Genomic DNA, 72,089 nt, shown 5'->3' with positions numbered 1-72,089 from the left:
GTGGAATGTATTCAGAGCCAGGACATTTTTTGAGCCTCTCCATTAACTCCCATGAGTTTGCATCCAGCTCCTCCATCTTTTTATGGAATGAAAATCTTATTACAGGTTAAGGTGACTGCTCTGTGCCTGCTCCTTGCTGATGTGCTAGCTGTGCATCCCTGCAGAGCTCCACTTCCTCTCTTCACTTCAAATGGGCTCTGTCCTCTGTAGGCAAAGGTAAATCCTGGGAAGCAGACATATGCCATTATTTCAAAATCAGTACAGAAGTTATCGGTGATCTGGTGGTTACACATGACATTGGACTAGTCTTCTACTGTTGGATGTTACTTTTTACTTGAAAGAAATAGTGAGAAAAAACCTATTAGTTCTGTTTAGTTTTTACCTGCTAATTAGCAATGTTAAAAGCATTAAAATAACTTGCCAAATCCATTCAGATTTCTATACATGAACTATAGTTTCTGGAAGGGTACAAAAACACAGATTACTTTACTAATGTGTTACAGTGGCTGCCCTTTCTCGCACCGAGAAGAGACTTTCTTTACAATTAGTCCCAAAGGCTCTGCAGCCAAGACTTTCCTTGTAGTTAAAGATAAATAAACCACTCTGACCTGTAGCTATGAATAGTAAATAATATAAATTTATAATAATTATTTTTATTATTCAGTATTCATGGCTACAGATCAGAGAGTCATATCAGTTTGCTTAGAATTAATCAAAGATATAAAATGACACCAACATAGATGCATTTATATTGCTAAATATACATACACATCTACTTAAAAGAACAGACACTCACCAAGACTATTCTGAATATAATTTCTCTTATGCAGCATGGTACAACAGAACCTACGTTTTCATCTAATGACACAATTGGATTTGAGTTACTAAAATTTCATCCCAGCGGAAATAGCCATTTCTTACTTTGTCATACAGTATGGATTATATACTGTTAGATCTTAACTACAATTTGAAATATTTAAAATCCTTTACACAATTCCTATAATTTTTATATTTGCCATTTATCTTTCACATTGCACAGAGGATCTAACCAATTAAAATATATATATTACATAAACTGAAAAAACAGAAGACAATCAAAGAGAGAATATCCAGGTTGATGGTTCAGTTTAGTAAAATACTTGTGTTAGCTCCTCTTAAGTTCATTGGAACTACTCATATACTTTAAATAAGTTTCATGCTTCAGGCCAAATGTCACAGAAGAATATGGCTATACTGATAATTAGTTTGGAAAGCCTTCACTTTCATGCCCACTTCTGGCCCCAGCTCAGTCTTGAGGTAGGTGGGTGGGCTTCACAAGCCCCAGAGGATGTCTATCTTCAAGCTGACTGCTCAGGAATGAATGCAGCTCAGCCACCAAGAAACACGGGAGCAGAACAAGGCTTTGGCCCCCTCCAGGGCCTGCTTATCTGTCCCAGCCAGCAGATCTAGAGTTACAGAAGGAGCAGATGGAAAACATTGAGACGCTGGAGGTGTCTCCTATTTCACTACTGCTAGGTGCTTATACTTGATTATGCTGAGCACAGAATAGGAATGAGACTAGCAGAGAAAAGAATAGAAGCTTAATGAAAACTACCTTTTAAAATACCAACTGATACCTTTTTTAAAGTGTTATAAATATAGACAATGCAATCTCTGGCAAAGCCACCAAACCTTCAAATCTATAGTTAGCTCAGTGAGTGAACAGGAGTAGAAGCTAAAATGAAAGTGATGGTATATATTTTAAGAGAACTAATAAATCATTCATCAGCCTTTAATTATCATACTCTATAATCACGGAATCAAGCAATAAGCATTTCATATCCAAATTGAACACTTGTACCTGGCCATTGACTAAAATTGGGAAGCACTTAAAGAGTTCTGTTTTGTTTTAATTATAGACAGACCAATTTCAATCTATTTATTATGTCATTTGCATCTCATCCTGAAAAATACATATGCATTTCAGCATCTTTAGTAGTGTGATTAGACCGATGACACTAATATCTGCAAGACTGTTTCTTTTGTTTTGAATAATATTACTCTGGTACCAGAACAGATCTGTTCTGAAAATATTTACTCACATTTCACTGTATTTTAAGAATGTTCTTCAGTACTCAAGTTTAAGTAAAAATGTAAGAAAAAAGAAATTTCTTCCTTGACCGTTCCTTTTTGTGATTAACACACTTTTAAAGTGCATTGTTTCCACTATAACCCATGAACTCTTACCTGGGCCTCCAGTGAATCTATTATGCTACCAACCCTGAGTAAATGGCCTGCTAAGAAACCTGCATGTCCTTGTAAGAGATAGAGCTAGAAATCACTCGATGTCAGAATCCCCACTCGTAACTTTTAACATGAGGAATATTACATAAAGAGTTGAGTAGTTAACATAATTTAATGACATTTTAATGCGGAGAAAAGGTTAATTAAGGTAATTCAGAGATAATGGGGAACAGTTTTAAACTAAATGCCAAGTTTTGTTAAAACCTCTCAAAAGGAAACCCTAACTTGATCAGTTTTTCCTACAAAGAGAATACATTAGCAAATGTGTGGGTTTGACTATGTTAGAGGGTATTTTTCCAGTTAATATTGCTATGCTCTTATGCTGTAAAGAAATGTTTATGTAAAAGAACATTCAATTATAAGTTTAGAAAAAGACCAGGGATTATACTCTATAAGGATACATGCAAGATTGCCTTTTCATTATTTTAATGTAATTTTAACAATAATGGAGAACCTCTGAGACATTTAAAGGTTTACTTGATTAAAAATATGCATTCAAATTTTGTTTGAGTTTGCCATGTCTAACATTACATATAGTCTTAATAAAGAAACAATCTTGATAGTCTGTTTAAAGCATGACCATAAGCAACTTCTGGTATTCAGTTTACATAATCACACCCAGACCTGCTACAATTTCTGCAGTATATTTAGCCAGTGTATAAACGTACTCTTCATTAGAAGGTCTAATGAGACTTAAAAATGAAAGTTCATTTTTAAGTAGATGTCCCTTTTGAATAGGAAATTCTTTTTCCAGCACCTTTGTTATCAATACTTGCTTCCCAAAATGGATTCAATTACATTACAGTGCCCTCACACATGATCTTGACTGACTTCATATTTTAAGCAGGTTAAAAATAAATCAGCCAAATCTGTCTGCCTTTGATATCAGTGAACATTTTTACTCTTGGTTTCAGTTGTGCTGGTGACATAATTTGTTGGAAAGTTTTCAAAACCGAGAGAGTCATGACACTATTATAAGTTTCGTTAGTGGCATCCCTCTGAAATAAGGCTGGTATGCCCCAGCATACTGCTAGACGCATCTCCTGCCAGGAAACTTAGGACATTTGACATTGTATTTTTTTTATTTATCTGAGACTTACCAAATGCCCAGAAAACCCAGTTTTCCTGTGAATATGTCAGGCATGTCAGGTACAGAAAAGAACCCTACAGAGAACAATTTTTCACAAAAGTTTCTTATTAATGCGTGGCTCAAAGTTATAGAAATAAGTATTAGAAACACAATACTGAAGTTAAATCTGAAACTATATTTTTAAGCTTACCCAAAGAATCTCAGTGTCTGCCCAACACTGCCAAATTTCAAACAAGAAACATGGCCCTGTGGGATAAACCAGTGAGCTGTCTGGGAGGAAACATGTGCTTCCCCACTTAATGTCCCTCAGGTTACAAGACTGGGAAATTCTTGGACAGAGGACTCATATGTAGCACTTCTTCACAGTTACAGCTTTTGCATCCCCATGAGTGTTAATACTAAGGCTATGTTTGCACTTCAGATTTCACCACAGCGTGAAATAGCTTCCAGTAGCTGTGCTGCCTGTCCCTGCAAGGGAGGAGTCTGGTGTAGGCTATGTTCTGTGCTTTGAAATTGCACCATGCCCATGGAAAGAGGGAGCTATGCCACTCTTAAACCATCATCATAAAATGGCAGCTGCAACTTGCCTTTGTGTCAGCCTCTTGGCCATTTGGCTGTTAGTAACATTTCATATATATATATGTATGTATACAGCATGTTGATAGTGAATAGCATGGGTGAGAGATATTGCCTTGCCATAATAGTGTTCTTCAGCTACAAAAAAGTGTTGCAAGAGTTGCTCCATTTTCCCTTGAGAGAGCACACATACTTTTAGACTAATCTGGTTCTGAGCATCTTATCAGAAACATGAACTCCTTACCATGTAATTCCAGATCCAGATACCACAAGATTCACCTTTACAGAGGTTTTTTTTCAGCTTTTCTTGAGGCAATGAGTCAGTCTTATCAAGGAATAACATCAAACGTATGTCAGGTCCTTGTATTTTATGAAGGGCAGAGAGCTAACATTATTCCCTTACTATTGTAATCTCATCCATATTATCTTCAGAATGTAGTTCTTGTTCATCGAGTTTAAGAAGAATAACACCCTGAAGAAGCTTGCCGACCCAGACAAGTTTTATACCTTGACATACAAATCACTGGCATTGACAGTCAATACTATATTACTACATATGAAGGGGTTTTTCCTTGAACTTGGGAGAAATACAGCAGACACATGAAAAACCGTGGCAAGAAGAACTAAGGTGAAAAAATGTTTGATTGTTTTCCAGATGTAAATGTGCAAGGGAAACCAGTAGTTTCATGTTTTCTATCAGTTCCAGTGCTTTAAGCCTGCCTACAGACTTTATTGGATGGATCTCCCAAGATAGGATGTGAATGTCAGCAGGTCTCCTGGTACTGATAGGAAGAATGCAAAGAAGGACTTTTTTCTTTTTTTTTTTTTTTTTCTTGTTTTAAAAAGAATACATATAGGTTATAAAAAACATGCTTTATAAACCCATGTATTTATTTATTTATTTTTTAAATGTGGCTTACTTATTTGGTCCGAAGCTGTGATAGTAAAGTGTAGACACAGCATAATAATTTTCCTGGAAAAAGTAGGATTAATTTCATGCTGGTGTTTGTCTTGTTTAGGGCTAGGAGGTATGATTTAAAATTCTGGAGATACTGTAGAAAAAATAGGGTATTTTGAGTGCATTTGTTTTTACAACTCTCTTAATAATGTTACTTAAAAAAAAAAAAAAAAATCTTCAAAGATGCTTCTAAAAGACATACACATTTTTCCTGGAAAGGTTGGTTATCCATCTACATGTGCCTTGTGCTGGTCTTCTGAAGATTCTTGAAAGGGGCTTGGAAGGGGGGGCAAGACAAGGGCCAATATCCTGAGCAAATCTACATATTAATTCCTCTGAATTCCAACACAAGATTTAGGAAATACGCATAAAAGTATGAAAAACAGGAATGACACTTAGAGCTGTAATCATTAAGAGCAAGATCATACACATTCTCTGCCTAATGAGCATCCAAGATAAATAAAACTTAGTGAGCTCTCTGAGCTTTGATTTAGGGAGATCCTTAATAACCTAGGACATAAGATATAAATGAACCAATAGTTATGCCATCAAAACCAGACCAAGGATAAAATCTAGATCCTTTGTAATGGATAAACGTTAAATCTTCATGATATGGCACTGAATTTCAGAAACCTTGACTTACTTGCTGATTTTTGAGTAGTTTACATTCTAAGCAAACAACTGCAAATTCTGAGTTGATTAAAAGTGTCATAATATAAATAAATGTTTGGAATATTCAATTGCTTCTGTAATTCATCCATGGCATACAGTTACTAACTCTCTAGCCCTGTATAAGCAGCTATTTAACTAAATGTATTAATAGTTGAAGAATGGTGCTGGGAGATTAAGACTGGCATTGAGAATGTAATGCATATATTAAAATTACGTAGTGTTAATGCTCTTTTAAAGAGCAATGTCTGTAGAGAAATTTAACAAACATTATGGCTTACAAAAAACTGGATGCAAAATTCAAGACCAGACTTGTTAACAATGCTGCAAATATTTTCTAATACAAATTTGACAGTATTTCATAGCTTTGACTTTCTCTATGTTTTGTTACAGCAAGATCTGTAAGATGTTTTGATGGTTAAATCTATTCTCATCTTAGCTTAATTCAGAAACACACATGTTATCCAAAGGTCTAACGGCTGTGTATAAGGACCAGCGTGTTGTAATTTAGCTCACAGCTACCCATATTTTCAAAGGAACAATAGCTACATCAGGACTGTTTCACCTTGGTTCTGCTATGGTGCTATACCTCTGCTTATTCTTTTCTGTCCAAGCATTGTCTTTCCTTTCCTTGGTACACTTTTTATTACAAAATTTCTTTAACTTGGAAACTTTGCATCTCATGGTTGTATGCATTAAACATAAATATGAATGCATGCACGCTTTCAGCTGTCACACATTGCTTTCACAATTGTCGTGACAAGCTCAAGTGTACATAGTCGAGCTCCTTCGCTGAAGCACAAACCCCTCTGCACAGGCCATGCTGGAACCAAATCCTGTGGGTGCTGCCTGGTGGTGAGATAAGAAAAACTAAAATGAAACATCCTGTCAGAGATGGTAGGGCATAAAATACCCCTTCATGCCCCTGATAAGAATAGGGACTGTTGTATGCTACACTAAAAAGTCTGATAGAATTACCAGGGAATAGAGGATACATGTGGATAGTACACCTGAAGGTTAGATATAGAAAGGGTGACAATTTACCCCTCAGAATCTCTTAAAGATGACACTTTTCATTGGTTTAAAACCTCTTCCTTCATGACAGTTAACCTGTGTTAAGTTGAAGGGATTTTGTCTGGTTTTGCATTCCTATGAATTGCCTGTCCCCTGTCACTCTACTGGACAAAGTCTCTTTTTTGGTTACAGCAATGGAAGAATCCAGCATATTTCCCACCAAATTTAAAGAGCTTCAACATTAAATTAATTCTGTGGGGGTTTTGTTGCTAATTTTTAATGCAGATTAAGTATAATTATCTGAAATACCTGTTCCGTTCTGGATCCTTACTACTGCTTAATAGCTTCACTACCTACTGTAAAGCACAGCTGCCAAATTACTGCATAAAAAAACCTTCCAAGTTATTTCTACTGTATGAGTGACATAAAAGCATCTGGTGTTGGTATTTTACTATGATATCATCATTACTTTCAAACAAGAATATCTTACAGTAAATAAGTATTTGCTTATTACTCATTATTAAGACAGGTCTGTCTGTATCTCTGTGGTTTTATCGTAAATTCTGTAGCAGAAAATTCTGTGAGGATAGGCCATTTTACAAACATATTTCACATTTCTCCACAGTATCTTAAGACACTTCTCACTTGAATTTCAACTGCAATGGTTGCTATGTAATAGGTGAACAGACACAGTTCTTATAAGGACTTCCTTGTTACATTGGCTGACTCTTGCCCTCTGAAAGCTTTAGCTTTCCAATTTCTTCCTCCTCTAAAAAACTAATGAGGTCTCTCCTGCACTGCTCCATATTGTCAGTCATTCTTCATTGCAGTGGTCCTTTAAATAGCTTTTCTGTCATAGAAGTTGCTCTAAAGGTGTTAAGTTGGTATGCTGAAATAAATGTATTCATTCACCCTAATTACAAAACCTGTTTCTCTAACCCCGTAAAATCTATTTGGGTGAATGGTGTTCTAAGCTATAATCTAATTTTAACACACAAATTTTTCCAACCAGTATTTTTTCTGTTAATTGTTGGGAGCGGTATTGTTCACTATATAACAGTAATTATATTTAGTGTCCAACCTTTTTCTTTTTTGTATAATATTTTGAATAACTCAAAACTTAAAAAAGAAATAAAACAGTCTAACAGTTGTTGAACTGTATAACCTGTGTTTCTTCACTAAACACCTTAAAACTGACCTTCTAATCTTCAGTTTTTAGCACATGATATTTCACACTGACTTTGTGCTAGTAAATAAATTTATATCTAAGTATCTACATACAATAAATATTCTAGAAGGTATAGTTGAAGAAATTTTACATATATAACACATATTTCCCCATGGAAATGCCAGCTTGAGCTTTGTGTCAATCCAAGACTATTTTTTTCACTAAACATTTGCTTTGACTAAGTTTCAAATGTATGCACCTACTCAAGTCCAAGAGTTGAAGAGGCATAACTTGTTTGTAGCATCTAGCCCTATAAAATCTGGTTGAGGTCAAGAAACATTTTAATAAAGTGTTCTGCTTCTAAAGTGTCATTATCAGATTATTTTCAAGAATAGGTACTACTCTGACAATTGTACATATAGACTATTAATTTGCTGAGGAGTAAGCTATGTTCTTTTTCCCAGTTTGAATTATTTAAATAAGATCAGTCACAATATTTAAATGGATAGTGCTTTCTATATAAAAATTAAAATATATAAATTAAAACACAAATGAATGGCCTAAGCCGCCTCATTTTTCTTTTAGTTGATATTTTTAGTGATTTTTTACACAGAAAGAGAAATGATCTCTTCACTGATATAAAGTTCTATCAATGGATTTCTGGGGGCAGAGGGGACCCCTTACTGCAATATCCAACACAGAACATCTGAGAAACCTTTTTAAAGTCCTAAATTTCTATTTTAAAAGGCACAGGAATATACAGTAGGCAGTTTTGATGAATTCAGTGGCACTGCTAACATGCTTAAGAACAGCTACTTGCAGAGCATTTGCAGACCAGTGCTTAAGAGATGCTTGTTGTCAGGTGCTGAAGCTGTTGGAGGTGGGTTTGTTCAAAGAATCAAACTATTTGCTTCACATTTCTAATAAGACAAATGGAAGACAAGTAAATCCAACCTTTCTCTCTCCCAACTCCCATCAGAACATGGGAGAACAGCTCACAGAGGGGTAGCATTCTAAGTCATGCAAATAAATCATTGATGAGTTACATAAATGGTTTTATAGAATCATGCAAATGTTAACAGAGAAAGAGCTAGGTGATTCTTTACTTTTCAAAAATGTCTTTTATTCCTGATAATGGTCTGTACTCTTCAAACTGTACTTAAAGCTCTTTATCCTTCTGTCGGATATATGTCCTGATTGTCAGTACCTACTGATGTAACTGTAAGAGCTGGAGATATTGATTCTAGCTCTTTCTAGTCCTACCAGATGACTTCTCATGATATTCTCTATAATCCTACTTCTGCAGAAGAACCTTTTCTCCTACTCTGATAGAGTTTCAGAAGGGAAGTGGGAGTAAGGTGCAGGATGGGCTACACGACTGTAAATTGCTTGACTTCATAGAGAGGATGAGACAACAGTTTTGAGTATTTGACTTCACTGGTTTAAATAATTATCAAGGCAGTCCAAGTTTGTAAAAGGTACTTTTTGTTATTTTTAAAAATCAAAATCCAACAAGTTAAAGGAGTCTTGCCCAAACTGTTCAGCTGTATTTGCTCAATAAATCTGCATGATTGATCTAATTTTTCCTAATAATAAATATAAAATGCCAGCATACAGCATGGAAGGAAAAAATGATACTGTTAGTAGGACCATACTGAAAATCTTATACAGTTAAGGCTTAGGACAATGAGCAAATATGATGCAGACAACGCTGACTATTCTACACAGTCAAGGCCTATTCTTGCAGGGGAAAAAAAAAAAAAAAAAAAAAAAAAAAAAATAAAGACAAGAGCTCCATAGGCAGGGAGGCAACATTCTAAATCAGGGAAACACATGGCTGGCATAACCATACACAGGTATATGCAGATCCACCCCCTAGAAGTATTCTGAGCGCTGGGAACATGGACTTGGCATGCCTAATGTCTACATAGTATCAGTCCCAAATACACAGCAAAAGGTAAATTGAATTGATACAAAATTTATTATGAATATCTAATTATCATAGGCTAGCTTTGCATTATCAGGTATGATAAACCTGTAGATGGAGATATCTAGAGCAAAACAGCTGATGCTGTGGATCAGCACCCAAACTTTATGCATTTTGAGAGGGTTGCTTCTAGTCTGGCCCCATGGGCTGAATATCCATTAACTACTGGAGTATGTCAAATACCCATCTGTAGACTATAGTCTGATCTTGTTTCATTTGTAATGATTTGAATTTCCATGTTCTGAGACTCCTCCCTAATGTAAGGCAAACTGCAGCAAATAGGAATAGCCAGATTTGCTTCAAAAGGCCAAACAATACAAATAAAACACTAGCATAAATGCATCTTTTAGATAATGAGTTGCTAAATAAGGCTATCTTTGACTCAAGTGCTTTTCTACAGTGGACATTCTTACTATGAGTAAGTACTCATCAGGCCAGAAGAAGCAATCAGGAGTACAATTGATGCTTTAATTATCCCATTTCTAAATACCTAAGAAATATAAGAAATTCCCAGATGCCCTGCTGAATTAGGATTAAGATGGTTCCTGGTACCTTCCCGTGGTAGGATGTAATAGGCTTTTCCTACAGTGCATGGGCAATGTTGGCACATGTGCATGAGCCACAGGGCCAAGCACAGCTGGGAATACACTCTCTTTGTCACCTCAAAGGGGATAGATCTCTCATAGAATCAAGTCTTCAAGTTTGCTTTTAAGTATATTCTTGTTTTGATTATTTTTCTGCATTTAGATTTCAAGAATTTCTAAAATATGCTCATTCCTGCTATGAAAATAAACCCCTTCGAGCTTTAATAGGAAAATCTGAACTGCAACCTGTTACCCTCTCCTGTGTATGTCTGCAACAATATTTTCATGTAAAAAAAGTTTTAGCATTAGACAGTAGAAGTGATTATGTTTGGTGAATACATATTTCAAACCAGGCAAAAAATGTTTGAGTGGCTTATGTGGCTGACAATTTTGTCTATATTACTCAATTTCAAGAAAAATGAAAAGACAAACCAAAAAAAAGTTCATGGAAAAACTGTGGGAGGTAAAGTGTGAAAGAGTGCATATTCTGTTCTTTGAAGAAAAAATTGGTAGAAAAATATAAATGATATACAGAATTACTTCCATAAACACCTTTGGCTCATTCTCCTAAATGACAACAAAATTTGCAGTTTTCACAGGCCTTACTTGTACAGCAGATACTTTGTCCTAGTGAAACCTTTGCCTTCAGAAGATTTTCTTTGTCCTTCAGTTTTGCTTCTTTTAGGGCAGGGTGAGCCCTTTCTAGTTGCTGTCTTCCAAGGATCTAGCATTAGGAGGTTTCAATAACTAGTTTTGTTGACTAATCAGTTGTATTTGCAGACACATGTTCATTTGCTGTCCCACTTGTTTAGTATGTATAACTATCTTCAGAAAAGGGTTTTTCTTCAGAAAACTGTCTTTGTCATCCAAGGCAAAGCATACTTTGATATATTCTAGTTACTAGAGCAAGTCACTATGCATAATCAAGGAAAATACCAGCAGTTTTGTAATCATAAGGCCACTGGCATCCCTAAGAGATGAGAGAAGTTCATGACATCACTACAAAGTAATTAAATATTTTGCTGCAGACTACTGATAAGACAAATGTCACATGCCAATTGCTTTATGGTACAGGCTCAAGCCATTTCAACATTTAGGCCTCTCTAATTCTTGCTTGAATTAGCGTATGTATTACTAATATATGTTAGTGAATAACACCACTTTCAGTTTGCAATGAGGAAAGCATTTTCACTCTTGACAAGTGATCTCATATACAAATACGGTTGGGTTTTTCTTCCTGAAAAAATGGAGGATATCACCATGGCATCACACCTGGCTCAGTATCAAAACACTGCTGTGTTACATGTTTTTCTTGAACTCTTGATCAATCAGATACAAATTAAAGAAAAAGTAAAAAACTCAGCCCTCCAGAACTGCAACAAAGCAACAGCAATATTCTATAGGCCTGACTTTACAATCCTCTATTACATTTACATAACTAAGTTTTAGCTAAATGTTTATTGGTATTGTTTAGTAGAATGAGATATATTCCTACAAAAAAAAGGATTCATTCCATTTCAACAATCTCTTAAAAAAGGTAAACTGAGTCATCTTATAACTCTGTTGATTATAAATGGTATCTACATGAGAATTTAGGGGTCTAATTAAGTAGTCACAGATGAAGATGAGTTAGATGAACCCTCCCTTTAACGATCTGCAGAGCAGAGTTTTACTTTCAGAATCAACAGCTGACTCCTTTACTTGCTACCTTACCACAAAATGAGAAAGGCAGGCAACTTTCTTGTCAGTCTGTGAAATATTGCTAACAATAACATTTGTTTGTTCAAAGCCTGTGCATTCTCATTCCATTCGGTAAGGGTAGGGGTAGACAGTGGTAATCAAGAAGGTGGTTCCACAACCATGCCACTGGCTTATTCTCAAAAATACAGAGCTCTTTTCACCACAGCAGAAGGAACACAAGTGAAAAAGTAGTTTCCCTCCCAGTCACACCAGTGATCTTTAGCCTGAATATTGTTCTAATGTCAGTTGCTTGGCAGCAGTAAAAGAGAAAAAAGACTCAATACTCCTTTTACTGAACCATTACTGATTAAAGAGGCACTGTGTCTATGTAGACCCATTTCATAATTTTCATAAGTAACACTTTGAGCTCTAAAACAAAAACAAGTTAATATTGGAACATGGAATCTCAAAAGAGGTAAAAGCACACACCAGTATCCATGCTACAAAGATTAGGTAAGCATTAACATTTTTACAAAAGCAGCAAGTAAAGACTGTTAAATATTATGAATGTTAAATATGGCTTCATATTAAGTTGACTGCCTTTTCACTTATTACCTGAGCAAGCCTGGCTGTTTATACCAATTGGTTAGTTTGTTTAAACAGGGTAGTAGGCAGGGACCAGATCCGCAGCTGCTTCAGCAACCCAGCTGAACTCAGCACAGCTATGCCAGATCCCGTGTGCTGGGGAGCCAATCCTTACACCTACAAAACTGCTTATGCTATTCAATGTTAAAAACTATTGGTTAAAATATCACTTTGATCATCTTGGATTAATAGAGACCTTCAGAAATGGTACTGTTATAGCTCTCCCTTGGAATAAAGCACAGATTTAGATTATAACACAGTTTTGATTCTAACTAACAGTTACAGTTATTGATAATGTCCAGAAAAGAGCAATTTTTAATTATTTGTGGTCTTGCCTCTAGAGCCCAGCTGATTATTTCAACTGCTTTTGAATGAAAAAAAAAAAAATCCTAATATAATATAATCACATTTGCAAAATATTGTAAATGCAGATTTCATGTTGCAAAGACTGGCATATAAATATAACAATTGTGAGGTATATTTCTATGAATGAAATAGATGGAACAGGAAATGTAGTTGAATCAGTATGTTACAATGAGCAAGAAATAATTAAAAGTTGATCAAGCAGCTCTCTAGCCAACATTAAAATTTCAGTTCTGCCTGGCTAACACTGGAGGCTCTGCAAGGAAATTCAAAAGATATAAATCAGGTTTTAATCTAAAACAGTAACAGCAAGCAACATAAACCACAGAATAAATCAGGAAGAACCCACCTTGAGTCAAAGGCATAGAAACTAGGAGCCTTGAGCCAGAGGAAAGCTTGTGGACAACCTCCCCTGCTCTTATATTGCCTGTATAGGTCTACCACAACCCCCGGACCTTCAATGGCATCAGCACAGCAGTTCCGGGAAAATTACACAGGTTTTGTCTGTGTAATTTTCAGTAGGTATAAAACCAAACAAAAAATTTAAATGAAGGAAAATGCAGAAGAGTTGTGTTCGTAACTTTTGGATAAGGCCCTTAAAAGAGATGACTACAAAAGCTAAGCATAAAACCATACCATTACAACATCACTTTGTTAATGATTGTCCCAGTGTATTCCTCATCTATATTTACTATGCCTGACTACACTTGGATTTTTAGCACTAAGTAGGTCACATAAAAATTAAATTTGAAAATCTGAATATGACTTAAATGTTTACTCTGCTGTTTTTATAGCAGACTTCAAACTCTAGAACAAGACAACGCATGCAAGAGCGCTCTGACAGTGTACTGCAATTGAGCAATAACATCAGCAGTCAGGAAGCATATGATGTGTCCAACTGGAAGATAAAATCATCTGAAGACCCTCCTTGTCACAATCTCTAAGTGAGGAAGGCAGTGGAGTAGGAGAAATGGGTGAATCAAACACTGTGTGCTTCTAAATGCCTGTGGGAACGAGTGCCCAACAAGCTAACGTGTGGGTTACCTTTGCTTTACAAACTTCTGTGGCTTCTAAACAGTATTTGCAGGAAAGCTTCAGTTTAGCACTGCACTCAGAAATCTACAGGAATTTTGTCTAATTGAACTTCACAGGTTGCAATGTTCTCATTCTAGATAAAGGCACCAGGACAGGGAGAGAAATTAAATGTGTCTAAGGTCACCTAAGAAGTCAGCAGGGTATTTGGCTTCCAAAGCAGCAAAATTCAACCTAGTGTGACACACTTAAGTTTAACAATATTTATGACCCATGGCATTAAGTAGATTCTTAAGTGTTTGGCTGAGTAGGGATGGATTTAAACATATTTTAAGCATCTCTCTGATTCAGGCTGAGATATTCGACTCTATATTTTTTTAGTTCCATCAAAGGCCAGTATTTAGAGTAGAACAATGGCAAACTGAATTTTTCCCTGGTAATTTCTTTTTCTTAATTTTCTCAAATGTATTTTATTGTTTCTTACATCTGTAAATATTTATTTTACTTTGCTCGCTTTCTTTTTGTAATCACTTAATTCCTTTATCCACAAATAAGTTACAAGGGCTCACTGATGCACTAAGCACTCTATTATGAGATAAATTTTTAAAAGGAAAAAAGTATCAACCTTCAGGAACTTTGAATAACCTCGAACTTCACTTACATAGATTTTTATCCTACCTGATTTTAGGAAAAGTCATTATTACGTATCAATACCATTGCTTAAAAGAATATGAAAATGCAGGTTAGCTCATTGGTCTGTAGGAATATGAGCTATCATTGGGTATATCAAACTGCAAGTCATAATTCTAAGGTCTGAGTCCCAAACAAATCTTTCCTTCCAAATGCAGAGCAGGAAGGACAGTAAGCCACAAAATTATTTCCATATTTTTGATGTCTAACTGAATGACATCCACACCAGGATGATAAGAGTACACTCCTCCCTTTTTGTGGGGAGAGCTTCCTAGTTGTAGAGGCTGTGTGAATTTATACTAAATGTACTGTGAAGGCTCCATGAGGTTGTAGATTTCCAGTCAAGATTTCACCTCATCAGAAGCAGTGAGTTAGAGCATAGGAGATAAACACATGTGGCATTTCTATTCCACTGTAGATAAATACAGCTGTTGCAGGAAGAGCCTCCTGAAAACGATCTCGTCAGTGATCACCACTGGATTTACCAGGTTTTTGTAATCCCCCCAGGCTCCTGATTGTTCTTTTTGGTGGTTTTCATTAATTCCACAGTGGCGGGTTTTTTTTCAGAAAAGAGATCATTATCCCATTCTTCCTTTCTGGCATCAGACAAGAAGTCCTATTATTATCTAGGTAAGAATCCTCCTTTTCTGGCTTTATGGCTTGAATTTTGTGGTGATGTTTGGCAACAGTGTGGCAAGCCATAATAAATTGTCTCTGTGGATTAGAAAGTCTGAAAAACTTGTAAGTAATTACGGTTTCTGTTTTAAATACTGTATTTTGAGACTTTGAAGAGACAGTCATCATCTCTAAGTTTCTGGGCATCAGCTATTTTACATCCTTATTTCATTTTTAATAGATAACTGGTTCAAAGTGCCACTTTCAATTTTCAACACAGATCTAGAAAGAACGTTTATATGTCTTTAATGGGCATTGTATCTCAGATTGACTCTTTGAAAACTGTGCAACTTGTTTTCATGAAGATTTGTATTTACCTGGAAGTTCTTTTCTTTCTACCAAATTTTTGAAGAGGAAAGAGGCAATGAATAGAACCTTACTGTAAAATTAAGAGGCATTATGAGAGTGAACTTTTTTTTTATATCATCACTTGACTTTTATAAAAACACTAGCTGACAGTTATATGTCCTGCTTTCTTGACTGTGGCTGTAAATTAAGGGAAAAAAAAGAAGTTAAGCAACTGAATTTCATTATGTGTACCAAAGGGTCAATAGCTATTCTTTAATATATTTCTGAAACACATTACATTAGAAATCAAATTGAAGTCATATATTTAACAAAATATTTCCGTTTAACCACATGAGCAGGACTTGTAAATAACACAGTTCAAAGCATTGGAGCAGATGGTCTTTCTGTTTTAATTCTTTATCTGATCTGCTGTATGCCAGTAAATCTCTGAGTTTCATTTGCTTTATTCAAATCCCTTGGCTATTCAGGGCACATTGTGACAAAGCATTCTGCTGTGGAATTTCAGTTGTTTTATATATGCTCCTAAACTAAAATAAAATATATGTATATCTTACACACAAAAAAACCAACATGATGAAAACACAACACTAAAAAAAGTATTCTTCCCTGGTGACCTATTAAATACTCTGTATACGTGTTATGTATATATATGCAGAAAGGGGATGCAGGCACTTAAGGAAAAGGCCAGCTTTCAAAAAGTGCTTACTAGAAATTCAAAAGCAAAAATAGTTCTACATTAATAATCTTTCTCTATGTCAATTTTAATCTATCATTTGATAAATATATTTTACCAAAATAGGATTAAATTGGTTTAACTTCATTGCAACTAATCACTTGCACTAAGGTTCAAAGCGTTGCACATGGTAGCTGCACCAAGTTCGTTTTGGCTGACTGTTCAGATTTAATAATATTGTTTTTAAAGGATTTAGCTCCACACTACCTTGTAACATGAATGACATAGCTTCTTTTTGAAAACTATGGAGTCATAAATCTGATTTGAAAAAAACCATAGGTCTTCTTGACATCTTCCTTTTCCAAATGTGACTGTAAAGCCTTACAGTGAGATGCACATCACCTAATATTGAGTTACTTGGAAACAGAAGTTCAAATGTATCTTTCCTTTCTCACTTGAACAATTCATTCAAGAATGAGATCATATGACCCTAAGACTCACTCGTAATATACACACTCCTATATATAGCTTGAGATCTTCAAAGATATCCTCTTAAGTTAGGTGCCTGAAAACCACAGATGATTTATTTAATAAACGCATTACCCTTAGTAGTGTTTGGATTAGGTCAGTGGAATTTGGATGGGAAAAGGAAAAAGTAAGAATTGCAAGACATGTATCTCCCACTCAGCACTTGTTCATCCAAAGAACATTTCTACTGGTAACAACAAACTATATTTTCTTTTATAGGTTTTTTTCCCACTTAAAAACCAGTTACTTTGTTACCACAATCCACCACAAAACAGCCTATTTGTTTGATTACATCCAAATATTTTTAGCGTTTACTACGGAATGACATGATAACTGTGATAACAGCCTTTGAACAGAAAAGAAAAAATCTGGGTTATGTGTGAGCACTGATGGACAGGAATCTCAGCCATGGAAGAAAAATAGTTTTGTCCTACTTTCTGAGCAGATAAGAATTAGAGAGAGAATGAGCAACTTCCAGTTTTAGGTCAATGTCTTCACCCAGGGAGAACTCAGAAAAACATATCATCCTTTGGCATGCAGCAATTGTGTCCATGGAGGCAAAGACCATCCTTTGTAACCCTTGACACTTTGTCTAAAATAAAAACGGTTGACGTTGTTTATATGATAATTAAAATAAGTCAAGAAGAAAACTGTAAGATGCAAGATTTCTTCTCACAGGCTCTGAAACTACTTCAGCTGCCAGCTTGCTCGGATTTTAGTGCACAGAGGTACATGAACCTCTAGCCATTCAATCAGTCACTTCTCAGCCCATCTGTCTGTCGAGCTACCTATCACACACACAGAGCAAATGTACTTAAAATTTCTTTGTTCATGAGAAATTAAATGGAAAATGGAATACTGGAGCTATGCTGAACACTTTTTTTTTTTTTGGCAAACATATATTATTCATCTAGAAAAAATAGTTTAAGGTCACTGTAGATAATATAATTAATGTCCTAGTGACAGGGCAAGGAATCTCCATGGTTTTACAGCCCCACAATGTCCATGTACTTTGATAAAAATCCCTCGTGCTGTTTTTGTAAACTCAGCTGAGGACCTCAACTTACTTGTTGCTTAAGCAAAATTCTCCCATGCTTCAGTGCAAGAATAAAAACATAGTAAATTATGTTAGCTAAGAGCAAATGAAGGTGAAAACATTGCATATTCAGAAAATACTTCTTGCCGCTAAGTGTGTCTATGAGCTAGTGATTTGAAAAGTCACTGCTTATAATTTCCTTGGGAATTCAGTAGGTTTTTCTGTTCCCTACTTTTCTGCGCACTGCTAACAACCTGGAATCAAAATGAGATGGACTACGTTGGAAATGTCAGCAAACTAAGCAAAAACTCCACTGCAAGTCTTTAAAATAACCTGTGGCTAATGTTGATCATAATGACTGGGTGAACTTGGTGAACTAGGGGACTTTGATAAACAAAATTTCTATTTTCCTTGTGCTTAGGGAAATCATTGCAGCGTTTAGACTGTTAAAGTCAGGCACTTATCCAAAATGACTGCCACCTTGGAAGTTATTGCCAGCCCTAGCTATGAATGTCATTGGTTTGTTGGGTCACATCAAATCCTTCTCATGCTGTTACAAAGACAAATAGATCATGTATTTTGTGAGAATGTGCAGAATGTGCAATATTTGGCTTAAAAATCTAGGTAAAGCATGCAACAGATAGTTTAACTGTAACATAGGATACCAATTCTGGTTATCTCTGACAAAATATATGGATTTTGACTTCGCTTGGAGCAGCATTGTAGGAGTGAACAGAAATTGGTTCAGCAATGGCATTGGGAGGGGAAGAGGGCAAGTGGACAGTGTTTGAAATCAGTAGGAGCATAGGATATAAGGATTTTTTCCACCCCATGGATGCTGGTAGTGCTTTATAAGTAACAGATACTGTTGACTGAGGAGTTCATTTTATCTTTACACTAAAGAGAGCTAAGAGAGCTGGCCATGCTGTGTTTGTGGCGGTTAGCAGCGTCTGACATTCCTGCAGGAGGCTTGGAGCTGGCGAAAGGTGCCCTGAGCTAAAGGCACGATAACCTGCGCCGGGCAGGGCAGCGGCTGCGTGTCCCTCGCCCGCACACCCGCCACCGCTCCCTACCTGATGCAGCCAACTTTCTCCTTGTTCCTCCGCACAAGTACCCGCACCCGCCGAGCTCGCCCAGTTTGCTCACACCTGAGGACGGTCGCTGGCTGGGGGTTAAACTGACGTTAACTTCAAACAGAACCGTGGCCCTCGGCGACCGCAGGCGGGCCAGGGCCGGGGCACCCCGCCTGCCCCGGGGGGGCGGCCGGAGCCCCTCTGCGGCCGCGGGCACTGACCCGGGCTCCGGCGGGGCGGGGGGGCTGTCCCGTCCTCGGGCCCCCGGGGAGCCGGGGCAGTGCCGCCGCTCGGCCCCCGGCAGAGGGGGGCAGGGGGGCTGGCAGCCCCCGAGTACAGCCCTCGGCAGAGCCCTGGGGCCGCGCCGGGCAAACGTGGCACCTACCGATAACAGGCGTGTGAACGGGTGGGAGAGCCCCCGGGTCCGGGAGCCGGCTTCCCACGGGTCTCGCCCCAAATGCGTGTTACCTGGGTTTAATTGGGATGGCACAGCACCTCTGTCCCCGGCTGGCTACATCGTAGGCTACCGCCTGGTCTCTATAGGTATAACAGTCTATAGGCACCCGCGCGTAGTGCTGCATCCTCCACATTTCCATTTAGCCTTCATTCATATTTATACCGCGATTAAATATTTGATCGAAGGTTGAACGCTAGCGCAGATCGGTTGTATTTTTAATGTACGACCCTTAAAATAGACTGTTTTGTAAACTGCCAAGTGCCTAAAGACTCCCCCCAGCCTCCCCGCAGACGTACAGCCTCCCCCCCAAATAATAATAATGCTGCAGATTGTAGAAGGATTTGAGTCTGCAGCCAGAGAGAAAGGGATTAGGGCGAGAGCACTGGAAGTTAAATTGTGCTGCATATAAAAAATGGGCGGATTGGTCTCTAGATGAGAGCTTGGTACCACCTTCCTTTCTAAAATAAAATCTCTCTGGCATGAAGTCACAGCCTATTTCACATCCGGTTTACCCTGGGACGTATTACTACTGTCTTGGTAAAGAGAAAGCTTTTGTTGTATAGCGGCGGTCGGAATATTGGGAAGAGAAATTTGGGTGCTAAACCCGGAGGAGCGGAGCGGAGCGGAGCGGCGGCGGCGGCGATGGCCGAGGCGGAGTGAGCGGCGGAGCCGGAGCCGCGCAGCCTCCGCGCGGGCGGGCGGGCAGAGCCGGTCAGCGGCGCCGCGGACCCGCGCCCGAGGGGCTCCCGGTAAGGGCGGCTCTGCGCTCGCACACGCACACCGCACACACACCCCCACACACCCGCACACACACCCGCACCCCCGCACCCCTCCGGGCGCTCCCGGCTGCGGGCACCGCGTCCAGGCGCGCAGGCGGCTCCTCTCCCCTCTCTCCGCAGGTACCGCCGGGTCCGTGAGATTTTTTCCGATCCCTCCAGCTTGAAAATCCGCAGCGATCGATGGACATTGTAATTTATCTTATATATTATTTTTTTTTTAGCGTGGACTGATTTTCACCGGTCGCTTGGAAAAGGTTTTTTGGTGTGGTGTTTGTTTTTTTGGATGTTTTTTTTTTGTTGTTGGTTTTTTTTTTTTTTTCTTTTCCGAGGGAGGCGGTGGGAGGGGTGGCTTTCTCAGGGTGAGGGGGAAATACAAAGTTGAAATGCCGGGAGGAAAACAAGTCTCGATTTGCACCTCATAGATAGGCAAATCTCTCACCTGGAGTCAAAAATGCATCAAAATGCCCTCTTTTTTCCTCCTTTTTTTTTTCCCCTTTTTTTTTTTTTTTTTTTTTTTTTTTTTTCCAGTGGGCGCTGCTGAAATTCTCCCAGAAGCGTGGCTCTTTCTCCCATTTTGAATGGAAAAACCACAGCTGGTTTCACAGGCGGTGCGGGCTGGGGGAGGCCAGGGGCTGGGGGCTGCTGGTGTTTAACGCTCCTTGCAAGTCTTTGTTAACATTTGCTTTTTCCAGCTGCAAGAAACTTTCCTTCTCCAGGATTTATAGTGCCTGTATGGGTTTAATGAAGCGGGGGGTGCTGGTGGTGGTGGGGTGTCGAGTGTGGAGCTCAACAGATCAAGATAGTTCAGAATAATTCACTTTCTGTCCTTTATCCCGAGGAGTCTTTTGCAAAGGCAGAAGTTGGCAGGACCGGGAGAAGGCGATTTTTGAAGCCACAGATGTTGCCTTTCCCTTTGTAAGGGGGCTGATCACAGGGCAAGTTAAGATGCAGCCTGGTCCCTGAAGATCTTCATCCACGCTTTCCTGTCACATCCAGCTCCTTCCTATCCAGTTAGATTAGCTCAGCCCCACTCAACGCTTATCTGCCCATCATTCGGCTATAAACGCATTAATTATATCTCATTGCTTACATACCGCTTTGTAATGATATTTTATTGATTTAAATTGTCCCTGAGAGTGTGCAGTGAAATGGGGTAGCTTTACTTAAAGGTACAACAACATTTCTATGTACAGTGCTTCATTTTCTCTGGCATTTAAAAACTCCACTAACTGGGGGAAAAATATAGGCTTCATATTTCATTGCTCTTGTTTAATGTAATGAATATTAAAAATCGACTGGATTCCAGCACACAGTATCTATATACTTTACATATCTATATATGTAAAGGGACCTGCAGCATCTCCTGGGCAGTTGAATCTGGAACACCGATTCTACAAATATCAGCTAACTTTGTATTTTATGGTTTGTTAGAAAGCAAAAGAAACCTGAGCTGTGTTACTTTTTACTCAAAGGTAAACCGAGAGTAACTTGGAGAAGTCTGGAGAGAGGACAGGAGACATTTGGAGAGGAGAAGGATGCTAATGCAAAAACATTTCCTAGCAGCAGTCAGAGACTGGTAGAGATTTAGGAGATGGTGTGTAGGTTGTCAGCACATGGTTTGATTATGAATCGTCCCCTTTAGCCCAACAAAAATATTAGCGTGCATATGTAGCAGCAGATCACAGAGTCTGAATCTGATCATTTTACTCCTCTGATGCTAATATTTCAGGGAAGAAGAGAATAGTAGTATCTGTAGAAGAAAGTTGCTTCCATTACATCAAAGCAAGGCAGTGGCTGTGGGAGAAGCACCGCTCTCCCCAATCACACTGCCTCACACTGACACCTTCCAAGGGGTTTGGGAGGATTCGGGCTGGTTCAAGTCAGACAAAAACCGGTTACACTTGGTTCTCTGGAAGTGTTATGGAGGTGCCTTTTTCAACACAGGAGGAAACTGAGTAAGAATTGCCACAGAATTGGGGGACAGCAGCTTTAACTCATAATTGGTTTTGCTAAAGTTCAAGAATAATGCAAACAGGAATACACCCTTACTGCAACGTAAATCCCACCCTAAGCCTCTGTGTCTAAAAGTAGAAGGTAAACAGGAAAACAGCCAAGGCCGTGCTCCCTTATTCTGAATGACAGGAGCATTGTGAGGTCATTGCCTGACATAAAATTATTCTGCAAAAGTTTACAAAATACCTGTTCTAATGTAGAGGATGTTGACAATTATTTTCCTTCCAGTTTCAGAGCCCACCATGAAGAGAGTCCTGGTGCTTTGTGACTGCCTCTGGGCCTGGAGCCTCCTTCTGAATGCATTGACTGAAAGAAGGTGGGGAGATATTTTTTAATGCACCAACATATTTTAGGAACCTTTAATTTAATATAGCAGCATAAGACAAGTACTGCATGGGCTGCACTACTACTCAGTGTATTGGGGGAAGTTAATCCCTGTTCAAATCCCAGCTAAATCTAGCTAAGGGAAGGCTGAAAGAAAACTGCAATTTGTTTGCATAACATCTTTTTTTCGTCAATATTATGAAGGAAAAAAAAGCAAAAGCTTTCTGAAACAAATTGAAACTGAACTACCTCTTAAACACCTGTGCAATCCTTTCTACTCTGATGTAATGACTGCTCAGAAATACAGGTTTCTTTAGAGGAAAAAAAAAAAGTGTAATGAAGTTTTTTTTAAATCTCATTTAAGTGCTATTTAGTAACTGTATTGTCCCTGGAAGCAGAGGCAAAACTTTCACTTCTTTATTGGTCAGGATTGTCTCCTAACTTAGTAGCTGCTTTTGCAAATCCAAAGTAGACATTCTTGGTGAAGGGAGACTGCTTGGATGAAGAAGAATTTGTAAGGTCAAACCCCTTAACAGTTTATAGTTGAAAGACCGTGCTGCACTAAATGTTTATTGAATATATGTTGAAATCATAAACTAAAAATAGGATTAGCATTAAGAACAATTTGTAATCATACAACACCTCATCTAACAACTAGTAGGTTAACTAAAGACTATTAAAGCAGTTTGGAGTATCCTTGAAGTACTCTCTGCAATTCAAAATTCAGCAAAGGTGTTCAAGAAGACTCACAAATGTATTTCTGTATTTTAAAAATAATTATTAATGTCTTATCAATAATGCTACTTAATGACCAAAAAGCAGTAGAAATTTTATATTGTCAATAGTGATCCCTAAAAGATGTTTTTGTGCCTTGATCTCCACAGTGTCCCCTTTATGCATCCGCAGCTCTAGATAAACTTATCTGCTGGCTACCTTGAAGATTTTAAATAGAGTGGAGTGGGCAAAGGGCAAAGGTTCATCTGTACAAGCATTTCCTCTTAAAAAAAAAAGAAAAAGAATAGAAGTGGGTGATTCATGTAACACTTGCTGTATTGAATAAACATGACATTTTAGAAGCAATACCTTTATTTTGATAATAAGAAAGGTGAGATTTGAAGTATTCATGAAGTACTTCATCTGGCCTAGCTAGAGAATTTTATGAATACATGTTTATTATATAGCTATGTGTACATATATATGTACTTATATTTATTATATCTATAATATATACATGTGCATTTTTAAAGTGGGAATAAAAATGCATTGGACTAGTGTTTAAAAATTATATGGTCTGTCACTATTATAATGACCTGTAGATGGAGTTAGTGCACAGTTTTTTATTATACCGTGGTTTAACATGAAAACACAATTGCATACAGACACTTTTTCCTCAAAATGTACACACCTTATATGAAATATACCTGTTTCTAAAACCATTTTGGCATAGTAACTTTCCTTGCCTTTTCTTCTGAAGTGCTGTTAATCCTTAATGATAGGAAACAATCGCTGAATTAGATAGAGTGTCTGTGAAATAGACCCAGTCTTTCCATATCATTCTTCTTGTCATAAAAAAACCAGCATTAGGACTATTTTAATATGTGTGCTTTGAATGCAAAATCACAATCCCTCTGGACTTACAATATACTTCTTATGTATACAAATGTTCAGATTCTTCCTGTTGTGACCTTATGTCAGTTAAAACCAGCTCTAACGGTCCTTTTTACCTCTGATAAAATGGTGGGAAGAACAGGTAAGGGTACTGACAAATGCGACACCCAGAATGGAAGCAGTGTGTTGGATTGCATCCTTTCTGACTGCACTGCCACTAGTCCGTCGTTCTGATGCCTCTTCTGCAAACATACTCATTTATTTACCACTAAAATTTCTGAAGTGTTTTTATATCCTTTTGCCACCTTAATCCTCATGACCTTCTGCTATCCTTGAGAGACGTATGTACAGCAGCTTGTTTACTGACAATGAGTGTTAATATAAGATTTAATCCAGTGAAACGTCCTGTGTTGCAATTCTACCTAAGGCGTATGAGGAATGATCCTTTGAAAGATAGTGCTCACTGGAGACAGCAGGAGAACTTGTTCTTTGGTAACATATAGGAAGCATAAAAGAAAAGAATATTAATGTCTGTGACTTAAAATTCAACTGTAAGTATGAAAAATAAATATAAATCAACCTATTTTTTTATGAAGTGAAATGATATGGCTAGAGGAAATTTATAGTATTTTTTAAAAACTGTTAGCGAATTTGTCTTCTTTATTAGAAACGGTGATTTATATGCATTAAAAAACCCTGAAAATTGGTCTCTACAAAGTCACATCCTATTGAAATAAAATGAAAGTTAGTAAAGCATCTATGAGTGTCAGTTCTGAGACTCATTTACATTTGTAGTGTTATGTATTCAAACGTGTAAGGCAAAATAACTTGCCAAGCATTTCCAGAGTACCTATATTGAGGGTATCTTTTCTCCTTCTCTCTGATCTGATACAAGTGGAATATATGTGTGGGATACATGAAGGATGTTTGACTGATACAGCTTACAGAAAATAATTTTGCAGGTATTTTAACAGAACCAGATCATTTCATGTAACAGTATATTCCTCATAAAACGGGCTGTGCTGGTTAGAGCAGGAACAACTGGCAGAACGCTGAGACACGCATATAACCAGCTGCCCAGTGGAAGAATCACTTCTGTGACTAGACCTGATCCTAACAAAAGTTTTTGGCACGGCACTGTTTATTCAGTTCAGTAGCAATGTGTGTGACAAAATGATGTTTTGGAAACCATTGGTTTTGCTTTTAGTCATGATGACTACACATGTTTATAATGGAAGTCTTCCCAGCAATGAATGAAAAAATGATACTGGGTTTGGCTTTAAGACAACTGTAATCTATGAGTAAGGGAATCATCTATGACAGTGTATTTGGTAAAGGTTTCAGATTTAAGAAAAAGGTTGATTCTGATGTCATCTACAGCAGGCACTAAGCCCAAGGATTTCATTCTGATTTGTATTGATGGAAGTAAGATTTTGGTAGTTGAGTTCAAAGAGCTTAATTTTATCCTTGTTCAAGTAAAATTGCAGGACCTTTGGCTGAGTTAGAGATACGTGTTAGGGATCTACAAGCGAAGCTTTATAGATGTGAGAGATTTCCATATCAACAGATGGTTTTGTTACACTTTTGTAAGGAAATGTTGGAGGTATTCCTCCAAATCTACTTGGTAAAGGAAAATGGGAAATCTAAAATAAAGCAAAATTATATATTGATCTATGAAAATGCATATTCACTTGATTTCATTCTATATTGATAAAGAAGACATCTCTGTATTTTGTGTTTTATCTTTAACATTTATTTTCAGTACTTGTGTCAGTGTTCTAAATTACTGTATCTTCCTTTGTATGCAAACCGTTTGTAACGATTATGAATTAAACATATTATCTTTTGCTGACAAATGAAGCTTTTACTGAGAAACACACATATTAGACCATTATAACCACTAATGATTAATGAGATAAACATTAAGGAACTGACATTCTGTTTGCTCACTGTTTATAGAGAGGCACTGATTTTCTATGATATTACCAAAAAAATGTACAATTCAAAAAGAAAATATTTAAGTGAAAGCACCCTATAAAGCACTACAGTCTTGTTTTATGGAGGAGACTTTGCGATCATAAACCAGTATAAGCAAGATTAAGCGGATTTTGTAATTACTGTTTCGTAAGGTTAGTGGTGGATTACTGTTTTTCAGTGTTAACTGTTCTGTATTTCAGCTACGGACAAACCTCATCACAAGATGAACTTAAAGACAACACCACAGTATTTACCAGAATATTGGATCGTCTGCTGGATGGTTATGATAACCGCTTGAGACCAGGACTGGGAGGTGTGTTGTATTATCATTTTCAAGGTTACATGTTAGATAAAAATCAGTTAAAACAATGTTATTTTTTCATTATATACTTGTTTTAATTCTCTTTCTATATACACATAAAATAATGCTGATGTGTAATCCATTTAAAAAAAAAAAATGCCATGCCTTCTCTGCCTTTCACACACTCGGTTTTCTCACTTATACACAAAAGAAGAAGAAAATGGTTCGCAATTCAAGAAGACCTCTGAATACATATTAAAACTTCAAATATATGAAGACTAAAAGATAATAAAATATGATCTGTGACCTGACAAATGACAAGTTTTGAATCAGGCCTAAACAGCACACCTATCTATGATGACCTTCATAACAGGATTTGATTTTCAAAGTGAAAGCGTCAACCTTAGTCATAAAAGTCTCAGAGAAGTTTATAAGATTGTTTTTCTACTTTGGTACGTCAGGATTTGTTTCTATAACATTTTGCTTTCACAGCTTGGTAAAAATGTCTTTATTCTGCTCTTGGTGCTGAATCCGTAAAAAGGGTATAAAACCACATGGCAATTACATCTTTATAAAAACTTTGTTACAAAGCCTAGTCTTCATCAGCATCCCTACATTTACTCTTTGATTATTTCTACTGTTACACAATCCCAAAACTGGGTCTTAAAAGTTCGTCATTAACAAACATGAAAGGTCTAAATATACAAGCCCTAATCTGTTGTTTCCCGTGCATGGAAAGGTTGGTTTTACTTCCTTCAGATGTCTTGTCTTTTTCTTTTTTTTTGGACTCCTCAGGTAAAATAAAACAAAGCAACCCACCCCACAAAGTATAGTTCAACCTGTTTTCATATATAATAGCTCTCAGAGGAACTGCATTATAAGAAGAACAGGGTATTACCTTAAGAGTTCTTATACCATCTCCTGCAGATGAAATGGAAGGTAATTAAGAGTAAGCTTATTCTGTGGTTTGAAGCTACCATCTTGCAACAGTTCTTGAATTGTGAGCCAACTTCTTCAATGGTTTGACTTCACTGACTTCAAGGAATGTCTAAAGAAAAAATTCCATTTATAAAGTATTAACTAACATGTTTAAAAATGGGTTGGTCTGTACTGTTTTTATTTTTTATCTACCAGTTCTTTTTGCCTTACTTTGCTTACTTGTAACCCTTGGACTAGTGTAGAAACAAATGCTCCTTGATCTTTGATTAATGCAACTGTACAGTTCAGCCAGCTACTGTATCACAGTAAATAAACATAGCAGAGAAGGCAATAAATAAATGAAACTCTGTAGAGTCTGGTACATGTCTACAAGAAGAATCTGAGCATATGATGATTTCTTATATGAGTTTTGTAGCTATTATGCTTTGCTTAACATTTACTAGAAGAGCAAACGAAGGGAGATGCAGGGGAAGGATTTTCTCTCATTCTCTGGATTGCAATTTACAGAACTAAGCACATCAGTATAGAGTGTGATGTGTATATATATTTTTATATATGTTTCTGAAGCAATACTTCAAGGGTGTACTGGGAGAACAGGTCTGCCTACCTCATGAAAGGATCATCCAGCCAGTTAAAACTGACTCCTGACAGAAAGACTGTCTAATGTAACTGCTTCTATAGGAGGAAATGAGTGTCTTCACAAACTTCAATAGCCATTTGTATCACTATCCATTAAAAGCAAAAATGAGTGAAGCACAGGAAATACGGGGTGAAGGGAAGGCAGGATTGGAGTAGTTTCTTTAACCAAGGGTTAGAGAAGTTTAAATCTTTGCATCCCTCCTTTTTTGAATTGCAATGCATGCTCCTGCCTGTAGCCAAGAACCTAGAAGATTACAATTTTCTTGTTGCTCCATGCATTATAGTTTCACGGTGTCAGTTCAGCAGAGTAAATTTATTTTATCTGTTATATTTATCAGCTTTGAATACTAGAACTAAAAGTATCAGGACTTTTAAAAAATCCCATCTGATGAAATTGTGAGCAGTAAATCAATGTTTAAAATCAAATACAGTAAAAACCAGTTTTACTCTTTTGACTGTTGAGTAACACTTTATTCAAAAGTCAAAAACAAATTTCAAAAACTAGAGGCAAACATCTAGGCCAACGTTTTCAATTCTGGTACCGATTTATAATAACAGGTTTGCTCGAATTTTTGAAATTCACCTCTGCGAAACCTTCTTGCTGAGATGTCTAAATATGAGCTAAGAACCTCCAGATGACTCAGTTTTGACACATTTGATTTAGACACTTGGTATAATGGGGAAATGTATTCCAAAATGTTCCATATGTAAAAATATCCAGTGAGAAATCTAAATCAATATATGCAATATAGCACGGGTTTTGGAGTTGGAAGTTCAATAGCCTTCAATTATAGCATGATCTGTCGCTGGAAATTTTAAAGAAGAGTAGGAGTTTCACTATTCTTCCCGACATCAGTGATGGCTTCTTAATAAATATTTCAATAAGAACATAGTTTTTATCAAAAGAGAAAGTTAAGAAAGCTACCAATATAGCATCATTTTTAGATATATAGAACTAGGTCTAAAACTCATTCATTCTGTATTAGCTGTGAAGTAGCTATTGGAGCATTTAAGAGACCAGACACCCTCATACATACATGTTATATTGATAAATTTTGCACTGTTAGGCACAATGTAAGTCTGTGTACCACTGATTACACTATAGCACTCTTCTAATTATCCAAAACTGTCTGTCCTTTCTATGCCTTCTGCGAAACAGTAGATGAAGTAAAGCATTGCATGGTACAGTTACTTTCTTGTACGGAAAGGGGCATATTGCAGAAAACTCTCTGCTTATCCCTGTACGACCTTTCCTTCTGTAGTGCAGTTTTTCAAATATATACACCTACAGGAAACAGAATTCTGTGCATGAACAGAATCAGAAAAGGGAACAAATTTCTCTCTCACCTATGGAAGAAAAGGTAGATGGTAGAGTTTCTTCAGTCAGTTTATTTGTTTCTCCTTCCTTTTGTTTATGCATGCAGAATTCAGTGACAAAAAGGTACATATACTGAAAAATTTCCCCCTTTTTGAAATAAATGCCATGATCTATCTCTATCCCAAGTTTGCAAACTTCCTATTAGTGTGGTGAACAGTTTCATTGCCTGGTAGAAATATCCTGGTGAGGCCCATGAGGCACCACAAAGCCAGGAGCAAGCTCCTGGAGAGATCTCGTTACAAATACACATTGTTGGAGCTGTACTCTATGTTCATTGGAAAGCCAGGTTAAGAGGTGGAGCATAAAGATACTGAAACAGTTAGAGGTGCTAAATTTTGAATCACTCTTTCAGAATGCATGGAGTAATTGCTAGATTAATATTAAGATCTCCCTTTCCTTTTTTTATATCTTCTTTTGAGGTATCATTTCAAAAGGAAAATTAAAAACCACATATACTCCATAAACAGTATGGGAATGAAAATTATTATTTGTCACATAACCCATTAAGGCCATATCTGAAATTAAGTGAGCAGCTCTGAACATTTTGCTGTTAAACAAAGAAGGAATTCTTTCTCATTAACAAGAATACAAAAATATGGAGTAGGTGACCCATGGGGAAAAATGATAGTGATTGAATATGCTCATTATTTAAAAAATAGCATTGTGGCTAAAATTAATCGGATTTTCCTTTAAAAGAAACACGCAGCACTATGTTATGCATTGGCACATTTGCACCTCTTATGAATAACTATTGATATAAATTATGTTATTTAGATGTTTGTCTCCTTCATATGTGGGCCTAGTCACTTAGTCAGACATTGCTAGGAAATAGCATCTGTTGTACCCATCCATAAACATGGACAAATAACTACATTTACAGTTATTTATGCCTGGAAAATAGAACTTTCAAAATGAATGCAAAAACGTTCTGAATCACACTAGAGGACACCTATTAACTCTATGAGAGGATAATAATTTACAAAAAGCAAGGAGGAGGAATTGCGGAGAGTAACACTGAAGCTGAAAAAGAGGAAATCATGTTAGACATTAAGGGAAAAAATAAACAGTGAAGTCATTTAGGTAATAGCATAATTTTCTGTGGGAACTATCTGGATCCTAGAACTAGAGGTGATCAAAAATAGGCTAAATAATAAAGACACTGTTCTCTTTTCAAATACACAATCCTGAACAAAACAAAGGATCAGATAGTGCTGTGAAAGAGTCAAATTTAAGGAGGAAAATTCACCTCGATGTTTGGTGACCTCTCCTAGTAAACAACTATATCTAGAGCTTGAGTTTAAACGTATTGAAAAGCAACAAAGAATGGTGGAAAAAGTAAGTCCGTTAGATAAATGGATATGCCATTGCCTTTTGGACTAGGTTGTATTCATGTGGGGAATAGAGATGAGCCCTGGGATGCCACAGTGAAAAGAGACAGGGCTTGATCAGGGCAGGTTGGTTGTACTTGGTGCTGAGATTCATTAACGGGAAATAGGTGCAGCTACAGATTTAAGACTATTGCCCTTGCAGTGCACACATCCCCTCTTTAAAACTAAAGGATATCACATGGTCTTTTTAACTTAGAATAATTGTAGATGTCTTCTATCCCTTTGAGAAGGATTTTGTAGTGGAAAGGTTGTTTAATACAGAACTAAGGACAAGAATGGGTTTGATCAGGCAGGCCAGAATCTTCCTAAATGAAATTTGCTTTTATGGTTGGGTCACATGCCCATTAGATCATCTCAAGTAGATTATCAACATTACTTCAGTATTGAACAGAATTAGACTTGGTTTATGCTATCAGTAAAAGCTATCAGTTGATCTCTCCTGTGTACTGTTATCAAAATTGAGTATGACTGTCCTCCTTAAGTGGAATGTTGGACCATCTCAGGAAATTCATTACTTCCAGAGAGTCCTTATATTTAAAGTGACAGAAAATAAACCTGACAGTATTACATTAATTAGGTTTTAAAATTCAGTTTTATGAGAACATTATTTAAAAATATATGATAAACTTATGTCTTTGTGATTGAGGCCCAAATGGAAGTTGTTGAACTCGTATCCAAGCTAACTCAGAGTTTAGGGAAAATACGGTTTTCGTATGTGTGTGTAATAAAAATTTAGTTAAACCTAAATGTTTCTACTCTAAATGAAAAGAGAGTCCAATACTGGACCCCTACACATAATTCTGTAAGTAAAGAAGGACTAGATGCTATACTTAACTCTGTAAAAACTGAAAGGGCTGATTTTGGTCTTTTTTCCACTCTGTAGGCACCACATGGATGTAAAGACAACTGTAAAAAGCCATAGAAGTTCCTAGGAAAATTGATTTAATACAACAGTAGGGAGGTAGGGAGGATATGAGCAGCTTTGAGCTGTTAATTGGCATGCGGAGAACTGCCATGACACTGCACAGCTCTGAGTAAATCCTTCATAGCAGCACAAACTACAGCTGGGTAATCACAGGACAGCTCACTGTTCTCCCTTTTGGTCTCTACTCTTACAAAAGCAGCAGCACAAAATTCTTACGGGTGTATCTGTTGTGGTTTTTCAATCAAAATACTTCATAGGATGCAGCCAGGATGATGAGTCTACATGACTTTTTTTAGTAATAATAGTGTACTCTATACAGACATCTAAACTCCTTTCATTCAAAACCGTAGGGAAAGTCTTCTCCATTTTAGTAATTATAGCACACACTTACAGAAGACGTGCAGGAAGAACTAGTGCATTACCAAACAAGATGGAATTAATTTAAAGCACCAAAATGCAATTCAAATAAGCCTTGTGCTTAAATGCTGGCAGGTCAGAAAGGAAAATAGTTAATATATAGTTTTCTATGATAAATAGGCTTATTTCCTGCTGTTTAAATAAATGTGTATTTCTTATTTTGTTCTCTATTTGTAATCCAATCACAATTCCAGCAATAATGAGCTCCCTGGGAGTTTAAATCAAAATATTTATTGTTACTAATTTTGAGAGTTTACGTTAGTCTAGCATCATTAGCAAATCGCAGTAGTTGTAAACAGTAAAATTACAGTAGTTGGTGTTGACTGGTGCTTTCATAGCTATATGTGGATCATTTGCCTGAGGCTGTGTTCCAGAGTGTCTAGGTGTGGTACTCAGTTGCTATTTTGCTGATCAGTAACTGCTTGGATGCTATGGTTACCTTACAGTAAAACTAGGAAGTCATTAATAAATTCCTGTGGTTTTTTACTGGAACTTTTGTCCTGGTTTCAGCTGGGGTTGAACCATGACAGTGTTCTACAGATATCCCTATAGTAATTAGTCCCGGTTCATGAGATAGATGTTATAGTCCAGAGACATGGTTAACATTTCTTTACGATGGATGGGTTTATCCTCAGCAGTCCAATCAGCTCCTGACTTGAGCTTGTTTTGTTCAATGACTTAGAATCTTCTGTAGTTCTTAGGGATATTGTGAAGGTTTTGCATATAGTGCAGTATTTGAGGTTCCTGAAAAATGCATTCTGAGCGTCTGAAGCATAGTTTAAGCCTTCCCATGGTAATCAAGCTTCAAACTGAACATAGTTAACCTTGATTCTAAATATATAGCCCAACTCTATGAGTAAACACATGTCCTGTGCAGGAGTGACTCACAACTTCTGAAGCTGTTAACAAAGCACAGTTGAGTCATCTAATTAGTAAAACAGTAAACAAAAATTTCAAACCTTCCATATGGCTTTAGAGGGCCTCATCTTATTCTGTGCATTCATACACACTTTTTCATTGCTCTTGAAAATGAGGTACATATCAAAGAAAAAAGAAACCATTTGATGGTGTGTACAGTGGTTTTAACTGGATTTGAAGAGACCTGGGATTAGATGCTCTGCAAAAGTGTAATCACTATGAAGATAACAAAATCTCTTGTGAGTTCATAATCTGAATTTTCTATTATTATTTATAACTTATCACTTAAATTATCTTCAATGTTATATAGAAATGAAAGGCATCACTCATTTTCCCACTCCCTTGGAAATATTCCATCTTATTGCCAAAGCCTTTAACTTCCATTCTGTGTCCTCAAAGTGATTTTCTTAAGCCTCAACCTCTCCACTGTGACCATGTCTCCCAAAACTAGAATTCAGGATACCACTGCATGATATGTCACTGATTCAAAGAGTATATTCTGCTTGTGTAAGGTAAATCAGTTAGCTATATTATGTTAAATAGAGGCTCACTCAGAGCTGGTACTTGAGTTTACACCATTAAGGGAAAAATGTATTGTGCTTGAAGAGCTTCTAGCATCCTCTTTCTCCTAACAACACCAGTGGAAGTGCCTCAGTGGAAAAGAGATGGAGAGGTGGGGAGCCAGGATGAAAGATCTTTAAAAGAGTAATTTGAATTTCACTTTTTGAGACGTGAAAAATAGGTTTCATGACGATACTAGTTTTTCAGTCTTAAGAAATGGTGATTCAGTAGCTGGAACTTAAAGAATACATTGAGCACCATTTTACTGGAACTTGTGAAATCTCCATCTTCTTTTTCTGCCAGCTGTTTCATACAAGACCATAGCCTCTTGAACTATTGTGAAAGTGATTGGCTGAAGGAGAGAATACTTTTCTTCCAAGTGAAGTAATTTCTGGACAAACATATTCTTTTTCCAGTAATAGAAGGTTACATTTTCACTGTGAACCTCTTTAAGTCCAGAGCCTATTAGATGTCAAAAGAATGCCTTAAGTTGGTTGAAAAGCTTGTAAACAATAAGGTCACACATTAATTTCACTGAACAGCCAAGGAGGAAATATCACCTATCCAATGCTTTTGTCAATAGTCACTGTAGTTTGTACACATCTCAGTAACACATGTAAAGAATGGGAAGAATATTATTAGGCAATTCAACTACATCATAGTATTTTACTTTCTGTGATTATGAATAACACATTGAAAATTTCATCCTTTAACTTTTTTAATGAGTCCTGGAGATTATTTTTGCCACCACCTAATTTTTGCATTAACATGCTAACAGAATACAAGTGTCATTCAGTGCATTACTAGAATGATAGTAGAATCAGATCTAATACTACATCTTGATTACCGCTGCCTCACAAAAGGAGATATTTTATCGAATATATATAAAACATTTATATTAAACTGCTTACATTTATATATATTTAGAAGTTGTATACTTTTTAGAATTAAAGTGAAAGAACTTTATGTGCATTGTAAAACACTGATGCTCATTAGAACTTTTGCATCAGTCACAGAAATGTGTATTTTTACTGGCTGCTTAAGCTTGATTCCTTATGTCACTTCTCTTCTGTCAGAACTTTCTTGTCAGATGGAACAAATCATATATAAACAGTCCAAAGCCTTTTGAAATGAGGGTTGTATTAAATTTTTTATTATTTTACAATATTTAAATAACATTATAGATAGCTACATATGTACGTTTCTCAGTCTTACGAAAATTTTTGCCTACTACATGACTTTTGCTTACTATGCATGTACTTTTCTGTTAGTCACTTTTCTCTAGGATTACTTTTAATATTCCAAATGTCTCAATTTATTTCTTTTTTGAAAGTTATTAGAGAAATGTATCACTCCTTCCATATCTAGAATTTCTACCAAAAACCTCATGCTGGCTTGTATAGCGCTATAGTAAATGTAGTCAGACTTACATCACTGTAAATTCAGAAAACTGATGGGGTTAGCTCCACTCAACACTGGATTTATGCCTCCAGGTGGTGTTACTCCCTGCAGCTATATTTAAATCAAGAGAGTTATTTTGATATATGCCATCCTGGGTGAATATTTTGTGATGTGTGGTCTAGAAAATACCAGTATGTTCAGAAGTGACTGATACTCATGTGTGTGTGTGTGTATGTGTAGAGGGGAGGAGAGGAAGGGAGGAGGTTAAGCTTATGTGTTTCTCAAAGTGACTTTTAACAGTAGATCTGCAGAAGCCAGAGGTTTGTCTTTTTCTGGAGATCAGCACCATTTTGGGTGTCTCAAACTCAGCATTTGTGACTACTAAAATAATTAGGTTCTTCTGAAGTGGCCAAGAGCATTATGCCATGGAGCAAATTTACATCCTTGAAGTTACAGAGAAGTCTAGCTGTATAGTATAGCATATACATATAACGTGCAAAGTACATGTTACAGATTTCTGAATTATTATTTATACTAATCTATCACTGAGGCCTATAAAACAAATTTGGTAGTTTAAGGGAAATCTAATGTTAATGCCGATATCAATTTAAAAAGAAAGCTAAAACAAACTATAACATTTATATATAAGTCAAAAACTGTCATAAAGAAGTTTAGCTAATATTTATTTGGAAAAGTTTCAACTGCTTTTTGTTTATTGCAGTTAAAGGTAATGTGGCCATTTTTAAGTCATGCCAACAAAATAGTGTTATGTTTTTATACACTGTAATGTATTCTCTGTTTCTTCTATGTTCCTGTGTCTCAATACAGGATACATAATTCATAAACCCAGGTTAATTATTAGAGACCTCTATTCAGCTTGCCCAGAAAACACTGAGTCCCCAGTCACACTTTTGAGTACTGTGTAAAATATTCAGCACTGTTTATATTGTCAGACAAGAAGATTTATTAGTCAAAGAGTGGAAAGATTTACACAACAGCGAAACTATGACTGCTGTACTGTGGCATCACAAGCCATGTCCCAAAAAGTTCTGTGGAAAGACTAATAAAAAAATTGTTGCTGACAATATAAACTGTGAAATTACATCTAGAAGCAGTAAATTATCAGGATCGTATTGTAGACCACTTTTAGAATGGCTAATCAAAACCAATAATTTTTCTATTTATTGTGGGAATTGGTAGTGGTTAGATCTAATGAAGACTGTTGATAGACACTCACTGTCCTAATTTCCTGCTTCATCAGAGCGTGTAACTGAAGTGAAGACTGACATCTTCGTCACCAGTTTTGGGCCTGTCTCAGACCATGATATGGTAAGTGATGGCATATATTTCTACAGCACTCATTTTCTCTTGTCTTTTTAATTTGGAGGATGAAAGATCTATGCAGTAACTTATTTACTCCTTTTAAGGTTGGGCTTTTTTAAACCTTTGATTCCAAAATGCTGTCAGCTATTACGTGCAGCCATTCCTGCTAGCTGTGACTGCATTTAAGTGCCCTGAAATTAGCAGCCTCAGTGACTTTAATAATGTGTTTTAACAGACCTTATATTTGCTACATAGTATATTATGAAATACATTAGGGTTTGGATTTGTATTCTTCTCAGAATGATTGTTCAGGTCCTTGCTGGCACATCACTGATCCAATTTGCCAAAAAAGATCATCATCTTAAAATGCAATTAACACTTACGCCTACAGTGTGACATCCATACAGTCTAACCTGTATTTTTCTATTAAAAGCTACTGATCAATGAGAAGTGACTTTCCTAGATCTTGGCTTCTGAAAGAGAAGAGAAGATTAATGAGAGAATTAGTGTCACTTCTTTATGGAATGAATATTAAAATCAAATTGCTAGATAACTGCAGGGGATGGAGAAGTTCAGGAAACGGAATGAAGATGTTGTGAGCCCTGGTCTTAAGAGATATTAAAAATTGTGTAAAAATAAGGATAAGGTACTTTAATTTTACATATAAATGAGGTCTTCACAAGTAGGTTCCTATTGACAGGGAACACCTGGTCTGCAGCTACTAGTATCTTCTGGATCCTGTGTTAGGATGAGTGCTGGAAACATCCTCATTAATTTAAATGAAGAAAAGAAAACACTTCAGCCTTGCAGCTGGCTACATTTAGCTAAAAACATTCACCAAAAGGAAGAAGAGAAAAAAAATAAAGAGAAAATTATGACAGAAAGGGAAACATTTCTTACCATTTCTTACCACAAAATTGTCAGTTTAATTTGAACTAAAACTGTAGACAAGCCTTAAACATCAGGTTATTGCAAGTTTCTGACTACTTAAAAAAATGTTAAAGGATGCAATAATAGAGAAAGTAACTCTTACAAGATAGTTTATTTTCCTACATTAACGTTATGCAAAGACACCATATTCCTGATTGCTTGGGAAAACGCATTTATAAAACTACAGTCACATTTATAATTGCAACTGATGCCATGATATTTAAATGAGAAAGAATAAGCTTGGGCTGCACAGACTTTCTGAACTGTCAGTCTGCTGAGAAGACCTACAATAGAAGGATAATCCATGGAAATAGCTGGACTGGTGACTTGTCTCCTCAGCATGTATATACAATACTGTCTTAAGTACTATATACACCATGAAGAATTAAAAAAAAATCATTCAATGACTTCTGCTTTTTTGTTCTATGATAATCTTGTGAAATTACAGTATCTATTTACTACTCTAAGTTAGACATTAGAAGAGAGGAAATTCCTTGGATTAAAGATTGGTAGGAACCACTGACCCCCACTATTTGTATTCTGGTAGTTGGTTCAGAAAAACACTTCTTGCTTTCTCATTTCTGTCTGGAAATAGGTAACCAATCACCACTGGACAAACAGGAAACTTCAAACCTGTCTTCTTGGGACAGCTCTTTTGTTAATTTCCTGAAAATTAACATAATTTAAAGTACTGGGCTGAACATAAATGCTTGTGGGAGATGAACAAAAAATGTGATAGATATATGTGGGTGAATGTATGCTTTGCCTTAATATTTATTGGAGTTGTTTTCTATAATTCAGCTGGCTAAGCTATTGTTTTCTCTGTTGATTCAAGTTTACTAGAAAACTCCAATAATGAATGCCAATCTAATAAACAAATGGACATGGATGCTTTCCTACATGTAGACATAAGTTTAGAGCAACTGATAGGCCTGCTGAATTACTTGAGATTATATCAAGTTTGGACTTAAGCATCTACTTATACTTTGTAGTTTCAGTGATTTAATTATAAGGTAGAAGGTAAAACTAATTTGACATTCCTAGGATAAACTGATACCTGTATGGGATTTGGATTTTAAGGAAGAATAAAATACTGAAGCCAAAAATAATCTACTTTCAGAAATATGAATAGGTATATTTGGAAAAAAAAGTTATTTAAAATTCAGCCATAACTCAGTAGAGCTGAATTACTACACCATAAGCGATCACTACTTACAAAAAAAGATCTCAAAAATAATTTTAAAACCATACATACCACATTGGCTCCTGATTTTTACTTAAACAGGAGAAAGAATTAATCAGTCTCTTAATAAATTGTGTGATGAAGAAACACACAGGCAGGTGTTCATGTGTTTTGAAAACTAAGAAATTGCAGAAAAGTGTTTAGTGTAAAACTCCTACTCAGCTCCCCTAACAAGTGGTGTGTGTGCAGCCTACCCATGCTAACTCTTTTGCTTAAGGAAGTTAAGTGTGAAATCAAAGACAGAGAAAGAATGATAAAATAAAGAGCTTACCAGAATGTAAAGTTTATATTCATTTCAATGTACACTTAGTGCAAAGTTCTCTGTGCATACTACAGGTTGGCTATAGACACCATCATTTGAGGGCTACCCCAGATTTGCTCCAGTGAGCAGATTTATCGTAAGTGTAGACTGGATTGTGGGATTTGGTCACCGGGAGGCCTCACAAGCAGCTGTGTTGGCACACTGAGGGAACAACACACTGCTGTCTGAGCCCAGGACTGATGGCTGGGAACTGGCAGTGAGCTATTCCAGCTGACGCCATATGTTATGAAACTACAGCCACAGTGAGACATCAGCATACCTAGACCATCTGTTTGCAGGAATCCAATGAGGCAGTTATATAGATAGTAGGTTGATATATCAGGGAGTACATGGTGTTCCTACCCACTCTCAATACACTCTTCTAAGAGCACAGACATAACCTGTTATTCTATAAAGAGAATGTCTTGGCTTGTTCTTCAACTTGTGAATAAAGTTAAACAGGAAAAAGCACTTTTTAAAAAAAATCTTTTTTTTGGAAGAACTGTGGAGGTTTTTAGGCATGCTCTCAGATGGTGGATTAAACTAATCAACAGATAACTGGCTATTTTCACATGAATGTAATTTTGTGAAATTTCTGATTTATATTATCTGCAATATAAAGCATTTCAAAATTAACTTTTTTCATAAAGACAGGATTTTTTGTTTTCTAGTAAACCTTCATTCTCACTGTTTCTGTACTGTAAGCTCTTCGGGAACGAATTTCTATTTCATTACCTTCCTTTACAGCACTTTGTCTGATATAGACCACAGTGTGGTCTACCCTGTGAATAAACAGTCCCCAGGAATAGATATCAGATGAGGAAATTAGAGAACATTTAAGTTAAAGTGTTATAAATATTCAGTACCATACAACTTATTGCCAGAGTGCAGATAGGTATCTTCTTTCCTTACCTGCACACTAAGGAATGAAGAGTCTCCACTGTGGAGAATTTATTCTGAATCTCATCTTGCTCATATGTTTGCACATAGACCACTGCTTTAGCACATGGTTTAGAGAAAATCCTTCTGTTCCCCTGTTCTGTATGGCACCATCCTGTAGAAGAAAGATGATCTTAAAGATCAGCTGACTGTCAGGATTCATTTGGGGAGAATTACTGTACATGTTAAAATCAGCAGTGAAAGCTTAAGAGTTGAGAAATCTCAGCTGAAATGAATTCATCCTATATGGTGCAGCGGCTTGGAATAAGGAAAGATTCAGTCTGTGCTAGGCATGACCTGCCAGCTACTTTTTAATTGAGTTTTATCTTGTACTGTCAGGTCCCTTATCAGATCTCTCAGACTTCTTGTTCTTTTGCAGCATAAGAACCTTGTGTTCATGTAAAGTGAAGAACCAGACTCCCTTCTCTCAACCTGTACCACCTCCCACTCACCTCCTTCTATGCAGTTGAATGAGATAAAAAGGGAATGGCTTTACATGCACACTGAAATGATGTCACCTTCTGGGCATGTCTTTTACCTTTCCCATATGTGCAGGAGGAAATTTTCTTTGGAGCTAGTAAAACATGAAGGAAATCCAATATTTTAATGCCATCTACTGCCTTTTACACCTCCTTCTCTCCTACTCTGCTGCACACCTGGGACAAGATTCTGTGCAGAGTTCAACTTAAGGCCCTGACCCAGCAACATTCTGAAGCAAGCAGTTGGCTGTAAGTGCACAACTGCTGTCACTGGAGCTGAAAAAATCCAGGCTTCAGGAGCTCACTAAGCACATGATTTAAAAAATGGAAATACAATTAAGTATGCACCAAAATGATTCACAGGTGTGGGATTGCAATAAAAAACCCAACAACCCAAAAAACCCAAACCCCAAACAAACCAAAAGTAAGAACACCCCATGGAACTACAGCATTTCCATGTCCACAAGAAATTTATTTAGGGATTTCATGCCCTAAAACCACGAAAAACACACCACAAGTAAGAATTACCATTCTTACTTGCTGATAGTTGTAAAAGGAATAAACAGTTCACAACTGCTTACGTTGTATGGAGTGTTGCCATTTGTTAAAAGAAAAATCACAAGTCTAAGGGACTCTGCACAGAGATATTTTGCATACTTGTTCCAGAATGTTTCTCTTTACTAACATATTCCTTGGGGCAGCATTTTTCCTTATAGCTGTGTGTGCCTTCACACGTCGGGATTTCCTTTATTTCAGGATTTGCCATCTCCATTGGCAGAAGATCTCAGCAAAGGTTCAGTTTCTCAGCCAATTTAGGGTAATTTTGAATGTGTTTGGATAGCTTCTTTTGACATTTATCACAATATCATAGTCATGAAGGAAGGAAGGAGCAGGATAATCCCATACTGAACTTCCATATCAGAGTGGATTTTTTCCCTGGGAAAATACTATACTATACTGCATCCACAGGAGTTTTTCACATTTTCACCCCACATATGTCTATATTTTATGTAAAATACTCCCAAAATATTTTTCCTGATTTCACCCTCTCCCTCTTAACTCTGTTCCTGTTGCTTTGTAACAAGTCTTTCATTTCATAGTGAATGTTGATTATTTTGATTCTCCCCATGTACACTGAGTCAGCCACTGCATCTGTTCCCTATTTGCCCAATCCTTGCATAACCAAACTATAATTCTTGGTTCAAAGCTGTCCTTGACTTGTGTGCTCTGTAGTCCAATGATTTGGCCCAATGAGCCATTCCATGTCTCGTAAATCAGACCCCATAATTTTAGTGAACTGTGAACCTTTTGCAGGTTATCTACATGTTTATGCTAATGATACACTTAGAACAAAAGGCTCTAGTAAGACCCTGTCTCACCAGGCTTGATTAATTCTAAGAGACATATTCTTCCTGTGCTACACATACTGGCTACATATCTACAGCTGCAAATTACAATTTTATGGAAGGTGAAGGAAAAGTGAGAAAAGGGTGAATTGTTTTGTTTCCACTGTATTATTCTTGTCTAAGTTTTGATATACTATTTTCTCTGACGTTTATTTTGTTGAACACAGTAATGATACTGTAACTGTTTAATAACCAGCTTGAGGTACGTTGTGAGTAATAGTCATCTTGCTTTTCGGGAATGGTAAGAATATACTTTTCAAGTTCTCATATTGCAACATATGGCATCATAAGTGTTTCCCTTTTTTCTGAATTCATGTAGGAATACACTATAGATGTATTTTTCCGCCAAAGCTGGAAAGATGAGAGATTAAAATTCAAAGGACCTATGACTGTTCTCCGGTTAAATAATTTAATGGCCAGCAAAATTTGGACACCTGATACCTTTTTTCACAATGGAAAGAAGTCAGTGGCTCATAACATGACGATGCCAAATAAACTATTACGAATTACAGAGGATGGGACATTGCTATACACAATGAGGTGAGCTCTAAAATATTATATCCTTCATTTAGATTGACAGTTTAACTTGTTAAAGCATCGTATTTTCCGAACAGGAAACAGGTTCCTTCTTGAGCATAATTTGATTCCTGCTTAGTAATTATTTTCACAGTAGGCCATGGAATGATGGACAAACTGAGGCATTTGCAGTGTTTATTTTTTCCCCCTCCTGCTGTGCTACTTTTGCATTCCCTGGCTGTGTCTTAATGCTTGATTTCAAAAAGGTGCCTATAGTGTTAGGAAACCATCAGTTTGCAGAGGACCTTAATTTGGAGTTGCTTTCAAGGATTCCATCAGCAAAGTATAATAAAACCTGAAAGTTTAATATAATCTAGACTACTAAATCATATAAAAGGGTATTTAATCCTTGGAACCTATAGAAAGCGGATTCTAAGAACTAACAGATGCATACAGAATTCATTGCCCGTTCTTCATCTTTCTTCTGCCTGGGAATATAGAGCATGACAGTCTAAAACCAGACATTTCTTATTCCATTCATAACTAGAAAAACAATTCACTAAAGCATTTGGAAAGTTAGGAGAAAAAATTATTTTTGTGCTGGCATCACTCTTACTGGAAATATATTATTCTCTTCATGGATAACTGAACTTTAGCTATCCAGTTGTCAGTAGAGGAGTTAAATAAATCCTTTTGAAATAACGATGGTACACAGTCATGGAAACATTCTGGATTAAAAGAATGCAAATTAAACAATGAAAAAAAAAAAGGTATGTTGTCTCTCTAGAGCTACACCTCCCCCGTTTATATCTCCCATGGAATCAAACAAGGTATAAAGTGATTCTGTTGACTTAGTGTCTGGATGGATAGCTTCATACGTAGGTGAACACTGCATTTTGTTTTAACAATTTTAAAGATGTTTTTAAAAGCAGTACAAGTACTTGGAGAAAACAAAGTCTTCAGGCTTTTGGGAGCCTGTCAAATATGTTCAATTTATTCTGCAACATCTTTCAAGACTGCCTAGGCTAGGGTAGAATCTGCTTGGCTGGTAGTTATACAAGTCCAGGTCATTTTTTCTTGTCTTCCTAAATGCTTGGCTGTTAGGGATTTAATCCACAAGAACACAATCTTGGCAGCACATTGTTCACATATGTCTCTTTTTTTGACCATAACCATTTCTATTTGCTCACCTTTGTAAGTGCCTTAATGCAATCTTCTGCCTAGTATTCAAGTATTATTGTTCAATCCTTGCTGATGTGTGGTATGTGACTGTTTCTGGTTTATTTAACTCTCATTGAGAAATATGTTTGCACCCAAGATGATAGCAATGAAATGGTTTCAGCAAATGTCTGAACATCCAGAGTGGGCCGATTTAATGATGGCAGCAAGCAAGCAATTTCAGTTGCTAATAGATTTTAATCCTCCTGCCAAGTTAGAAGTCTGAGCATGTCTCTGCTGTACAGTGAAACATGGTAGAGGGGCAGAGCCAGTCGCACTGCTGTGTCTACACATGCCTGTCAGCACCCCCAGCCAGACAATTCAGGTCCCATTCTAGCTGCTAATTAATCACATAACAGATATTATGCTATACTTATTCTATGTGTTTTAATAGAAGTCTATTTGCTATTTCTATGAAACCAGAATAAACGTGTCCTTTTGCTCATTAATCCATTATAGATTGACTGTGAGAGCAGAATGTCCAATGCATTTAGAAGACTTTCCTATGGATGCACATGCTTGCCCCTTGAAATTTGGAAGCTGTAAGTTTATTTTAAATTGAGGTTCCTCCCTTTTTAGGCCACTTTACAAAAGTATCTTGCAACTGAGAAAACCTCAAGGTTTTAATTTTGTGTATTTTTCACTTTTTTGCAAGGGTTGTATTTTTATTCTTATATATATTTATATTTAATATAATAAACCTCTTACATGTGTCTTAAATATCCTCCAATGTCATGCCTGGACATTCACAAAAGAGAAAAATGTCTGCTCTAAGCATCTAGAAAAGTAGTTTGTCACATAGAAAATGTTGTTAATCTTATAGTTGCCTTATTTTGTTAAGACCCAAAATCAACACTAGAGAAAAGTAATACAGATCATGGATAACTGAATTGGTTTAGGTGAAAATAAGTCCCCTACCATAGTCTTGGCATGTTTAGAATAAAATTTTGCCTAGGATTATATTATTCATATAATTAAGATTATTCATATTACAGTCATGCAACATTTCTAGAAGTGAAAAATCTCACAAATCTCCATATAGAGCCTGACACTGGACAAATGAAGTGTAATGGAAATCATTGTAACAACTGACAACCCTTTCTGTAAATTGAGAATTTCCCCCTAAACTTTAATTTGAATAGCAACCAACCTGACACTGATACACTTAGCTAAACATAATATTTTTAAAAATTATGTGTAGCCTCCCTTCAACTCTTTAAGTACCAAAAAAAAAAAAAATAAAAAATTGAAGAGCTGGTTTACTCTGGTTGGTTCAACACAAGCAAGGAAGACAAAATGTATGGAAGATGCAGTAGTGTACAAATTGTTTCCTCAATGGCTATTTTTTTCGAGTAGAAATGGGTCGTTTCACTGATAATGGGTACTTAGTGTCTTGATCAATTTTAGAAGTCAACAAACAGAACACCCAATTCATTCTTCATGGTACCAGACAAGGTGATAATTTACTTTGTGCTGAATAGCTCTATGTTTACCATGAGAAAGGACTGATGCTTTGTCTTTAAAGAGCTACTAGCCTCCTAGATAAGATTTAGAGAACAAAAAGCTCATACAAACTTGGAGTATAACTGACAAGAATAGGCTACTCCTTGAATGTTAAATTCTCTTTCAGGCTTCCAATCTAAAACTCCTGTGAAACAGAAGGGGGTGGGGGGAAGCCTTCCTCCAGCTAATAACAAGGCAAATAGCTGCAGTGGGTCTGTGCACCTGACATCCCAGTTAGATCAGGAGTGGTTGCAGGACTGAATTACTTTTGAAATGCACATTCAAGTGCTTATGCTGGCTGAATATTGGATCTGGGAGGTGGCAAGAGGGCTAACGTGCATAAAAACTGCTACTGCAAAGTTAAACCATCAACAGTTTTTGAACAAATGTGAACCACTTGACTGAGCTTTTATAGATTTGGTAAGACACCTATCACCACATCTGTGCATCCCTGAGCCACAGCCTGAACACCAGACACTCCACAGTATGAATAGTTCCCATTTTTTTTCCTACACTAAGTTCTTTCTGGCCCATTGTGTCCCAGATTAGTATACTCTTGGTTCACAAAATGCATGACTTCCCAGATTACTAAGGATCTTGCCTTGATTAAATGTTTAAGAGATGCAGAAGTTATGAATGAAAAGGGATGGATAACATGGATTTGAATACAACCCAGAACCACACCACAAGGGAAAAACAAGATAGCAAAAAGACATGCAAGCCTATCTACGTATCGTTTATATCTAAATTGGTTTTCTTTTTATCCTGAAAAAACAAAAAAGATCATACATAATATACATAATTTTCTTAAATGAACAAAAAAAGGATCAGTGGTTTTCTGATTGAAAGACCATTTCTTACACTGAAGTCAGAGATAACTGGCATTCTAAAGTCAGAGTACAGGCATGGTCTGTCATGTTTTACAGACTATTTTCTTTATTTTTTTGTTTTGAACACTAACTGGCTATTATGCCAACTGTCCTAAACAGGACCTAGCAAAACAAGTAACTCCAAATGCTGGGAAGGGCCATGAGACCAAATCAAGGAGTTTTCAGGGAAACTTCGCATTCCCCTACTAAATTCAGGTGAGCTTCTAATTTGGGGACCTCATGGGGAAGAATTCCTTCTGTAACACGGTTTTACTGCAAATGCTGCATGGGGAATTCACTGTCCAGAACAGGGCCTTAAAGATGGACCTCTCCCCTCTTCATTAGATTATATGTCATAATTATCAGATTATAGAATATTTGTCTCAAAGAATATTTGTCTCAATACTGAGTTACTGATATAAACAGAAATATCTCCTGTAGGACAAATGGCTGGACCAAAGCAAGATAAAAAAATGGGACTTGCCATTATACATAGAAAAAGAACAGCTCTTATATTTCATTGCAACTTTTTCAGTGGGAATCATATTTAAATACATTTAGAACATTTCTGTCAAATAACTACAGCAAATCTTTATTATTATCTTAATGGCCTGAAAAATTTACTGAAAAATACATGTTAATTGTCATGAAAGCCATGCTTTAAGTGCAGACTACAATATTATACCTAGTAGGTCCCCAAGGTAGTGTTTGCCCAGCCCTGTTTTTTTTGGATTAAATTGGATAAGAGTTTTTCCACGTCCTCCACCGTTACAGATGACTTGTTGAAGCTGGATTCAGAAAAGCCTCATATTGAAGGAGCTGCGTATCACCAGTGGACTCTCCACACTGTAGAGGCCGATAAATGTTTGACCCAGCTCCAAGGCTAAAGCGATTTGCCAAAACAGCAGCTTAAACTAGAGGTTATTCCAATGTAAATTCAATGTGACAAATGCTAAAGAGATTGTGCAACAACAAAGTGCCATATGTTGACAAAACAAAATCAGAAAGGCACATGCTGTCCTCAACTCTTACCACAAAAATCTGTCAGTTTAAAACTCCAGCCACTTTGAAAAGCAGCAGTGATAGGAGCAAAAGGCAGTGTTGCTGCTTATGCAGTATCTGATTTGGAAGCCGCGGACTGAAGCTGAACAGAGCACTGAATCTGGCAGTTACAGGGCAGGGCAAGCTGGTTTCCAGCACTGACCTAGTGTACTCCCTTCCCTGCAACCCAATCCAGTGCTTCTCAGCAGCTCAGGAAATCAGTCCTCTCTCTTACCAAAATATTCTCAGGCTCCAGAACAAGTGAAATGATTGAAAATTATTATTGCCACTCTTTCTTTATGTGACCAGATTAGCAAGCCAATTCTTGTACTTACTGTGGCTCTAGTTTTTAAGGTCAGAATTATTAAGACGTAGATTTGCATTTACCATTGATTCCAAAAAGCTATGTATATGTTACAGTGCTTGGAGAATATGAAGTCTGAGAGTAAAAGCACCCTTTGGCTTCAATAACACAGGATCAAATGCCATGCAGTTAATTTACCAGTGCACTCCAGCCAATACCACCTCTTAAATTACTGTTATCTCTTACATTGATAAGATAAAATTACTAACTCACAAATGAGGTCAAGTGAATCAGATTCCTCCTTTTCCTTTCCTGCTTGCCAGTCCTGAAAAAGGGAAAAATCTCATCCTGTTAGGTAGGACTCTAGTGTCATTTTAGATGCCCTGAGATGTCCTATCTGGCTTTCAGCTGCCTTTGGTGGGTGCAAGCTTTATATAGGTTCTGATCACACATTCAGTCCTGTACATGTCTTACTCTTAGGTGTGAAGAATGACACTAGATGCCTCTATGTAGACAACTAACTCCCACCCTAAGTGCTCAGAATGAGAGCTGTCAGACTCCAGACTACGCAAAATGACAGAAGAATTTTACAATGGGACTAAAATTAAAAATATTTAGATATAGTTTGGTTCCTGAAATAACACAAATAACATACTAATAACAGCACAAAACACCTAGATGGCACATGTAGTGTATTGCTGAATTAGCTGTGTGACATACAAGACTATTCAGGTTTGGAGAGCCCTCAGTGTTTTTCTTTTGCTTTGTTCAAGACAAATAAATGTGAACTTGAGTGTGAGCATTTCCCAGAAACAACCAAACCAACCAACCAAACAAACAAAAGATTTATTCTGATTTAAACTCACTTAAGCCTAGACAGCCTCAGAAATATCTGCTATGCCTGTTACAGAGCAAGGAGCTTGCAAGAGGGGGATAAGCAGATGGAGAGCTCTAGCCAGGCCAATGATGAGATCACTGAAGCCACTCTAGGAATTTTCTTAGTGCGTCCCAGACAACACCACACTGGGACAAATTGAAAAGACTGGTGCCAATCTTTCTTGATAGTAGTAATAAGTTAGAAAAAAGTGGGAGTCCTTGCATGCCCATGAAATTCCACATTTCACTCTCACTTCTGGTTAATCAGATTTTACATAGATAGGAATAATGTAAGCAAGAAAAAGATTTTCGTGCCATTGAGGACCAAGCTTAATCCAGTCCTAAAGCACATATGTATTTAATCATCATATGGACAGACCTGTAAAATCAGTTATATTTCCCACAGATAAATAGTTCCAGTAAGATAGTTGTGGGTTTCTACAGATAATTAAAGAGAATTTAATATTCAAACTACTGCTCAAAACATTGTTCTGATAATGTCATATGGCAATAGAAGGTGCAAAACTGAAATGCAATGTATTTCTTTTAAATTAGATGCTTATACCAGAGCAGAGGTTGTGTATGAATGGACACGGGAACCAGCAAGGTCAGTGGTTGTGGCTGAAGATGGCTCTCGACTGAATCAATATGATCTGCTTGGACAAACTGTGGACTCTGGAATTGTTCAGTCCAGTACAGGTCTGTGAAAAAATTTTTTTGTGAGGGGTCATAATTTAGCTGCCAAAACATAATTTAGAGCAGGAGAAAAATTACAAAGACCAAAGAGTGAGAGAGGTAAATTGCAATATATGAGCTTCAGATTAGGAAAGCATGACTCTGAAAAGATAAGATATCCTGGGATTGTTTTCCTATTTCAACTGGTGCTTAAAATAGCTGAACAATTATAAAGCTTCCTATAGCGACAGATCTAGCCAGAAAAAACAGTAATTTACATTATAAAGAAGCACTTCTCCTATCTTTATTGTATTATCTGCTTACTATATAAGCTTTAAAAAAACAGTATAAGGATACGAATCCTCAAAGATCATATTGCTGGGGGCAGTGAAGTTGCTAAAAGCAAGCATATAGCTTCTCAAGGAGGTATTTAGAGAGTGAAAAAAATATGTCATTAAATTAAAAACATCTGGAACATCCAAACAGGATTTAGGTGTCTTAGTGCTAGCATCAGCTTTAACTCCAAAACTATTAATGAAATATAGAAATACAGCTGACATTTATAGTATTGTACACCTGTAACCTTGAAGCTGGCCAAAAACCTTTGCTTTTGCACTTCGCAGCATTTGTTTCAAGATGTAATCTTTTTTTGTATGTTTGTTTAAATATTTTGGAAGGGGCACAAAGACCTAAATACGGTAAGAAACTGAGTACTGCGCATGAACAAGAGCCCAAAGTGTTGACTAGATTGATTGTTCAATGGACCAAAAGAAGCACTGTATTAGGAGAAGTAGTTGTATTGCTTTGAATGTACCTGATGTTGTGACTGAACTAGAGAAGTACACTTATACCTGCATGAGCCAAACTTTCTAATGTGTCATTCAGGAAGTCAATAAACATTTAAGAGAAAGTGAGTCACTTTAAGGTGAACCCTAATTCATGTCTGAATTTTTTATGTAGCTTGCCAAAACATATTCAAATGCTCTATTAAACCAACAAAATTTCTCCCAGACAAAAGTTGCTAGTGAACCAATATTCAGGTTACTGCTTAGAAGCTTCTGTTCAGTTGATGTAATCATAAAAGAAGTGGAATAGCAGTAGTAAGGACTTTGCATAAGAACAGTATCAACGCAACTGCTCCAACAGATTCAGTGCTTCCATTATTGAGCACAGAGGCGTGCATCAGACAAGTGAAAAAGGAAGAACTCTTGGCCTGGCCACAGCTAGAAATGTTGCCACTGACTTTTGTGGAGCCAATAATTCACCCCAGCTGCCCTTTGCTGAAAAGTCAATGGGATTTGTGAGGAACTGCAAGAATCTCAATGTCTTTGCTCTTTCTGTTCTGAAGCTACTCACTCAGAGAGACCTCGGCAACTTGTGTGCCTCTCCTTTGCACTCATTGCCAATTCACTGCTTGCTGGATAAATTATAAGGTCAGCAGGATAATCAGAAGAGACTCATAAGATCGGGAACATATCTAAACCAAATAGGTAATACCAGATATAGTTCAGAGTAATTAGTAATGTAAGAAGCATCCTATAAATTGTTAAGAAAGACAGATGATAAATTTTTAAACAGAACTGAAGGCAAACATAAGTGTAAATATTCTTCATGCATTTCCATGAAGAAATGAAGAAATGTTTTGCCCATAATATTTCATAGGTTTGAATTCTGCCTCCTTTTTCTACTTTTACCATGCCTATCTATAAAGTTAAATATAGTATAGTTAACACTTGCTGAAATAAAGATGCTATTGTCTAGATGCAGAAAAACATTACAAAGACCTAAATACAATGGTAATCAAAACTAAAAATAAGGCCATTAAAGACTCTTTTTAGTACCAAACTTGCAATCCTCCTTACAAACTGATAAGAATATACAGTGGTGGAAGAAACAGTTATTTCTTGAAAATTCAATGTCTCAAGAAAAAATTATTCTTGATTTGCTTTGGAAAGGAAAATGCTTTGCCTTCCCCAAAATAATGGTGGGGATCAGAAATGGTTAATCATCACTTTTCTCCCCATTCCGGTAGGTGGGTAGCTAGTCTTAACAGAATTATCCAGCACATCCTTGTCTTCTGATCACCTCTGGTTTAAGATATGACATATGTAATGAAAATTACAAAATCCCTCCCTACTTTCAGTGTTGTGGATGATGACTCGTCTGACAAAAAGACAAAAGGAATTGAAGACAATCTTCACTTAAAAATTCTGAGTACCTTTATTAAGCAAGAAGATGAAGCTCTTGTGCAGCTGATTCTGTGGATCATTAGAGGAATCTACATTTTGGTCATTTTTAAGATTATAATTGTAGTTGTCTGGAATTCCAGACATGTATTTTCCAAGAATTTGGATGTAACTGCGTTACTCCTAAACATTCTCAAAACTATAAAATGATTTGGTGAATCCATAAAGTCTTTTTTTTTTTTTTTTTTTTTTTTTTTTTCCCCCCTTTAATTTCTTCCTTTGCTAGTAGTCCATCTGCTATCCTTATTTTTGGATCTAGAACAAGATAACTACAAATACTGATTTTTTTTTTTTTTAAATGACAAGAGAATCTGGAAAGACTAAAACTTTTTTATAGTATAGTTATTCACCTGTGCTGCCAATGGAATGTGCAGGTACTACAGACTTAAAAATATTATTCAGTAAACGAAATAATAATTACTATTGTTGCTGTTCTGCTTAACCAGTCATCCATTTTTTACTTGTATATATATATTTCCTGTCACTCTCCAACTACTGAATCATACTGACTCAGAAAAGAGTTTTAAATTCAGGTTTTTGTAAGCACTTTAACAGATGCTTAAGGGGCTCGTGCAAGTTTCTATTTACATAGAATTATTTTGCCACCTTGAAAACTGCTCTGCACTGAGAATCATCAGTATTTATACTCAAAGTGTTATATTTTTTTCTACTGCTCTTTAAATCTGCTGAGAGGATGCTGTTCCTAAGACTTTTTCTATTGTGTTACATGGCATAAGTAGTAAATGAGAAATGCTTTGTTTTAAATTAATGGCAAGCAAAGCCTTATTTCCTACCTACGGTGAAAGAAAAGGTATTATTATACCTAAAACAGTTCTCACCTCAAACCTTATGTCTGATGTAATGCATATTAATTTTAGGTGCTTACCTGATACACTGGGTATATTACAATTAGTTTACAGAACACTGAGTAATAGCTTTGATGTAACTTCACTGAATTATCAACTATTTCCTTCTAAGGACACAGGTTAGTTTATACCGCCTGAGCATTTGACTCAATTATTGCGATATACTGTAGCTGTTCAAAAACTACAGCAGCTACAAAAGTGTTGAGCACAGGCACAAACTCTTCCAGAGCAGTGGAAGTATTCAAATGTGGACAATCATTTGAAACATTAAGCTAATATAGATGAAGGAGTTGTGTGACCACTTACAAATGCTTCATATTGTATAATACATATAAACCAATTTAAACTTCATGGGATAAATAAAATTAAAAACAAATTTATCTACTCAACACAGTGATTTGTAGAAGACTTTAGGAATTCCAAGGAAGCTAAAATGAAATACCTTTCTAACTTCTTTGGATAAGAAAATAACAGATAAGAGAATGAAAGATGCATAGGCTACAACTTACGCTACAACTTGTGAAAGCCTCGTAATCAGACACTAGGAATATAAAAAATATTTTGCTCAAGAGCTATTTGAAATTTTAGCTTGTAGGCTGAATTACAAACCTTTGGAAACAGAATTACAGAGGAATTGCTGGAAAGTTAGACAGTGGTCAGCAGCTGTCATGAATTTGGCTATACTTTTCAGTTCATTAAGGCTGTGGGAAGCTAAAGATTGAGTAAATAACAGGAGTGCTTTGTGTCCTGTAGTTATTTAAATAAATCTCATCAAAGATCTACTATCTTGTAATAAGTGACTGTGGTCCATTGGTACTTTGGAGACTTAAAAACATGTTTTTTGCCTTGTAACTGAACTGTAGGTGTTATTCCAGGCCTATGCTTTGCCTTATTCACTCATGGCATTACCTTTAGCTGAATTCTAGCTCAGACCTGCTGCAATGCTTAACAGATGAGAGTAATCCCTGTCTTTTTAATTGCCTTTATGCTTTGAATCTTGTTCTCATTTTCCAGAGGTTAAAAATACTTTGATAATTTAGGCAGCTAAATAAAGCTTCAGAGTACAGTGGTGTGTTCACTCTGTATTCTTAGCTTGCCATCTACAATCACTGAATTAATTCTGACATACCGTTGTGAGCATTCTATATCTGATTGCATTAAAATAGCATCCCACGTCATATTTTAGTAGATAAAATTAAATTACTGGCTCTTCTAGCCACGGCTGGCACCCTTCATAAGATCATAATCTTTGGTACAGAGGAAAAGAAGGTTGTTTCAGTGAAAGCTAAAGAAGGGTGGGCAAAACTCAAGTAATAACGCCTACTATGCTACTTCTGCCAGTTCTGTTTTTGAAATAAATTTTTCCTTGTGTATACTGTCTTTTATATTGAAACATACCAGGTGTATTGTCACGTCTTATTTATAAGCTTTCCTCAGGGTTTTACTCAGAGCAAGATTGTTCAAATGAATGTTCTTCTAGACTCTAAATTAAAGAAAAGGGCATTTGACATGCTTAGTGCATAAGCAGTCAATGTCTAGACGTAGTTTTTCAATCCAGTTTAAGCTTTTCCTGTACAAAAGCAACTTTCTCTTTCCAGCTACTTATATTTTAAAATAGAAAAACAGTAGTTTCACATCATCTCCAATCCAGACAGAGGTTTCCATTCAGTTATGTATTCACTTGTTTCTTTCCTAAGATAATGTTTATTGCATAATAAGAATAATCAGTCTACTCCATAAAAAAGTCACAACAATAGATTTTCCCATCTTTTGAGAATATAGTTTTTCAAAGTCCATTTTCAATGATGTAAATAATGATCTGAAAACAGGGCATTATTTGCTATGCTCTGGCAGGAAAGGTTTATGGAGTTATATAAATACTTAAGATTCCTTTCAATTGCAATTCGAATACCCAGCTCATATGTTTTTGTAGCACCCAAAAAAGTTAGTGCTAATGAAAATATTCTATGTTATTCTTGCATTGTCTATTTACTTCATTTAGTAAAGTACTGAATTAGCAGAACAGGGACACTTAATCCTCAGAGTACATAAAGCACAGACAGTGGTAATGCAGACACAATGACATCAACAATTACACCTTAAGCCTGGCCCAACTGAAACACTTCTGAGTGCCTGTCTTGATTTAGTCTTTATATGTTGTTTACATGTGTATATTATGGTGGTTTTCCATCTTCTAACTGAGTAAAACCTTTCACAAGAGGCCTAAACAGCCACCAGTTAATGTAGACTTTCACTTGCTACTCAGCAGAGATGAAAAGATGTAAATTTAACTAGCATTTCCCAGAATTGTCTGGTTTTGTATTATTATTGGACCTTCAGAGCCTGCTTCATTATATGTTTTCTTCAGAGCTGATCCAGTTTGATCTGAGGACTTTTATAATAGGGGTGAATATAATGAAAATATACTTCCTATAAAGCCTGCTAATTTGTATTTGTATATTTATGAAAGCTTTAATGTTCTTGCTTTTCTCATTTTTAGGGGAATATGTTGTTATGACTACACATTTTCATTTGAAGAGAAAGATTGGTTACTTTGTCATCCAGACTTATCTGCCATGCATCATGACAGTGATACTGTCACAGGTGTCCTTCTGGCTTAATAGAGAATCTGTTCCAGCAAGAACTGTATTTGGTAAGCAAGACCTATAATCCGCTTGGCAATCATAAGTCAAATAGTTTAAGAAATTTTATGATAAAACTAGTTATGCGTAACACGATATTGGAGAACAGCATAAGCGTGGACACAGTGCTGCACACAATAGTTAACACGTTTCATTGCAAAGATGCAGCAGAAACTGATTTAAGGTCCAAAGCTTTTAAACTAATTGTAAAAGGAGACCTGAAAATATCTTGAGCAATCTATTACAGTTTGACTTTTCCAAAACAATAAGTGTATGAATAAAACGTTTCTGACAATGGCCACGACATTCATGGTGAGGACCCTCAAAAAGGCTTTAATCAGTGGGTGTTGGTCATTTGACATCCTTAGGCCCTTTGAAAATTCTTATCTTGAAAATCTTTTTCATCAGTTCCTTTTTCAGCTGCTGCTAAAGGTCTCCTGTTGAAATTAGTGAGAATTTTTTGTGCTTACAGTGGTGAATAGGTGCACTCAACGAATGCAGTAAGAAGGCAATCTAAAGGACTCTAAGTTTATACAGTTGGTCCCTAGTGTTTTAACCACTGCCTGCAAATGCTTATCTTAAAATTAGAAACAAACAGCTAGTGTATTCTTTGGAGATAATAATTGAACTGAAGTACATAATTAAAAAAAAAAAAAAAGTAACAAATCTTCAGTTAAGGAAAATAGAACCTGAGATTTCTGCTGTGTGACCTAGTCTTTTTTGTGACGTTCAGATGAGAAACCTGGACACCTCTGGCAGGAGGAGGTGGACAACACACAGTTGGCTTTTACAGTCATTTTCCTGACTCAGAGCACTGCTGGGGCAAGATGCCATGGGCCCTTCTTCTTTGCTGAAGAGAATTTACCCATTTACACTGGATGCAGCAAAGCCAGAGAGTCGCAAGGCCTGATGTTGAGAAATGCAGGCTCTGAAACTCTTGTTGAACAAGAGCTATTTTTACTGACCTTTTCTAGCACTCTTCACAGCTGTGCTTCAGTTCCCAGTGCCTCTGGAAATCAGTCACAACTTGCATAGCCTTAGACCTACCTCATGAACCAAGTAGAGGCTTTCTGTTGATACACAAATGTGTGTTTGCAGAAGAATGCTTTAGACCAGAGTATAATTAAATTTTATTTACATAATACTGTTTAGCTTAACATCTAAAATTAGCCTTGAATTTTGATCATCAACTTCACTGAGAATTAACCTGGGACTTTTATGGGCCTCTGTTGTCAAAGCTATTGAAATTGTAACTATTTTACTTCTTTTTGCACATGCAAAAAAAAAGTCAAATCGCCAGCTTGAAATGCTGTACTTCGTTGTCCCTAGATGGAGAACAAAATTTCCTAGTATCACAATGAATAATATATAATACTGCACAATGTTTAAGCTGCTATCTTCACAGGCTCAAGAACCCACTCATTTCTGAAAGTTTTCCTTTTAGAAGAGATATTTAGTAGTCTTGTGTTTACTCCATCATTATGTATCAAGATAGCTTTTTTCATTTCTTAGTGGCAGTGAAACAATGCTACAGAAAATTTTGCATAAATCTACATACATACAGGAAGCACAACTTACACCTTTTAGTACCACAGATAATAAAAATTATAAATTGTGTTTTCCTACTATGTAAAAGAAACATAAGCTCACTAGTTATGAGTCAAAGACGAGATTAGGCTGTCTCTCAGGGAAGAGGAATTGATTCCTCGTTAGGAACTGATAATTCAAGCTCTTTACACCAGCATGTAAATACATTGTTGATTATTTGGCCTGTTTTAGAACACTGCACGTTTTCGCTAACAGAGTGCAGCAGAGATGAACTAGCAAGACACATTCAATACGTGAGATTGCAGTTGTCAAGGTAACTCGTGGACATGTGATTTGATGTAAATGTCTAGCCTGCACTCCTAGATTTTGTTTTTCAAGCAGCTGCAAGCAGAGCGAGTTCAATACAGTCCTGCTTGCTCTCTGTGGCCAGTTAAGGGAAAAGGTTCATTAGCAGTGAGAAGCTCTGATATCAGAAACACAAATTACATTGTCATTGTTCTTACATAAATTCTTTGCTATTTTCAGGGCATCAGTGAATAAAGGGACAGAAATCTGTAAAATCATCAATTCAAAGAACTGTAGTATCACATAAAGCTTAGTGCATTTGAGTATACATTTGAAGGAGCACATACCAAATAGACTGAGTGAAAACAACGGTTTTTTAGTTTTCTATCTAAATATCTTAGAACTGTTGCAAGAAGGAACTTAAAATGTTAAATCGTTGTATCTGTAGGACAATCCGCAGAGCATGAATAAGGAACAGCAGCAATGATTCTCCAGTTACCAGGAAGCATGTAGTAGCCAGTTCACAACCCAAAATATTACTTCTAATCCAACTTTAAAAATATTATTCTACTACAAAAATGTCAAAGAATAAAGGTATAAAAGATGTACTGAAGATTCTGCAGCTTCCACAGAACTTGTAATCCAATACCTTCAAATCAGCAACTGAAGTGGGGATGTTTATAAGAATTCGGGACAAAGACAAGTCTTTCCCATCTAGTGTAGCAGTTGAGAAATTAAGCACAAAATATAGCCACTGATCTAAAGACACTAAACCTGTTTGCTTTGCAGGAGTGACAACTGTCCTGACAATGACTACTCTGAGCATCAGCGCAAGGAATTCGCTCCCCAAGGTGGCCTACGCCACTGCTATGGATTGGTTTATAGCTGTGTGCTATGCCTTTGTGTTTTCTGCACTCATCGAATTTGCAACAGTGAATTACTTCACAAAGAGAGGCTATGCATGGGATGGCAAAAGCGTCGTTCCTGAAAAGGTAATGCCACAGTATCTATAACAACATGTCATACTGTGTCATGCTTGGTCACTATATGGGGGTTTTTTTAGCCTTTTAAAAAAATTCCCTTTATTTAGAATAGTAATTATTCAAAAATAATTTCCTCATGTGTTTACACACAGCATTGCTACATATGAGAAATAATTACTTAAACATCAAGTGCCTAAATACTACTTCTGACATACTGGATGATATTTAATGCTATTTAAAAAAAAAATAATTTTCTGAGATCTTGACTTGTGCAACCAAGCAGAAAGAAGATGAAAGTGTATTTTTTTTAAGGGAATGCAATTAATTTCTAGTGTTTGAATAAGAGAAAATGTGGATGCCTCAATATAAACATATAAAAAATCTTGTGGCTACTGTATTTGACAGTTTCCAAAGTATATTGTTCCCCAACATGAAATTCAGGAGTACTGCTTTGTGATCATGACCAAATAAATCACCACAGGACTTTTTCTTTCCTTTCTTTTGCCTCCTAACATTTCCTTATTTTTTAAAAATAGAAATATTATTCTTACTTTTTAGTCAATAGGAAAAATTGATTTGTTTTGGGGGAAGCATTACAGTTGTGTAGGGAGTGTGCGATCCTGATCCATGCCTCCTTGAACGCAACAGAGAGACATCACACTAACTCCTTTTGGTCCGGGATCAGACCTGGTCTGTAAATCACAGATGCGTCAAGAAATTGTTGAGGACATTTAGGGGATGAAAGAGAAAGTTTCCCATTTCCTATGAGTTATCAAGTCAGCTGCTTCTGTGAGGAAGCTCATTTTGGTTGGGGTTTTTTTTGAGAGATCTTGAAAGAGACTTTTAACTTGCCTAATTGGTTATTACGAACATTCACAGACTAGAGATTCAGCAGAATAAATATTTGGAAGAGCAGATGTTACTCATTGGTATACGAATATATGCGTTTAATTCAGGAGTGTATGCCTATATATAATTATAATTTTTTTTTGCTACTTAGTTACATAAGTGAGAAAACAGAAATAAAATTAGGACTTGTACACAATGGCAACTAATACAAAAGTATTGTAAAACAAATGAGTGAAGTAACGATACAAACTCACAGTAATGAGCTGCATGACTGCTGGTGAAGATTGAGTTTTCAGTTATTGATACTTTAATTGAATATAATTTGTTTGATTCTTTGTTGTGCTCCTATCTTCATAATATCTACTGTAAAAAATGGGCTGTATTAATAGAGCAAAATCCTTGCTAATACCGACCTTGTAACGTAGTGACTATAATCAGCCATTTAATTTGTTTCAAAGAAAATTAAATTTTAAAAAAAACCACACCAATATAAACACAATATTCAAACACTGTTTAAAACATTGAAGATTTATGGCTTTAAATTCTTCAGCAGGTAAAGGTCTTTATGTGTTTTTTGATGTAAGTCAGCAAAGACACACCAGTACCTGGTAGAGTGCATTACGTGCAGCCATGAGGAAAGGCAAGGCAGTCAAACCAACAGTGAACAGCACACTGCAGCTTAAAAATTAGAGCTCTAATTAGCTGTGGTATTACTTTTTCATGAAGTTGAATTTGACATGAAATATTAAGAACCTGACTGGTGTCAGGGCTTTCTGTGGATCCTGACATTTAAATCTATAGAAGGGGTCTCCTCTGAGACTTCTGTGAAGCGGTCCTTTGCCTGCTGGATTTATTGCTGCTCACTAGAGTATCTGGATGAGAAGGAAACAGGACTGGCTTCATACTCAGGAAACATGTTAGCATCTTTCCTGCTCAGGAGGGAAATAACAGACAGACAACTAAAAAATCTTTTTGACACTGCCTTTTTTATTTTCTAAGGATCTTTTTCAACTTGTTTGTTTCTCCTATTCAGCTGAAATACTCTAAGATAATTCCAAGCTTTTTCTTAGCCTTGAGCTAAGCTGAATACTATTGTCATGAAATAAAGAGCATCTTCATCAGAATCATTATGTGAATCCCTTTTTTTACTAAATAGCAAAAATTTAACATTTCGGTCTTCATTTCTTCACTGCATGGGCCTCCAAGCCGTGCTTTGACAAGCCTCTCCCCACTTGCCCTGATGCTTTTACAGCTTCTCTTCACATTCCCAAGTGTCCTGCAGGAGCCCATCTACCCCCTGAAATGTTCACCTCTGTAACAAGAACTTTTTACCAAAGTCCTCCCACTGGGTGATCTATATAGCTATTAATTTATAGCTGATCTGACATAAAAAGTACTGTGACTACTTTAAAAAACATCGCCTCCATGGGACAGCTGCTTCTTGTAAAGAGAGAATTATATTTGCTATCTTGTGATATGACATAATAGATCACGTTCTGCTGATATTTTCTCTTTAGCCATATATTTTTTTTTCCCCTTCAAAGAGGATAAAATGAATTTGCCTATTCTTTTTGTGACAAACACTGCCTAAGGATTTTCTAAGATCTTGGGATTTTTTTGTTACCTGTTTTTTTCTCATAATCGGAGGAACTTGGAGCAAAGTGATGCTTTTCTTTATACCATCTTAACGACCCACTACATCTCTCCTATGTTTATCCTTGTGCAGTGGCTGGACCAAGGGTTTGGACTGTCTGCAGCAGGGACAGTTGAATTCCAACTTGTATCCCCAGATGTCAAAATTTAATTTTTTACTACAAGTAGATCCCAGATGTAGAATACTTGAAAATACAAAGACCCAGAGGAAAAATCTAGGTATTCTTTCCAGTCAATAAGTTCTTCTCCACTAAAAGATTTCCAATATATTCTTTCTTTAGCAATATAGGTAGGTAGATGGAAAAATTGTACAGCTATTTAAGTCCTTGTACATGGAATGACATTTCAGCCATTATGATCCAACTGTAACACTCAAACAGGGACATTCTATTCCATAATGAATATGCTTTTGCTGCCAACTGTTAGTGAACAGAATACTGGCAGCGTTGCATTTTATTAAATAATCCACTCTTTTAGTGCATGGTCACATGATATTTTTGTTGTGCATTTTTATGTATGAACTGTGTTAGAATGCATCATATAACATTATTTGTCTTAATACTGGAAAGCTACCTTAAGAAATTTAGTGTCTTTTAAAGTTTTTTGTCCTGGTCAAGAAGCACAGTTGATTAAGGGAATATTGAATTATGAGTGTTTTTTCACTTTTGACTATCATTAAAGGTAATTTTGTTGATCAGTAAGCCTAGGTATCAGTATAAATCCTCATTATAGTTTGTCCATCATCTAATTTGGTTTAACTAATACAAGTAACACAGATGGATGATTTTGTCTTTGTCTTCACCTAAATATTTTACATGAGTCATGTATCCAGACATTAGCTTCTTTCTTATATCTAATTACAATTTGTGGTATAAATTCAATTAATTGCAAAATTTTATGGTGCTTTTTCATAATCTTATCTGTTGAGAAGATAGTGAGAATAAAATATTTTCTTCTCTCTTCAGCCAAAGAAAGTGAAGGATCCTCTCATTAAGAAAAATAACACATACACAGCTGCAGCTACAAGCTACACCCCTAATATTGCAAGGGACCCTGGGCTGGCAACCATTGCTAAAAGTGCAACGATTGAGCCCAAAGAAGTTAAGCCAGAAACAAAACCTGCAGAACCCAAGAAAACTTTTAACAGCGTCAGTAAAATTGATCGACTATCAAGAATAGCCTTCCCATTGCTTTTTGGAATCTTTAACTTAGTCTATTGGGCTACCTATTTAAACCGGGAGCCCCAGTTAAAAGCTCCAACTCCACATCAATAACCTCATTTATTCGTATAGTCCTGTTTTGTCTTTTGCTCTGGGAATTGCTTCCCGTTTTCACATACAGTAATTCCCATTTTCTTCATTGTCTCTGTCTTAAAGAAAATAAAGGTTTCTTTATTTAACAAAAAGTAAAAATATATCTGTATATTTAAAAAACCTGTGTATGAGGGTAAGAACAATATAAATTATATACTTTGGAAAAGTGATTCTGAAAATGGGAAAGAAAGCGTTGCAGATTAATGAACAAAAAGAAAACCATTTGTAGATAGCTTAGTACTGAATGTCCCCAGAAGGTACTGTATATGTATGTGAAAAAGATATTTTTATTCAAAGGATTGTGGGGAGTGGGCAAATACTCTTTATGATGTTCCTGATGCACATACTATACCATACCATACCATTTATTCAACCACTGTTTATAATCTTTTCAAGGATGTAAAGCTTTACATTTGCTGAATCCCATAAGATATGTTATTTTCCTAATCCCTTTCCTCCTCTATATTCCAGACCATCTGACTTACAATATTAAATGGTCTTTAAAGAAAAATGAAATCTACTCACTCTAGGTACAGTTTGTCACTGTATAGCACATAAGATCTAATGGTAACAAATGCTTTAATCTGCTGTCTTACTGCAGTCTTGTTCTAAGCATTAAGTTGTCACTAGACTAGATTTAAACCAGTTGCACAATCAAGTGCAAATCCCAAATTCCCTTTATCACCTGTGTAATCCAAACAATTCCTGGATGCTTTTACAGATAGCTTTTACTCATCACTAAGTTTTAGAGTTAAAAAAAACACAAAAACAAAACAATTTTTGCAAGCTCTAGATATGTTGAATGTATTCTTTTATAAAATGATACATTAAAAAGAAGCTTTAGACTGAGATTTATGGGTAGCAGAAAGACAAAATATAGTATTTAAATAATATATGTAAATATGCAGCATGAGATTGTACATTTTTTTACTTTTTTAAACTTGTGTTCTTAAAACATTGTGTAGGATTCACCTCTTAGCTCTTAATATGTTGTTAAATTCCCAATAAAACATATTTAGAGCCTGAATTAAAAAAGAAGTGGTACTGGAAAGCATAAACAAATAAATACGCAGAAAGTGCTTGGAATTAATTCCATTTGTAAAGTGGTTAAGTGTACAGTAGCTTGCAATTTGACAATGTCATCCAATGTATACTATTAGATTAATGACTGGTCTGCTCAGGTCATGCATAAATACTAAAGTATGGAATTATATTTGGTAGGTAAAAATGGTGAAATATTTGTTAAGACAGAAGTTCATCTGTATATTACTGCTATATTTGCTGATACATAACTGTTACAATAAGTGATGTAATATATGTAGCATTAAATACAAAAAAGTCATACATAAAAGAATGTACAGGAAAATAGATTTTATTGAGTAAACTTACTACATTTCATTTTTACTGTAGCAATATATTTGTAGGAAAAATATGTAAGGGCTTTAAATACAAGATGTCCATTTTGCAGATATTGTGCTCCCTTTAAAATAAATTCTAGTCAGTATCATTACTGCTGATTCTTAGAACTAAAATTCCAGATAAAGATTTGTCAAAGAGATGGGAAGAATGGTGGATATTTGCAAGCATCAATTAAGAAAACGTAATATATGGTACTGAATGAATTTTAAAACAGTGCTACATGAGCCTCCAGACAAACAGCTACCGAGAGTCAAATTTCATAGGCAATGTTTTCTAAACTCTGAATAAATCAAAAAGTTGACATTATCTACAAAAGGAAATAGTTAATGTTTTATTTAGATTTTTTTTTTTTTTTTTTTTTTTTTAATAATGCTTCATTGTCTAACACTTGGTCCTGTCTAAACTTGATAAGTTATCTGATTGGAGCTTATTAAAAAGGGGATGTTTCATCTTCTGGTATCATGTGTAGATATATGTATAGAAAAAAATAAACTATGGCTCTTTAACTTCTGTGTACTTGTTTATCTTGTTATTTTTGGCGTTAAACTAGTGTGTTCATTTAGGGCATTTTGCCTTTCTAGCAATTCATAGCTACCTTTTGGTCTGCATTTTGCACATTAGATGTGAATATTACTTAACTAGTCTGCTTTTTGCTATGCAATGATTGCATTATATCACCTCTTAGTTAGTCTATGCCAATAGTATTCTACTGTATAAACTTGATTGCACAGTTGATCAAAGACAAGGTATTCTCTATGTAGCTTTTTTACAATGCTTTGCTAAACCATGTAATAATAGTAAGTCTTCCTTGAAAATAATGATACACTCTTATAGAGGACAGTTTCTGTTTACTCCTGGGATAATTTTAAAAAGATGACATTGAATGTTTATTGCACCTCAGTGCAGTGATGTGGCAATAAATCCTAAATCTAATAGAGGTTGTTTATGGCAGAAGCATGTATTGCTTTACAGAGTTTAGCAAAAGCTCTTTATTTTATGTCAGACTGTAATTCTATTATAATAATAAAGCTAAAAATGTTCAATAATGAAAGTGAATGTTTTACTTTGGTTTTCTTTAGTTACTGCCTTTTATGACACATTGCTTGATAAACTGCTATTCATTCAAAAATGTAGTTTCTTTGGATTTGGAAATGAATGCAGTTTTAGTAGATGTAATTTTCTGTCCAGTGTTTTCCAGGGACAAATATAACAACAGGAATGTTTCCAAAATCTGGTTTGACATTCAAAAAAGATAGTTCAGGCAGTACAGTGTATATCCAGTAAAGCAATTAATTGAATCAGATGAACAATTGTTAACATTTATTACCACAACAATGACTATGATATAGGGTAGGAACAGAAAAAAGTGCATTGTCTCCCAGATAAAATGGCAGATAAAACAGAGGGTGAGAGTAAAAAATGTGGGTATTTATGTTATAGATTGCACTGTTTAAATAAAGGCACCAATCTAAGAAAAACTGTTAGAAGAGAACCTCAGACTGTATAAAATATTATTTCACTTAATCGTTTGTGGGGATAGCATTCAAACAAGCATATGTATAGCTTGAAAATTTCAATTGTCAACTCCATTCTTTCCCACACAGAAAAATACAGAGAGAGGAAAAGCCATTTCAGTCCATTCAGCCCTCAAGTTTTCTTGGAAAAGTTCCTGGAAAGCAAGGCTCATACCCTTGTGTAGGGGGAGACAACCAATTGGAGACATACAGTTTTAGAGGATCCAAAGCAGGAAAGGCTGACAGAAGTATATATATGTATATAGCAATATTCATAGTGTTCTTAAGCATGAATCCTACAGGATTCTTCAAAATGGAAGGAAAGATTGTGTTAATACAGGCTCGGATTCTATTAACTTATTATGCTTTCCTCTATTTTGAATGAGAATAATGCAGTCTGAATCCCTGTTCCTTGCCTCCTACTGCTAACACCACAGAGATGGTTCTTTATGGAAACCCACACAGGATTTTCTGGAGAAGTATGGTAAAGAAAGTGGCAAGTGACACTGAACACCCACCTCCTATGTTCACATGCCAGATGCAGAGCATACATGGGGATTCTCACATCTCCTTTGTCACTGCTCAGACATTTTTAGGCAGAATTTTACTCGAGTAAAATGAGTGAAAATGTCTAGATGCAACAGGATTTGACTCAGAGAAAAATATATAGCACTATTCAGCCCCAGAGTGGAAGAACAGCCTCGTCAGATGACAGATTCACAGGCACCAGACAGTCCAGCATGACACCATGACATGGCATTGCTGTTTGATATTACATCAGTTCAATAAACTTCTACAGTTTTTCTTGGATCATCCCTAGACGCTACTGCGGTGCTCTCTTAATGACCAAGAACTTTTTTTACACCACCAACAACTTTCTTAATGACTATCTTTCTCTTGGACCGACTATGTGAGACCTGAAAAAACTGATTTCCTTTTGTCTCTATCTCCTCCTATGTTTCACCAATATGGTAAAGAATAAAAGCTTGTGAAATACCCTAATGGCTAGAAAACGGAGCACACATGCTTCAGGGAGCAAATAATAAGAGAACGTCTTTCAGCTTGTTCTTTGTATCTGAATGACTGTCCAAATAAATTAGTGTTACTGGGGAAAGTCAAACTTTTTCTTAGAGGCTGTAAAAATATCAGTCATACTTTATAAAGACAAAACCCCAAGATCTCAGACTTTCTATAGTAGATCCACAGAAGAAAAAAAAAAATCCTCCTGCTATGCATAAACATGACATAGCTTAAATAAAAATGTGTTTGCAGTCTTAGCACATGAATTTTTCAAGTGAAGTGTATTATCAGCTTGTCAAGCTGTTGCTGTCATGTTACATCTGATTACAAACTACATCAAATACAACAAGAGAGGTAAAAGCCTTGAAATGCCAAGTTTCTATAGACTCGTTCACTTTGGCTATAGGCGCATCCAAATAGGCAGGATGACTTCACAGCTGCTGATAAACTTATTCGATTAAACTGCTTTAGGGCATTTGAAGATGCTCTGAGTAGATTTTACGCTTGCAGCACAGCTGTTACATGCATTTGACCCAAAGACCAGAGACATTTTCCCTCAAAAACCTGCAGACAGACAGATTGACCAGCAAAGGGCACTGCCTCTCTGAATGTGCTCTCAAGGGAGGAAAGATGTATTGGCTGACCTCTTTCTCCAGTCAAGGATATTTGAATGCAGATATGATTAATTTCTTTCCAAGGGTTCTTATATATGAAGTATTTAATTCATCTCAAGTCATACATGCCTAAGTATCTGAACAAGGCCTAAGCTGATAAATTTGTTTAGGAGCGGTTTGCTACCGGCTGCCCAGAATGCACTCTCTTTGCTACATGGTGGTTTTACATGCATGTGTCATCTGCTCAATAGTAGGTGACTAAACTGCTACTATGCAATTAACACAAATTCCTTAAAAACCCCCACATACTTAGAGGCCTTATTCCATTACTGCCTGTAGCAGCAGAACAAGTGGCTTGGAAGCTTCTAGGATTGCTCTCCAGTGTAGTGATATTTATTAATATAAAAAAAATTTACTGCACAGATATGAAAAATTCAAGAAAAAAAAAAAACACAGAAAAAAACCTTTTATGGTCATCTAAAACAAAAAAAAAAACCACCACCTAGTGAAGCTACAATAGAAAGATCTTTCTCTTAAATTACTTTTTAATGCAATACCTTACAAAAACATAAAAATGGATTTCAGCCAAGAATCTTTTAAATGAATGCACCTTCTGATAAGAGAAAAAGCTAACAGAGGCCACAGTAAAAATCTCTGCCAAGTGTTAAGACCTGCTGTGGGGACATAAATTTAAGAAAAATAACATTTTTCAATTAAACATAATCAACTAAATTAAGAGGCCATCCCCTTTTTGAATGAAATTATTAATTTCAATAGCTTTGGGAGGCATTTTAGACAGGGTTTTTGCTTTGATTTTGTTTTTCTACAAAACCCCATGAAATTCAACTTCAGTTTTCATCTTTTTTCTGCTTGAGGGGCTATGGGAGGCACGAAGAGGTGAGGGACACAGTTCTCAAAGGTAATGGTGCGTATCTCTGGAAATAATAGTGTGGGAGTCTTAGATCAAACATTAGCTTAATATGGCAATGTGAAATATTTTTTGTAACTACACATAATGTTCAGCTAAGCCTCATGGACATAACAAAAAGATATGCAGATTAATGTAAAACTTTATGGACTTGATAGGATTTCGTTTCTTCATTTATGTGACACTGCTAAATCAAACTTTAAAGAAAACTGCTACATACAGTTTATTCAGAAGACAATATCTACTGTCAATCAGTCTTCTGATTTCTGCATATTTCTGTGATCTCCTCCCTAGCTCGCCTCACCAGCACTTGGTTTGTAAGAAACTGGGCTAATTTAGACCATGCAAAATGGGACATTGGGTCATCAGGGCCTTTACCAGCTTATTTGTGGCTAACCTCTCTCCTAACTACCTTGTCTGTGGGAAGATGAAGAAAACATACATGAAGTAACTAGAGCAACACATCCCATATCCACAGTTTAAAAGGACAGAGTGTGTATTACGAGAGTAATATATGTACTGATAGAATGTTTAGCTGGCTGCAAAGACAGAATTTTCACACCTGAGTGCACTTCTCTTACATCCATATATAATCTCCTCCCCCAAAAGATAGCCAGATTCCCAGAGAAAGCAAATAATTTTGCAGTTCCATATGATACTTCCAGAGGATCCCAGCCATCATTTCACTAGCAGATTTCTAAGAATGCATAGGAGTTGTGTTCTGGTCACTGAGTTACTAAATCTCAATGGTTGTGCTCATTTTGTAAGTGACTCGAACCTCGGCCTTCTCTTCCAACAAATGTGGTTGGGCTGAAAATGTCCACTTACATTTAAGTTTTTGAATGAAAAAAATTTTTGCTTGCAACTCTCAAAAAGTATAAAAATTGAGAAAATTAATTTTAAGAACACTGAGACAGAAAAGATCATTATGAATAATATCAAAAACTGCTAAACCAGAAAGTTAACTTTTGGATGTTTAGCATAGCTTTAGTCCTGATGATTAAGGATCCATCGTCCACCCCCCACCCCCAGACAGCATTGACCTTCTCCTAGCAAATGAGTTAAGGAAACAAAAAACCAACCTTTCAAGTGGATATGATCAGAATTAAATGAGTGCTTGATGCTTTTGAAAACCTCCCCAATATTGCTGACCAAGCTTAGAATGACTTTTAAAAGCATACTGGTGATGATAAAAAATAATTACAACAGAAAGCAAGAAAAAGATCATTATATTTTGCAGCAAGTTCTGCTAACAAAATTTTCTGAGTCTGGATTTTGCCTGAGCATGAGGCTAAAAATCTAACTCTTGCAGACACATGAACATAAATACTTAAGTGTTAAACCACACAAACATGGGTTTCTAGTCTTTGAAAGAGAAAAAATAATCCTGGTTATATTCACACTGCTGCAAAAAATTTTCCTTATTATATAAAAGAGCTTGACATTTATATTGAGAGTTGTCACAGATCTGCATGGAGACACTGATCAGACAAATTAGAGACACAAGTTAATTATTGCCTTCCTGTATCAGACCTTGGGAATGGCAGTAAAAATAACAGAACTCATGTAACTCAACTCTGTAAAGTATTTCTATCACATTATTCTAGAACTGACATAATTTATCTTTCAGTACAACTTTTTTTTTCCCCTAAATATTATCAGTGGTTACTTACAAAGTAAAAGATACAAAAAGCAAGAATATTAATTTTGTTAATATAAAATACCTTAATATCCTTAGGTTCAAAGGGAATAAGCAAGCTTCAAGGAATATGACCATGTATCTAAAGAAAAGCAGTTTTATCTGGCTACTGCAAGAAGTAAATGAAAAGAAGTCTATAAATAAACATGATTCATTTATTTATAAATGTCTAGAGATAAGAAATAATAATAATTCTCTGATGTAGCACAAGCTGACATATTTATTACTATACATAGTGTACTTAACAACAAGAGTTGTTAGACAACAGGCTGTTTTACTGCTGCCTTTTAATGGGAATTACATGAATAATGAGTCTCAGGAGGCACTTACCAGTAAGTAAAGGTAAATATTGGCTCTAAAAAATGTCAGACAAGCTATTATACCTCTGTATTGCAAGCAAGCTATACAGATTATTAGCTGTTATTTTGTTTTATTATATCTAGTATTTAATAGCTGGGAATGCGTGTTTAAAAGATAAAAAGATTGATGATATCAGAAGGTATGGTCAGTGCAAATGGCAAATAATCATCTACTTCTCTTCAAATCATAACTGTGGCTGGATGGTGTGCATTGCTAAAGTAAAGAAAGCTTGCTTCAAGGTCAGCACAGTGAAGGATCTTGAACAGAAACCAACACAGCAGAAACGAAATTGCAATAAATACATCACGTCCCCAATCCCACAGTATAGTAACAGAAAGGAACTTGCCTGAGATTTCAGCTCTGACGCTTGAGGCTTTACACAAAGAGTGCCAGCACTTTGCGTAGTTAGAATGGATACGCTCATCAGCGTACATGGAGAAAAATAAGGACACAAAGAAACTTTGGCTATACAACACCAGAAGGAATTGAAAGCAAGGCAGCTATAAAGTCAGGGGTGAAGCCGCTTAAGACAAGCTAGGGGAGGCTGGCAAGCAGTGAACACGTGCATCCATATGATGGGGCAGGAGGTGATGCCACAGCTGCCACTTCACGACTCCTGGTCAGGCCAGGGCTTTGGCAGGAGCCAGTGCCTGCACGGCCAAACAGCCCAGGCAACATTCACCTGCCCACTGCACTGCCCAGCTTCCCCAACCAGTCCCTGCCATGGCTCAGGTGTGACCTGACACAGAGCAGGATTGCACCCCCCACAGGTTTCTGGGGAAGATCCTAAGCCTTAGTGTGAGGCTGTCTCTGTGGTCCCCTCAGAAGGGACGTTGTGGCACCAGCAAACAATAAGACTGAAAAGGGCTGCAGAAAGTTGTCCTTGTCCTCTCTTTGCTCCAAAGGAAGACCAATGGTCGTCACAGAAATCATCATTCTCTATGACTGAAAAATTATTATTAAATGTGCACTGTATTAATTCGATAATTTCCACAGTTAAACTGCTGTGCTTCAGAAAGGCCAAGAAGCCATTAACATTGGATGTATGTGCAAGAAACTCAACAGAATTCCACAGGTGAAAAAAAAAGACAGATCAGACTACAACCTGTTGGTAACAGTAACTGCTAACTCTAGATGCCTGGGATTTAGGAAACTGCTCATCTAAACATAACTTTCTGTCCACTTCTGCACAATCAAAAGTAAAATATTCACCATGGCCACACCACCTGAGATTCAAGTGATGTGATAAGAGTCCAATGTTTTAACTATGGTTTAACTCTCCAAGAACCTAAGCTACTGAGTCTTTTTTGGGGTGAATGTGGATAAATCCCTTATCCTATAATTGCATTGCTTCACTGGTGAAATGGTGATAATGATGCTGATCTGCTTACAAATGCTCTGAATTCATACTTCCCTCTTCCAACAAACAAAGGTTAAAAATAATAATGATCTTGCATTTCACTGGGTTTGAAGACATCAGGCAAGGATCCACTCTGCTCTCCCAGACTTCTTGTGTGGCTTTTAGATTCTGCTGAGAAAAAGTGTCATATAACAGCTCGGTATTATTGCTATTAGGTATAACAGCAACAAGACTCTGTGGTGAATGATTGAGACTTCTCAGCAGTCACTGTTGTACAAAGAGGTAAGATGCAGATAATGAGAAAAAAGCAAGACAGAAATCTCACCACAGCAATGGTTGTGTTTATGTATATTAGAAGTCTCAGCAATGGAACATGCTGCTGATAGCCAAAAGTCTAGCCCATACTAGATGACAGTGTACAAGAATATTGTGGCTAAGGTAGTTTTAAAAGGGAATTTTTAAAAAATCAAGAATATAATTTGTGGAGACTTTTTTTTATCCCAACATGTTTCTAATAAAAAAATCTAAGATTTTTGAGATAAATGGTTCTCACACAGTTTATGACATTCTTAGCAGAAGTCTAAAACATGTTCAGAACAACTTTTGGTTATGTACTTAGAGGGCAGACACATTCCCTGTCTTGCAGGGGATTTCTTCATAAAGAAAGTTTCCTAAGTTTGAATAGCCTCTGTGGTGACTGGTTCCCAGCTGTAATATATTTCAGAAGAACTGTCTCAACTCTCTCTACTCATGAAGCTGTCATTTCTGACATCCCAGAAATCACTAGTCTGACTTACATTTCTTCTGACACTCATGCCACTGCTGGTCAGTGCAGTGCAAGAGGTCAAGGGGCATAGCTGTAAAGCTATGCCAAGATGAGGAAAATCAATTTTTAGTCCAAATGCCAAAACTACTGATGCAGAAGACTACTAAATACAACCAGTTGCCTTACGGCACTTGAGTCTTGCAAGGAGAACACCATGAGTCTGCTGTTCAGTAAATGTGAAATAAAGTCTTATGGCAAATCGGAGAGAATAAGAAATATTTTTTTTTCATTGCTCTTAATTACTGTTTGCTTGTGAAAACCAGTATATATCTGTATAAAATACATAAAAAATATTTCTATGGCTAACATTACAGAAGGAGTGCAAAACCTGCTGACCCCTAGACAAATTTGCATCAGCCCTGCGACTCTGCCAAGGGCAGAATGTCCTTGGGGAGAAATAACTGTCTACACACGTATATTTAGAGCTTTAATTATGGGGTAATGAGGGGGATCTCTTAACCTTAATGAAACAGTCCTAAACCTCTAATCAAATTATTAGAATGCTGTTAATATATATTTTTTAAAATGCAGATATATTTATAGACACATATATATGAATTTTCTCCCCAGCTTCAAGTGGTTCTTCTTTCTGCCATAGCTTTAGTGTTAACTTGCACTTAAACTTTGCTGTCTGCTCACCTACCCAGACAAGAGGATTCATGTAGAGGATGCCATATTATATAATTCCCTGAGAAGTGTGAACAGTATCACAATTCCTCCTCAACTTTGTGGAAATCAGTGGAAAGTTTTGGGTTTGGCACCTGCTTCAAAATTACTTTCCTTTTTTCTCAAAGCAGTGAAGTATATTAGAAGCTCAGTTACAACATCCCACTACTCAATGGCTACACCATCTGCTAAGATGGTGTGTTTTGATTTATTAAATTTAGTTTGTCTATTTATTATTTTCATAGACTTCAGTTGTGAACCAGATAAGATAATCTGAAAACTTCCCTTATTTGTCTCACTGTAATTATTAGCATTTTGATAATATAGTAGAAGATCCTCTAGAAGTAATTTTTCTGATATGGTGTTTATTCTTGCCTTGTACATTTAAATATTTTCAGTTCCTGAAAACAGTATGCTTGAGTATGACTGCTCAGTCCCATTGAGATACAGGCATGACAACCACTGTCACCAATGTACCTTCCAACCCCATTTCAGCTCCCCAGCTGGGTACACCTCTGATTTGCTGTGAATGCATATGGCTGAGAGTAAGCTGTGAGCTTCAGCACAGCCGGAGTGAATCAATCTTTATATTTGTGACCTGAGCTATAAGCACAATT

At 36.4% G+C, this 72,089-nt stretch overlaps 1 protein-coding gene across 4 annotated transcripts; it reads left to right on the top strand.

The window, feature by feature from the left end:
• The first annotated feature begins 15,342 nt into the window (after positions 1-15,342).
• GABRA1 (gamma-aminobutyric acid type A receptor subunit alpha1) lies at positions 15,343-63,530 on the top strand. Of its 4 annotated transcripts, none has more exons than XM_074916441.1 (10): positions 15,343-15,369; positions 22,511-22,598; positions 26,392-26,504; positions 36,320-36,387; positions 41,999-42,219; positions 43,873-43,955; positions 48,562-48,705; positions 54,294-54,446; positions 57,058-57,260; positions 60,719-63,530. In XM_074916441.1, the coding sequence occupies exons 2-10, from the start codon at positions 22,525-22,527 to the stop codon at positions 61,025-61,027; spliced, it is 1,368 nt and encodes a 455-aa protein (XP_074772542.1). In that variant the 5' UTR covers positions 15,343-15,369; positions 22,511-22,524; the 3' UTR covers positions 61,028-63,530. The 4 variants fall into 4 exon arrangements, with proteins under 4 accessions (XP_074772542.1, XP_074772541.1, XP_074772543.1 ...); XM_074916440.1 differs by lacking the exon at positions 15,343-15,369 and adding an exon at positions 19,918-20,239; XM_074916442.1 differs by lacking the exon at positions 15,343-15,369 and adding an exon at positions 20,280-20,389.
• Positions 63,531-72,089: the final 8,559 nt, after the last annotated feature.

Source organism: Athene noctua, chromosome 12, assembly GCF_965140245.1.
Source record: "Athene noctua chromosome 12, bAthNoc1.hap1.1, whole genome shotgun sequence".
Taxonomy (NCBI): domain Eukaryota; kingdom Metazoa; phylum Chordata; class Aves; order Strigiformes; family Strigidae; genus Athene; species Athene noctua.
The sequence above is the reverse complement of the archived record's forward strand: the minus strand, read 5'-3'. Positions and strand labels throughout refer to the sequence as shown.

Excerpts from the sequence above, each read along its gene's own strand:
- GABRA1 (XM_074916441.1), top strand. The coding sequence starts at position 22,525 with ATGAAGAGAGTCCTGGTGCTTTGTGACTGCCTCTGGGCCTGGAGCCTC. Across the intron at positions 22,599-26,391 it reads AATGCATTGACTGAAAGAAG|CTACGGACAAACCTCATCAC; the intron begins GTGGGGAGATAT and ends TCTGTATTTCAG. Across the intron at positions 54,447-57,057 it reads TCCAGCAAGAACTGTATTTG|GAGTGACAACTGTCCTGACA; the intron begins GTAAGCAAGACC and ends TTTGCTTTGCAG.